The sequence below is a fragment of the Miniopterus natalensis genome, chromosome 16, assembly GCF_054644295.1.
Source record: "Miniopterus natalensis isolate mMinNat1 chromosome 16, mMinNat1.hap1, whole genome shotgun sequence".
Classification (NCBI taxonomy): domain Eukaryota; kingdom Metazoa; phylum Chordata; class Mammalia; order Chiroptera; family Miniopteridae; genus Miniopterus; species Miniopterus natalensis.
The window spans coordinates 28,639,524-28,711,408 of record NC_142096.1 but is presented as its reverse complement, the minus strand read 5'-3'; the positions used below and the strand labels follow the sequence as shown (position 1 = coordinate 28,711,408).

General features: G+C 43.4%; 2 protein-coding genes across 4 annotated transcripts; one reads left to right on the top strand and one right to left on the bottom strand.

Annotated features, from left to right (window-relative positions):
- Positions 1-12,640: 12,640 nt before the first annotated feature.
- On the bottom strand, positions 12,641-27,299 carry GDAP1 (ganglioside induced differentiation associated protein 1). Of its 3 annotated transcripts, none has more exons than XM_016216104.2 (6): positions 27,183-27,299; positions 25,773-25,965; positions 16,671-16,844; positions 15,363-15,457; positions 14,345-14,459; positions 12,641-13,360 (listed from the first exon to the last, which is right to left on the bottom strand). In XM_016216104.2, exons 1-6 carry the CDS (start codon positions 27,297-27,299, stop codon positions 12,978-12,980), a joined length of 1,077 nt encoding a protein of 358 aa, XP_016071590.1. In that variant the 3' UTR covers positions 12,641-12,977. The 3 variants fall into 3 exon arrangements, with proteins under 3 accessions (XP_016071590.1, XP_087681572.1, XP_087681573.1); XM_087825446.1 differs by having other exon boundaries at positions 25,918-25,965; positions 27,183-27,223; XM_087825447.1 differs by lacking the exon at positions 25,773-25,965 and having other exon boundaries at positions 27,183-27,236.
- Positions 27,300-51,526: 24,227 nt separating this feature from the next.
- On the top strand, positions 51,527-57,430 carry LOC148091359 (junctophilin-1). The gene is made up of 2 exons (XM_087825608.1): positions 51,527-51,952; positions 56,616-57,430. Exons 1-2 carry the CDS (start codon positions 51,574-51,576, stop codon positions 57,428-57,430), a joined length of 1,194 nt encoding a protein of 397 aa, XP_087681734.1. The 5' UTR covers positions 51,527-51,573.
- The last annotated feature ends 14,455 nt before the right edge of the window (positions 57,431-71,885 follow it).

Genomic DNA, 71,885 nt, shown 5'->3' with positions numbered 1-71,885 from the left:
GTTCTAAAGCCAATGCGGTCTGCTTTTCACATAAGCCTGGACTGGGTGAAAGGCTGGGATGAAAGCCATCGGAAACCTGCAAACAGGTGAAATTTAACAAAGCAAGAGCATTTGAATTGATTTTTAAGATTTCCCCCAACCCCACTTTGGACAGGCCAACTAAAATACTGAACGGTGTTCAAGTTTGCTTGCAAACACCCAAGAAAACAGCGTCATGTTTTGTGAAATGTAGCTTAATATGAAAGCTATATCCTGAAAAGACCCTGACTTAACTCAGGTTTATAAAAAGCACTGGAATTTTTTATATTTTGTAAGCTGATTGACTTGTCAGCAAATAGAGGAAGAAGTTTGCTTCTTTATTTTGGGGTGGGTTTTTTTGTTTTTGTTTTTAGTTTAATGTAATTCAGATTTCATGAATTCTAAGTTTTAACTCAACAGCTAGGAGCTGAAAAGCTTAGAAATGCTGAAAAGAAGAGATTCTAAATAGGGAGTAATTGAAATAAGAGGTAGACAGAATTAATAAACCAAAAATTCTCCACTTGATTAATTTAAATTCCCAAGCAGATACATACTCAGAAGAACAAAAACAAAAAAAAATCCATTTAGGAGGCAGATGACCACAAAAACTCCAGCCTAGAAAAGGGGATGGGATTAAGCAAAAAAGAAAGAAAAGAAAACCTCCACCCTGCCATTTTCCTCCTCATTGATAATTTTTCTAAACAGATTATTTTCTAGTCCCAATAACTTACTTGGTGTAATCATCTGAGCCCGGCAATGACAGCGAGCAGTCAGAAGCAGTATGGAAAAGCAGATGGAGAAGCTCAGGGATTAATTGCGAACATGATACTCAATATTTTTTTATTCTTAGGCAAAATCTGTAAACTACAATTAAAGTGTATTTTGTCTTTTTCAAATGCCCAAGGTATCTAACAGCGGGTTAGCTAGAGAGTAGGTCGTATTGCAAGCTCATGCTTTTAAAGATGCTTTTGGAACACAGCAAGCTCTATCCACTGAAAAGATCTAGAAAAAAATTATCAACCCAACAACAATGACCAACCTTCACATCAATTTCCTAATATCAGGAACAGAGCTCTTTAGAAAAATAGCTAATGCGCCGCCTGGGGAAGGCAACGTAAAATGTTCACTTGAAGCATTTCATCATTCCAGAAATAAAGGAAGCTATCAAATCATATTATGAGCATAATAAGAACTCAGTGGCCAACTTGAATAGGCTTATAGTGGCCCAGGATAAGACAATTTGAGTATCGGTGAGATAATAAAGGCAACGGATTGAAACACATGAAACATGCTTAGTTCATAATATTACCCAAAAAGCCATCATTGGTCATCTTTGGAGGATACTAGAAAACCAAACCACTATTTCTAAAACTGGAAAATAATTAAAAAAAAAAAAAAGACCAAGCTTTTAGTTGTTAATGTCCACTCCAGTATAATGTCCAATATTGAGGGATATGAGGGGGAAAGTGGAGGACTGAGCGCTTGGGGATCGGCAAGCTAATCTTATAAAATATGGAACGTGAAGTGAGAAGTTCAAGTGCTCTCCCCACAGAGCCTTTCGCAACTCTAATCACCTCTCCAGAGTCAACCACTATTAAGAGCTTGTGTTAATTTTTTTACGTGCTTACATATTTCTTTACATAAATGGAAACATACATAACCTACATGTGTTAATATTCTGTTTGCTCTTGATGTTTCCACCTATTCTTTTAATAGCTGTGTAGTATTATGGGTGTACCATAATTTGTTTATTAATTCTCTTACTGATAAAAAGGAGGTTGTTTCCAGTTCTTTTGTTCCAAATTCTGTTACCATGCATATCCCTATTCACACATCTTGTATACATATGCAGTCATTTTAATAAAATAGAGTCTTAAAAGTCAAATTATTGGTTAAGATGATATATGTAATTTTAGTAGCTTTCTTGAGATATAATTTTTAATAATTAATCAACTGAACAATTCAATAGATTTTGGCATAAAAGTATACTCATGACACCAGCCCCACCCCTCCACACAAAGAAAACCATGTCCATCACCCCCAAGTTTTCTATGCCCCTTTGTAATTCCACTCTCTCACTCCTCCCCCTACCCCCAGGCAATCACTGATCTGCTTTCTGTCATTTGTCAAAGAAAATTTTGCTGGATTGAGTTAAACAATCTAGGAAGACTGTGTTCAAGACTATTGCAACAGAGGTAAAGACTATTTCAGTAGGCTGAGAGAGTATTTACATCTCAAAGGGGCCCAAAAAAATTTACTATTGTAATTTTCTGAAGTAAATGCTCTAAGAAAAGAGAGGTCAGGGGTTATAGTCAGAGAGAAACCTGCTTAATGTTTAATTAACCTGAGGGGAATATTAAGACAGTCTGGGTCACACTGTAGATTACTCTGCATTTTCTAGAATTTCATGTAAGTGGAATCATAAGGTAAGCAAACTTTTCGTCAGACTATTTTTACTCAGCGTCAGTATTTGATATTCATCAGTGCTGCTGTACCTATCGATTGTTTCTTTTTATTGCTGAGTAGTTTTGTATTCACACACCACAATTTATTCTTCCATTTATCTGCTGATGAACATTTAGGTCATTTCCAGTTTGGGGCTATGACATATAAAGCCGCTATGAAGGTTCCTGTGCCAGTCTTCGCGTGGAATATATTTTCATTTCTCCTGGTTAAATACCTAGGAATGGAACAGTTGGTATATACCTACCATGTGTTTTAAACACTACCAATTGATTTTATTCTACATTCCCACCAACAGTATAAGAGATTTCCAGCTGCTCCACAGCCTCACCAGAACTTGCTATGGGCCACCTTTCTCATTGTAGGCATTCCAGTGGCTGTGTCGTAGTATCTCCGTGGTTTGAATTTACATGTCCCTGAAGACCAATGGTGAGCACCTTTCCCTGGGCTCATTTGTCATCCACGATGTCTTCTTTGGTAAAATGTCAGTTCAAATCTTTTACGAATATTTTTGTTGGGTTGTTTTCTCATAAAAAAAACATTGAGCAGCACAATCAAATGTGAGAATTGCAAACATTTTCCCAATTAGGGTTCATCTTTTCATCCTGATAACAGTCTTTTAAAAAGCAGAAGTTCTTCATTTGGATGAAGTCCAGTTTATCTTTTTCTGTTTATGGAGTGTGCCTTTGGTGGTGGTGTTCAGAAATCTTTACCAAACACAATGTCACAAAGATTTTTCTCCTAGGTTTCCTTCTAGACTTCTTATAGTTTTAGGTTTTACATACAGGTCTATGATCTGATTTGAGTTGGTTTTTGTGTATATGTGAGGTTTGGATCCAAGTTCTTTTTTGCACATAGATATCCAATTATTCCAGCATCTCTTGTTGAAAGACTGTATTTGCCACTGAATTACTTTTGTATCTCTGTCAAAAATCAATTGAACACATATGTCAGTTGACAAGGAAATGTAGTGTTGCCTTCGCAGAGTCTACAATACATTTGCTGAGGAAAGCAATAGAAAATAAGGGATTGCTAATTGGCAATCATTTAAAGAAATTCCATCAAATGGAACTGCTATGAACCCATTGCCTTGGTCAAATGTTCATTTGGCCAGACCCTTTGGGTGATCTCCTGAACAGACTTTCTCATTCCTTTCAACATCCACAGACTGAGAACCTCCCAAATCTTTAAGGTCTGCTTCCTTTCTGATTAACAACTCCATTTTTAGGTCATTTTTCTCTTCTCACATTTTATTATAAGCAGTCAAGAGAAGCCAAGCCGCACCTTCAACACATGGCTTAGAAATTTCCTCACCAGGGATCCAATTTCATCACTCATAAGCTCTACCTTCCACAAAACACAAGAGCACGAACACAATTCAGCCAAGTTCTTCGCCACTTTATAACGAGGACGGACTTGCCTCCCGTTTCCAATAACATGTTCCTCGTTTCCGCCTGAGACCTCATCAGAATGGCCTTTACCACCCACATTCCTACCAAAATTCTGCTTAGGATTACTTGGGTTTTCTCTAGGGAGACTGAGGTTTTCTCTACAGCTTTCCTTTCTTTCTGGGCCCTCACCAGAATCGACCTTGATAACTTAATATTTCTAACTGGGTTTTTTAGAAGATGCCTTCGGATTTCTATACAGACAATCATATCAATTTCTTCTTCCTTTCCAATTGTATCCCTTTTATTTCCTTTAGTTGACTTAGTGCACTGACTAGTATTCCAGCAGGGTAATGAATAGAAGTGATGGCCGTGGACATCTTTGCCTTCTTCCTGATCTAAGAGCGGAAACATCAGTCTTTCTCTATTAAATGATATTAACTTTGGCTTTTTTGTGGATGCTTTAATCAGGTTGAGGAAGTTTTCTTCCATGCCTATTAGGCTGAAGTTTTTTGTCTTGAATGTGTGTTGAATTTTACCAAAATGTTTTTCTGCATTTGCTGAGGTGATCTTGTAATGTTTCATCTTTATTCAGTTAATGTGGTTGATTATATAGTGTCATTTTAAACATTAAACCAAGCTTGCATCCCTTAGATAAACTCTACTGGGCCATAATGCAGGATGTACCCTTTTCTATATATTAATGGATTCAGTATGCCAATAGTTGGTTGAGGATTTTTGAATCTATGAGAAGTACCCTCTGTCAATTCAGGCTGCTATAACAGAATACCATAGACTAGGTGACTTATAAACAACATAAATTTATTTCTCACGGTTCTGGAGGCTGAAAGTCCAAAATCAAAGTACCAGATGGTTGAGTTCTGTTGAGAGCACCTCTACCAGTTTGCAGACTGTCAGCTTCTCATTGTCTCTCACGCGGCAGAGAGCAGACAGTAAGCAAACTTGAATCCCTTTCATGAGGGCACCCTCATGCCCCAGGCCTCCTCTAATCCTAATGACCTCCTAAAGGCCCCACTTCCTAATACCATCACATCACAGGAGTGAGGTTTAATGTATGAATTTTGGAGGGACACAAAAATTCATTCCATACCAGTCTCTAACCTCTTCTCTTACAAATCTTTGTTGGATTTTGTTTTACTGACCGCATAACATAACTTGGCAAGCATTCCCCTCTCTAGTTTCTGGAAGTTTATGTCTGATTGGTATTATTTCTTACTTTTTACTTGATAGAATTTACCAGTGAAGCCATCTGGGCCTTGAGTTTTCTTTGCGGAAAGGTTTTTTTATTATTACAAATTCAAGTTCTTCAGTAGTTATGTGGCTATTCCAATGTTTTACTTCTTGAGTCACTTTGGTAAGCTGTGTTTTTCAAAACATTTATTCATTTCATCTGAATCAATGAAATAGTCAAATTTATTGGCACAATTTGTTCCTAATAGTCTTTTATTTTCCTATTAAAATTGGTAAGATATGTAATGGCACTCTTCTTTTATTTGTAATATTGGTAATTTATATTTATCTATTTCTTGATTGTCCTGATGGGCCAATCAATTTTATTAATCTCTCAAAGAATGAATTTTGAGCTTTGCTAATTTTTTTGTTTTTAAATCATGAACTTCTATACTAACTCTATTATTTTTTTGCCTCTTATTTTGGGTTTAATTAGTTCTTAAAGTGAAAAGTTACATCAAAATTTTAAACTTTCCTTCTCTTTTATTACAGGCATTTGAAGCTATAAATTTCCCTCTAAGTACTGTCTTTACTGTATCCCACAAATTTTGACATGTTGTATTTTTATTATCATTCAACTCAAAATATTTTCTTATTCTCTTATGGTTTCATCTTCAAGCCATGGGTTACTTAGAGATGTGTTATTTAATTTCCAAGTGTTTAGAAAATTTCTAAATACTTGAGTTCCTGGTTTCTGATTTAACTCTATGATCACAGAATGCACTCTGTAATATATAAATCTTTGGAAATTTATTAAAATTTCTTTTATGACCTTATACATGTCTACTTTGATAAACATTTCATATGCACTTGGAAAGAATGTTTATTCCACAGCTATTGAATACAATGCTCTGTAAATGTCAGTTAGCTCAAGTTGATTGATAGTGTGCTCAGATCTTCTATATCCAAGCTAATTTTTGTCAGTTTTTGCTTCCTGAATTTTGAAGCTTTGCTGTGATGCATATATATTTTCAATTATGTCTTTCTAATGAATTGGTCTTTTTGTGATTTATAAATGTCCCTCTTTATCTCTTGTAAAAATGCTCTGTCTTAACATCTATTTTTCCTGAAATTAATATAGCCACACTAGCTTTCTTAAGCCATTTGCACAGTATATCACTGTCCACTCTTTTATGTTCAATTTATGCATATCTTTAAATTTAAAGTGCATCTCTAAGAGAGGCATATACCTGTATCTTGCATTTTTATTTAATCTGGCAATCCTTGACCTTCAACTGGAACATTTTACATTTAATGTCATTTATATTACATTTATATTTAATATAATTCTTGCTGTGGTAGGTTTAAATGTATCACCTTGTTAATTATTTTCCATTTGTCTCTTTTGTTTTTTCACTCTGTTGTTCCTTTCATTGGTATTTTATTTCTATTCTTCCTATTACTTTCTTAGCTTTTTTAAAAAATTAATTTTTAGTGTTCTTCCAGGGCTAACAATGCATTCTTAACTTATCAGCCTATTCACAATCAAAATTGTACTACTTCCCACTTGTTACTTTACACTTGACACAGTTCTCTTCACACTTCATACTTTACCCTCCACAAAGTTAATAGCCTTACAATAGTATAATTTCATTTATCCATCACCCCCAACTTTTGTGTTTTTTTTATTATTTACTTATTATGAAGTCCACCTTATAATGCTATTATTTTGTTTTGTTTTTAAAAGTCAGTTGCCTTTTAAGGAAATTATAAAGTAATAAAAATAATATTGTATACCACCACTTTTTTGCCGCTCCTGGCACTCTTTTGTTTGCTTGTTTGTTGTTATTTGGAGATTTGTGTTTCCATCTAGTATCATTCCTCCAACAGTCTGAAGAATTTCTCTAGCATTTTTGTTTTGCAGGCCTGCTGGACTCAATCCTCTCAGCTTCCATTTACCTGGAAATGTCTTTATTTCACTCAATTTTTAAGAGGTATTGTCTCTGAATAGAGAATTCTGAGGATTTCCCCCCAGTAGCACTTTAAAGACATTTCTGTTGTCTTCTGACATCCTCTGTTTCTGATGGGAACTAGGCAAACATTCATATTGCTGTTCACTTATATGTTATGTGTCTTTTTTCCCCTCTGGCAGCTTTCAAGGTGTGTTTTTTTTAATCTTTAGTTTTCAGCAGTCTGCCTCTGATGTGCCTAGGTGCATCTTTCTTGGTATTTATCTTTCATTGAGTTCCATCATTTTCTTGGATTTGTAAGTCAAGGTTTTTAATCAAATTTGAAGAAATTTGGAATTATTAAATTACATATTTTTTTCAGCCCATTCTCACTTTCCTCTCTTTCTAGGACTCCTATAACACATACAGGGGTGGGTACTTATACAAATAAATAATACAGTAATTAATAATTAATAATAAAAGAATAAACTTCACGTGCTCACAACTGTGAACCTACTTTTGCCCACCGTGTATATTAGAAGAGTTGATATTATATCCATGGGTCTCTGAGGTTCTGTTTCTTTATCTTTCCTTTACCATCACCCACCTGCTGTGAAGCCTCTCCAGTGAATTTTTCACTTGGGTTATAGTACTTTTCTATTTCAGATTTTCCATTTGGTTCTTTTATTTATTTATTTTTCTTTTTAGCTGAGTTTATTGGGGTGACATTGGTTAATAAAATTATATAGGTTTCAGGTGTATAATTCTATAATACATCAGCTGTATATTGTACTATGTGTCCACCACCCCAAGTCACATCTTCTTCCATCCCCATTTATCCCCCCTTTACCCTCATCTTCCTCCCCCAACCCCCTTTCCCTCTGGTAATCACCGTACTGTTTGTCTGTGTCTGTGAGCTGTTGTGGGTTTTTTTGCTTGCTTTATGTTTTTTACTTAATCCCTTCACCTTTTTCACTCAGTTCCACCACGCGTCTCCCCTCTGACTGCTGTCAGTCTCTTTTATGGTTTTTATTTCTCTGCTGAGATTCCTTATCTGTTGACTATGTCAGACTACATTTTCTTTTGATTCTATGAATGTATCTTGTTCTTTAGCTGCTTTAAAGTTGCTAAATCCAACATTTGAACCACATCACTTTGTGTCTCTGTTTACTACTCCTTTTTTGATTGACTATGGATCCTATTTTCCGTGTCTGGTAATTTCTTACTGTGTACTGGGCATTGTTAGTGATGCATTAAAGAGACTCGGGAAGCTGTCACCTTCCCTTTAAAGGGTATTGATTCTTGTTCAATTTCTAGCTAATAACCTCTAAATTGTGTAGGTTTGTTTTTATGTTTGTTATGGGGGATATGTAGAAACCTGAGATGTTTCCCAAGCCCTTCTAATTGGCAGGTCTGGACCTCCAAAATCTGTCTCCCCTGCAGATCTTGTCAGCGCTGAGTGGGATCTGGCTTTGTTTGAGTGGGTGCAGGGCAGTGGTCTTCAACTGGAGGTGATTTTCTCCCTAAGCAACATGTGGCAATATCTGAGGACATTGCAAATTGTCACAAGAGGAGATAAAGGGGGAGCTACTGGCATTTAGTGGGTACAGGTTGGGTATGCTCCTAAATATCCTATAACATACAGAACATCTCCACACAAGAATTATCTGACCCAAAAATATCAATAGTGCCAACACAAAAACTCTGGTCTAACTTAGGCCTTACTCTAGGGCAAGGTCCTTACTCTGCCTGAGGGGTTAACGAGGTGTGGAGATCCTCCACTCTGCCTGGAGTAGGCCATCAATGACTTCAGTCACACTTGATTCTAATCTCTGGTGAGCTCCTCTCTGGTGAGTGTAAAGTAGTCGTGCTCTGAGGATGCTGTTTTTTCATGGGAGGATTTTTAGTTCATATTATTTTCTCATTGTTAATCTTTACTTTCTTTTGAGCATTGAGCTTGATAAGTGTGGAATCTCTGAAAGTCTATCATCATATTTTTATTATGATGTATATTTGATGATGTTTATGTGTGACTTTGTTGAATATCAGGTCCTTAAATTCAAAAGATAGCTTAATCTGATGACACAAAAAGCTTTACATTCTGGAGATGTGTATGAAAAATCACCTATTTGATTAGGAATTAACGCATGGGTGTGGATGTGAATATTGCTGTTGGAATGGAAACCTGACCCTTTGCATTGCATTTCATGAACATCTTATATTTTCTTGTTTTTATCAGTGTGCTGCCCTTCGAATCCACAAAGCGAGTTCTCTTTCTCTCCCCCCTCTTCATTTTCATTATGTATTATATAATTAAAACTATTATCCTCACTCTAGAAATCATACTTCCTCACCTGGCTTCAAATCTACTACCTTACCCAATAAAACACAAGTGTTCTGGGGAATTAGACAATCAAGACATTCTGATTTGAATAGTGGGGATAATATAAGTGGGCCAGATACTTGGCATAAACAATATGAAGGTGATGTCTAAATGCTAAATTATTCATTGCATTAATTTGACTTTTGTGTCTTTACCGTGGTGCTTTTCTCGTTTCTGAAAAGACTATGAGTTGTATATGAACTTAACTTTCCAGGGGTATTCAAAATTGCTCCTTCTCTTGTTTGTTTGAAAACTTAGGGAAAATAAGGTCAATTTAATTTTTATTTAATTTGCTTTGCTCAATATAAAACAAAAGTAATATTATTTCTACTTGATTAGAATATGGATGGTAATTTAGATATTTATAATCCATAAGTCAATAGAAGAAAGAGAATTAGCTATCTACAATAGAAATAAATATCATAAGTAGAGTAATATTTGAAACCCAGTAAACATGTAATAAAACTGTTTTGAAAAAAATACTTTCTCGGTGTTTATCATTTTCATGCTACCCCGTTAGGTGGCTGGCTGGAAAAGAGATCTTTTAATGATCAGGATCAATATGTAATTCTTCAAGCTGCCATTCATTTTAACCATAATATTGTGTGTATTTAAATAAATATGAGTCAGTAATTTTTGTTATAAGGAAAATATGGCATTCTATAGCTAAATATCTTGAATACCTAACTTCTGCTTGTTTTACTATTTACCACATTACATCTTGATTTTAAATGAAACAAATACATCTGTTTTCTCAAAAAGATTATAAAATTAGTACTTGCAGGGCACATATTTCTTTTCCAATTACTTTTATTGATCTTACAGGCAGAATAGTATCTTGATCTCTCTATTACATCCCACAACACCAAAAAATCTACAACTCTGGTGTCAATATCAATAACTACTAAAAATTGAGCAAGCAATTTACAACTATCTGCAATTAAGGAAACTGGATTCCAAAGGTATATCATTGCAATAACAATAAAATAGTATTTATGCGTTAAGACACAAATAGCCAACATAAATTTAGTTACCTCGGGCATTTTTCTAATTGTGATAGTTATACAAATTTGGGAAACTGAGGAGTACACTAGCCAGTCACCAATGGTCCTGAAAAAGGAAACATATACAAGTGCCTATTTTGCTGATAGTACATATTCAGCTCTTTAGCTTGACATTGTGTGATAGTGTTATCCCTTCCAAAGCATCAGAAATCAATACCACATGTGCCTCAAGCTTTTCTACAGATGAGCGATCTGATGAAGATGTCCTCATTTTGGACACTGAGGTCATTCATGTTTATCTTCAGTTGAAACATTTCAGAAGGCTCACGGATCCTGCAGAACACCCAGTCTCAGACTCCTGGGTGAACAGCGACATCTAGTGGTCGTGCTGTCCCTAAACCAGCATTTTAAAAGGATGATCTCAAGGGCAGTCATAAAACAAGCGAAATGACCACAACGCACCATCTTTAATATTAGCACAAGCATATTTCCAATGAAACTGTATCAGAAAATTACAGATACTTCCTAGTAGATTTTCTCTTATTTGGTAATAATATAAATTTAAGGAAAAGCCAGCACTGGCTTCTAATCTTTATTCTTAATGAACAGCCCTTACATAGGTAAACATCCTTTGTAGTTTTTATAAAAATCCAATTTTGGTTCCTTCATGTCTGAGTTCTCACTTCTAACAGGGTAACAAACACTATGAACTACTGAATACTCAGTTTTGTGGATCTTTTAGGAATACATGGATTGGAATGTTCCAGCAACAAATGTCACTCTATACAACAGAGCGCTGAGGTGCAAAATTAAGACATTGTAAAAGCTGCCAGTCTACTAATGATCGTTGGATTGAGTTTACACCGGAAATGTTATTAATTTTTTGTAAGTACAGACTATCCTGTTCATTAAGCTTTTCTGAAACAACTGGATCATGAAATTGAATGGTATAGAAGCCTTTGACCATCAGAAAGTCATTGTTTCCTAGGAATGGCTGATTCTTATTAATAAAAGCGTCACTACAGTCTCTGGCTATCTTGCACAGCCAATCCGAGGCGATCCAAGCAAGCTCGTGCTGTTCGCTGGAACCTCAGCTCCATATTCTCTATACGTGCTTTCTGTCAGAGACCTGAAACTGCTCCCAAGGCTTTCTGCCCAGCTCTAGAAAAACTCTGTCTGCCTGCCACCATGAAAGAGTTTTCCTGAGCCCGACTGTATGATGCAGCTCATGGTGGTTCATGGGACACACTGTGATCGGCCGTTTCAGACAGACTGAGGTTCCCCCAAAATGCCTAGACGTAGATGAATGAATATCGGTGGGCATTGCTATCTAGCCATTTATTTCATCTCCTCTAACTTAACTGCCAAGGGCTGAGACTAGCCTTTCTCTTCCTGTGGAACCTTCAAAAGCTTTGTTGATGATCATGAACAGATGCAAGGCCTGGACAACAGCTTTTGGGTGAGCACACCAGCCTCCCAAATGCAGAATGGGCATATTTAGTACTCCCAGGTCATGAAAACCCACTACCCAGCCACATGCCATGCTAGTGATTAGCTGGGACATTCACCTGCTGCCACTTGTGTGCATAAAGGGGGATGTAGAGGCCAAGTCCCCAGTGACAACACGGCAGTCCATAGGCACCATCGAATTGGGGAACCATTTTGATATCACTTCAAACTTTCATATAAATCCTAGGCAGACATGCTCCAGTGGACATCTCACATCCAAGTATATAAGCAGTTCATCTTATTAAATCAATGAGTGTGATTCATATGCATTTAAAGTTAACACTAAAGTCAAATGAGGTGCCGTAACCATAAAGCCTGGGGTTTTCTCCAGCCTGCTGTGCCTAGTAACTCCTTAGTCTTATTTTCCAAGGTTCTCAATTGCAGGAGGATGTGTGGACACTGGGCACAAGTCATCACAATAATGTTTACTCAGGGGACAGGCGCCCTGTGCGGCTCTGGAGGCTCCTAGAAGTTGCACTCTACTGCTCCACACTGTACAGGGTAGACTTTCTCCCTTTTCAAACCCTCTCCCTTCCCCCTTTGCCTCCCTTATTTCTGCTTGAAGCCAGCAGTGCCAGCATGGAGCATTGCTGAGCCCTGCTGCTGTCCAAACCCCATGCTGTGTAACAAACACAACGGCTGAATTTGAGGGGGAAACACTGCTACCTACTCAACACTCAGCATCTCAGGCTAGTCTCAGATAAAGGGCTATGAGCAACCTCAGGTTATTATTATTGTCTGCTTGTAATAATAACCTCCCCCTCCAAAAAAAATTCAGAACTTCAACTGGCATTTTGAGCTCAAGGACTATTCTCTACCTATCAGCATTTACATACCTTGACCTTGTGAGTGTTTTAAGGATAGATTAGTTCAGGTTTGCAAATCAGTAATCTCAATGTTACCAGCCCACAAAAAATGTCATTGCCACCTCTCCCACATAAACTACCCAAAGAGTAAAATAAAATAGGGTTTTTGCTACTTGCCCAGTGTCATCCATCATCCCGGGCCTGGCAGCATGGACATGGTTGAGCAAAATGTTGGGGTGAGTTGCCACCACCGGATCCCTGCAAGCCTAGAAATAATTTCCTCTGGGTCTCAGTGCTAATATCATGCTTCCAAGTCTCTTTCTGAACAGCATAAAAGCAAAATACCCCACTCCTGCAAGCAAACCAACCACAAGCGTGGTGCCAAGAACTTTGGGGGCCCTCTTCTTGGCCACCCGGAAAGCTGTCGGCAGCACCGCGGAGATTAATATGTTGTTGACATGCCCTAAAACTTTGTTAAATGTTTTCCTCTTCAAGACACGCTCATAATAGGTTTCCAAGTTGGGTCGCTTTCCATTTCCCCAGTTTCTCCTCGCAAACCCCAGGAACTTCAGTCGATGCAGGGTGACAGCGAGCGAGACGTCGGCCAGGGTGAAGGACTCTCCACAGAGCCAGGGCTGGCGGCCCTCTTCTATTCAGAGAAAGGGACACGGAGAGTTAAGGGCAAGCACCGCACAGACACACTCTAGCTGGAACCTTTCATCTCAGTCTTGAGGGCAGGTGTGAGTATAGCAGAAGATGAAGGCCATGGTACATTTTCATGACGGTCATACTCAGGAAGGAATCTTATGCTAAAAACAAAGTCCAAACGTATCCCAAGCTAAGGGAGACTTGACATCTACCAGCCACCTAGGTCCCTAAGTGAAACCAGGATCACTTGAGCCCAAAGCCTGTCTGTCATTTTGTATACAATTCTGAGAAGCTGAGAGCCTCCAAGCCAGAGGAGTGCACAGATATTTCCTTCTGGTTTAGGAAACAACAGTGAGCTTTAGGAACAGCCATAAAGTCGGGCCTGAAATGTCACTCAGTGAGTGCTGCTCTCAGTCACTTATTGAAAGCGTAACAGAGTCCCTACTGTGAAGCCAGTTTCGGGTAACAGGGTGTTCGACTTTGTTGTCAATTGGAACAGGGCGCAGGGAAGTGGGCAGTGTGCTTGCACCCGGGCCCTGGCTGCATCCTGAAGTCAGGTCCACAGGGGCAACGCACGGATGCTCAGCAGCCGGACTGCACGGCCACATTTTATACCTGCCTGCAGGTGACAAGTTGTGCCCCTGCCTAAGGAAAAAATCAGAGGGAGCACTCAAGCAATTCCTCAGGTTATTCAACCAAGCTAACTACTGTAATTACGCATTCGTGAAACAGGCTAGGTTGGAATTTCGCAACCAAACTTTAAATTGTGCAGAAAAATTCTTCAGTGGTCATATTTCACATAGATGCAGACTGACTTCCAATTAGACATCTGTGTTTTGCTGAATTCAGTGTTTTTGTTGTTATCCTAATTCAAATTGCCCATGAAAACAACAATTACAGGACACTTTTACTGAAATCTAAGACTGTTCTCGTAAATACTCCTGATGTCCAGGAAAAGACAGAAAAAATACAAATGAGAGCCTACCTGGGGTTTCTTCATTTCTTCTTTGCAACTCAGTTTCAACCTGATCCAAGACTTTCTCCAACTCATCAAGAATTTTCTTCAAATATTTGACATTGTCGTGGTCAAGCAGCTTTGACTAATTAACAAAAATAACTCAATAGATTACTTATGCCTGTGAAAACAAGCGATGTAGAGCAAAGCAGATATAAACTACTGTAGGGCTGGGAACCGTTTATTCTAGACAACGAGAAGAATCAGCATAACTTTGTTAAAGCAAAAGCAAAGTCAGGGGGAAATGCACCGGCTGTGAAAATACTCCTGGGCCAGACCCGCTGCTCCCCGGCCACTCCTGGGGAACAGATGATCAGAGAGGGTGAACACTACGAGGGGCACTAAGAGGCTCCTCTCGGGCCCACTCCTGAGCAGGTTTCAGCAGGCTTCACTGAGCGGACAACCTGAATAACTGAAGGCTCGGGGGCGAGGCAGAAACCTGAGTGTGGGGGGTAAGGAGCGCGTGGGGAGTAAGGAGTGCTCTGTGTGCAGGCATCTCCTTCCCTCTGAGAAGCTCATTCTGCCAAGAGAAGGTGAAAATGGGAAGTTGAGGGGGTGGGGAGGTGGGCCCTTGCTCCATCTTTAATATGGGAGGAGCTGGCAGAGAGAGAAAGGCCTGGGCGACTGATGAAGCAAAGCCCTGCCCCTTAGGAAGCAGGCAAGCCAGACAGAGGTCAGCCCTCTGGGGCCTGAACCTGGCAGAGTACCTGAAACGACAGATACTCGAATATTTTATTAACCTGCTCTCATCTTTTATAACTTTCCTTGGCAGCCAGCATGCGCAATATTAAGCAACTGCCATTAGGTCTGGCTATCAAACCGAATAAAGAAAAATTCTTTCTGGAAGCACAGCAGAAACCAAAGGTAAATGGTGTACTGTTGACTTGCGATACCTAATAGAAGACGTTCTAGAAATAGTGTCACTTTACAAAAGGCGGACCATTTAGTACAAACAGAGATGTGTGCTGAGGATGCCTGGTCTACTCACTTTAAGCCTCTTCTGCTTTGCGATGTAGGCCTCCTGTAAATCTGGGTTTTCTTCAGCAAGTTTCTGCAGCTCAGACTCTGTGTTACCAATCTGGCCTGATAATGAAATCAGTTTTGAAAGAGAAAATTATTTCCTCCCTTCCGTGTGAGAAACCAGGAGAAGCAGGGAACTCTATGGAGAGAGCAGGAGCTCAGGGGTCCGTGCCCTGCCTCCATCTCGGGCCTACCCTCTCTGTGCCTCAGTTTCCCCACCTTTAACATGGAACTATCAGAGTATCTGCCACTAGGGGCGAGGATTCAATGGGAAGCACCAGGGAAAGCGCTGAGGGCAGGCCCAGTGCGTTGTAAGTGCGGGCGCAGGGACTTGGTCTACCTTTCAGTACCTTCCAAGTTACCTATAAGGAACTTCTATGTGAAGAGAAGGGAAAGGCCTCATTTTTTAAAAAAACAAACATATAAACGCTAGGTGATAGAATTATATCTATCAGAATACTTGTTTCACGTCATATATGAGTACTTGTGAAGAGCAGGAGGGGGGACGAGAGGGAGGTGGGGAGCAGAGAGGGAGAGGAGAGCCAGGAGAAGGTATGAAAAAGAAAGAAAAGTAACGAGAGAAAGACGGGGTGAGGCATGGTTTTTGGAAAGCGTGTAGTTTTTAGATTTAGAAGATCTGGGTGTGAGTGCTCCTAGTCAGACACCCATGGAGTCTGACCACAGCCACCATCCCCAAACCTCCTGTCCCCCAGTACTGTGCCACAGTGGCCCTCCTGCTGCGCACCTGGTACCAACCCCACTCATCCTCAGGACAGGACAGAGCAGGGCAGGAGAGAGCGGGACGTCTCACCTCAAGCTCTGTAATTCTGCAATCACTGAATTGAGAGGTAGAGTGAAAGGCAGACAGCCTGTAGTTCAGCTCCCTCACATAATGAACAAAGGGAAGGACCAGCAATGTGACCTCAGTTGCCTCTATTCCCCACAGATCCCAGCTTTCCTGATTCCCAGTCCAGCTGTCCATGAGAACACATTATGGTCTTTACTTTTCCACAGGCCACTATTCTGAGTTTTATCCAAACTTGGCCCTCAAAGCCAAGAGCTGGAAAACCAGGACCTAGAGACAATAAATATCCAGCTGAACAGCTGAGGCACAGGTTAATCTGGGTGCATGGATCCATCTAGAACATGCCCATCCATGAAGCAAACTCAGCAACTCTGTTCCCATCTCCTCTCAATGCTCATGAGATACACTAGGTCTCAAAATGAATTAAAAGAAACTCAAGAGAGAATTCAGGTCTTTAAGATTTTTACGTACTGCGAATCCTTGTCGTTGCATAAGCTGGGATCATGGAGTCCACAGTGAGCTCAGGGTGTAAAATACAGCCATGGGTATAGGCATCCATTGGCAAGGAGTCGAGCAGTTCCCGATAGTGTTGTACCCGTGGGTAATACATGCTTCCTTTATCAGGCATTAACCTGGGTGTTTTTTCTGAAGTGCACATACAAACACAAAGCATTGAAGGAAAAGTTACAAATGAAATATTACATCAAAAGCAAAAACAAAACCCCATTAAATCTTCAATGTTGTATCAAGGTATTTAAAAGATATCTCCCCAGCCCAGACATTCAAATTTCAAAATGGTCTGATGTACCAGATCAGATCCCAAATCATGATCACTCTGGCAATCTCGCACTTCTCCTTACAGATTACAACTCAACCCTCAAGATCTAGATATGCCAGCTCCTCCATAGCGCATTCCCTGACCTCCTGCAACTACCAGCTCTGGCCGGGCCAGGTATGCCTTCCTCTGTGTACACAAAAGACCTTGTACATACTCCATTACAGCCCTTATCATCTGAATTATTTGTATCTTTTTGCCCCATGAACCTCTTCAGAGTAAGGAACCTGTGGTCCAGGGTCTAGCTAGTGCCCCATACATTTTAGGTCTTAATAAAGTTTGGTTAAGAATGAAAGCTCAGCCCGGCTGGGCGTGGCTCAGCGGTTGAGCGTCAACCTAGGATCCAGGCGATCAGGGTTCGATTCCCGGTCAGGGCACATGCCCGGGTTGCGGGCTTGATCAATGACTCTCTCATCATTGACTTTTCTATCTTTCTCTCTCCCTCTCCTTTCCTCTCTCTGAAATCAATAAAGATATATTAAAAAAAAAAAAAAGAATGAAAGCTCCTTATAGAAAAATGCTCAGGTACTACTCTTCTCTAAGTTCCAATAAATACCAAGAGTGACCCTATTGATGTTATGTGAATGTGAAATGACAATCTTCATGGGATTTCTAATATTTTATCTCTGGAAAGTGAATTTTACATAAATCCTCATTTACTGGTTAAAATCTAGACTATAGGCTCCTCGAGGGCAGGGACTATGTTCTCTGTTGCATCCTCAGTATCTAATATTATATTTGGCTCCTAGCAGGTAAATTTTAATTAATTAATTAATTAATTAATTAATTAATATATTCCCGAATTTTTAATTATTATAGTTTCACTTTCCCTGCTTTCAGCTACCCACATTAAACCACGGTCCAAAAATGTCAAATGAAAAGTTCCAGAAATAAACAATTCAAATGTTTTACACTGCACACCATTCTGAGAAGCGTGATGAAATTTCATGCTATCCCCTCCTGCTGGCCACTTAGTAGCCGTCTCGGTTATCCGATCGAGTGTTGCAGCATCGTAATGCTTATGTTCAAGTCGCCCTTTTTATTTCATAATGGCCCCAAAGCCACTCACGTAACTTTTATTACAGTGTATTGTTATAACTTCTATTTTATTATTATTATCATTAATCTCTTCCTGTGCCTAATTTATAAACGTTATCACAGATATGTACGTATAGGAAAAAACATGGTATTTAGGGCTTGGTACTGTCCAGTTTCAGGCATCCTCTGGGGGTCTTGTATCTTCTCCCAAAGAAAAGGAAGACTAGTGGATCTGAGCTGGAGAAGCTCTGTGGTATGAGGCACTCAGATGTAGAAGCCAAGAAATTCTCCCAAGATCCCACAGCTAATCAGAGGCAGAGCAAGAACGAGTCATCTATCTCTGAGTACAGTGCTCTCTTTTATTACATCATCATAACATCTTCAAAGGGCTTACTTTTCAGAGACTATCCAAGAATGATAAAGATGAATCACGTCACCCGAAGGCCAGGGCAATGTCCCTTCAGAATCACTTTCCACCTCTGCCCCTCAAACTGCCTTGAAAAGGCCAATGGCCTTATTCCAGTGAGTGAAAAGAACAGCCTCAACTTTATTGATTTACTTCTTAGTTTGGGTTATTTATTGATGCAGAATCCTTTTGAACTTCTCCCACTCATTCCTGAGTGTTGACAAATCAGAGCTGGTTGCAGAGCATTTCAGGCAAGATTTCATAATGTCAGACCAAGAAGAACAAGCTTTTGAAGCCAACAGGCTATTTCTGACTCTCTAAGAAAATAGAAGATGGATTACTCTTCAAACCTGCTAGGGAGTCCAGCTCTGAAGGCCGCATTAGAATCATCAAGAATGAAGCGTCAGCTACACACTGTCTGTGAACAGGGATTTGCCCAACCAGAGCACACTTCCTTGCTGACCTTTCAAGATCTCTTGATCTCAGCGTATCACCAGGATGCCAACCAATGCATGGTCGACACATCCCATTTCCACAAGGACAACACGCTGGAGGCCCTCTAAGGTCCTTGAAATTCTTAACCTTTTACGTGCCACTACCCTCTTCTCAAAATATTGTTCTTAAATGCATAAAATACAAGCTGTGTTAGCACTCCTTGTGGTCAAGTAATCCACTATGAGAAGAACTATACTCTGCATTTTCACTTTCCTCAGTGGATTCTCTGTTTACAACAGTCCCTCCCGCGCCCGTACAGGAGAGCGCCTCCTCTCTCGTTTCTCTGCGCTTGCCCTCAGTTCACCATTAGACCCCCGGTCCCAAACTGCAATTCTTGGTTGTTCCCAAATACATACATTGTGCTGGAGAAATATCTGGCTACTTGTTAAAGGTCAATAATACTAAAATTTAAAAAAAAGAAAAGAAAGAAAGAAAACATGTTCTTGGAACTGTGCTCAGTCAGGAGTGGGAAAGCGATGGAAGGCTCACAGGGACAGGACAGGGAATCGGGGGGCTGTTAGGAAGCCGGCAATGAGGAGAGCCCCCAGCTCTGGGGACCAGGGCTGCAGCAGTGAGGCATGACAGCAGGCCCAATAAGAATAAACAAATGAGTTGCATAAGATCTGCCTTCCTAGAAGACTAAGTAGGGGACAAGACAGGTCTTGTATTGCTCCTAAATTTGGGCAGCAACTTAGAAACAGGCAGATGGACATAAAGCACAATGACTTGATAAACAACCAGGACAGAAAACAAAAGAAGTTTAAAAAAATCAGAAACAATAAAAGCATTCTGCAGCCATTTAATAGGGACAAACAGCTCCGTACATTCTCAAGTCCCTCTATTGCTGATTAGAATGACAATGGCCTTGAGCCATTAAAAAAAATTACTTTCAGTTCCAAGAGCAAAAAATAAAAAGGACCTAAGGGCTTAAAGGCATAAGCTTCCATTATTTTACTAAATTCACTACTCTGATTTTCTACGTTCCCCAGTGATGGCAGATACAAGACTCTCTTTTATCAGGCAGTTGGTTCTAATTGTCGGATACACATAACATAGAACTAGGCCTTGGCATTTAATACCCACGCCTTTCCACAAAAACTGGCCAAATCACAGAAAGGGAAAAAAAGGAAAAAAAGTTACTTTTAAAAGCCACTTTTATTGGCACAATCATGAGTTTTTCTTTTCCTTACCATATGCCATATTTTCTGCACCCTGGGTTAAAACCTTGCTGCTAAATCTGCATTTTCGGTGATAGGCTAAAAGGCACACAATGTTGTTCAACTATATATGAGCCTTATATGGACAGACATAAAATTTTTATTCTCTGACCTTTACCAACAATTAGAAATTCCTTACATAAATAACGATATTTTTAAAATATATCTTTTATTGATTTCAGAGAGAGATAGAAACATCAACGATGAGAGAATCATTGATCAGCTGCCTCCTGCACGCCCCTCACTGGAAATCAAGCCTGCAACCCAGGCATGTGCCCTGACCGGGAATCGAACCCCGATCTCCTGGATCCTAGGTTGACGCTCAACTGCTCAGCCACAGCCTGGCCGGGCAATAACAATATTTTTTAATGTAGCAGTGACTTCAGAATTAATGTTCTTTCAAAAATCTGATACAGTTGATTTTCAACATAACATATATTGATAAAATTGTATCTATAAAATTATATTTCCTAGTCAAACTTATGTGTGATGCTTGAATATCACACCTGTTAAAGTACAAAATTCAAATGAGTAAATTTGAAGATCTTACTGGCTTAATTAAGTGATTCAATTGGGCAACAGCAGATCCAGCAACTAGAAAGGCTCTTGGAGGGACTATAAAAATGGAAGGTTTTCATAGGAAGAAAGATGGGCGAGGGAGCTATTAGCAAAAGGAAAGGGAGGATTATTTTAAGCCAGCACATCTTCTTTCTGGGGGGTAATGGACCGGCAAAGGTTTTATCACGCAGACTGCCTCTTCCTCCTTCAGGGGACAGAGACAGCCCCTGGGACAGACTGCCTTACTGGTGCTTGACCAGAAAACTCTAGATGGGTTAAGATTACATTTCTGGTGAAGGCTGAGACTGCAGTTGGGCAGGCATTAAGTATCACAGGCTTTAGCACAAGTGATGCCATCTTGGGCCTGTGGCTTTCTCTTTAATACTAGAATACTTTGATTATTTCCAAACCAAACCCTATTTCCTAATAATCTTTTAAATGATATATATAGACATAAGATATGGGGCATAATCTTCAGAGAACTGTTATATATTAAATTACCAAAATTCAATATTCACTATATTATATCCTTGTTTCCAGGTTACTACTGGCAGTAAAAAATAGCATGTGTTCTGGTATTTTGTAGTTACTTCATGCCCACCTTTTTTATTATCTAGTGGCCAAACTACAGTTCACTGGAAGAGATTATGAATAGTATAAGAAATATCTAGAATTTTTAAATCCATATTATTGGTGTGTATATTCCCTTGTCACATCCATCGTTCCCGAGTTCTTCTAATTTGCTTAGCATCAGACCTCATCTAGATTAATAAACTGCTTGCTTTACTCTAACTACTCTTCATTACATGCCCAGGTAGGAAAAGCTGTCATGTGCATGAAAAAGTCAGCAAAACTTAGTAGTAATAATAGCACATGCGCGTCTTGCAGGCAGGTTTTACATTATCGTCAAGTTTATAGAATGAAATTATCTTTGAAGATTAGTAAGATTTTAATGATTTGGGTCTTTTAAAAGACTGAAAGAATGAATGAAGAGATTGCTCTTGGCAGCCCTTGGGTGATCAGCCATAATGGAGTACTTCTAAATTCTTCCTTTTACCCAAGTTCTGACCTCAGGAACATCATTGATGTCTACGTCAGTCTTCCATGTAACTGCTTTAAAAACAAATCAAGCATAGCCATCGCTCAACTTAATATTCACTTTCTTTTGCTAAGACTTAGGAAAAAAGTCTTGGTGATCAAATTTCTCCCCTCAAACTAGCAGTTATTTAATGGATTTATCCCATAAGGATGTAAATACGGAAATAATGATTACACAGAAAGGTTGAGAAAGGTTTGCAGATCGGCAAGTCATCATTTTTCATATAATCCCCAGCTGATAGAATAACACAGAATGGCAACTAGTAACAGCGAATGAAATACACTCTGTTCACTACACTCTGTTCTTTAGATGAATGGATACACTTAATTAAAGTCTCCTATTATAACTGTGAGCAACTATAGACCTCATGAAATCCATTCACTTGTTATCATTCTAATTTGTCAACTTCTTTAGAGTTCCATCCATAAATGGACAAAATGCTACATATTCCAACCAGTTAAGAATGTAGCAGGTTACAACTCACCATACTCTGGACAGAACCTATACTTAGAGCCTTTTGTTTTATTGTTGGCTTTTATTGGTAACGTATTAGCCAGCCAGGTCTCCCATCCTTCATTAGTGCAGATGATTTTTAAAAACAAAATTAACATACTACATTTAGCCTTGTTAAACTTTACCTTGGTTATTTTTCCATTTTATTGTTCCATTAGAAACATTTCATAAGCTGGTCATCATATTAACCACCTTTGCTTTTCTGTCATCTACAAATCTAATAGTGTTTCTGCTATGTCTTTATTCAAGTCATTTATGGAATCGTTAGGCTCCTCAGAGAACAGAAGCCTATGAGAACACCAGTAGAGATCCCTGTCCAGGATGACATCTATTTTCAATAATTCATTCATTTTAATCATTCAATTGTATTTATTAAGTTCCTATTAAAGAACATTCACTGTATGAGGCATTGGGAATATAGCTGTTAATGAGACAGACACTGTCTCTGACCTCATGGTGCTCAGAGTGATCTACAAGCAGTTGAAATGATTAAAATAAAGTGAGAAAAAATTATTATAGGGTAAGTAAAATGACAGTCAATATCGAAAGGAACAACTTGGTATAAGAAATTAAAATGAATATTCTTCAACATGGTGGTTTATTCATCTGAAAATGTGCACCTCATCTAGCCGTATTTGCTCCTTCATTTCACAAGGGTATCACATGAAGTGATCGTAAATGCTCAACTTAAATCAAGGTACACTATATCTTCTGGCACATAATAGACTCACCTTTTTAAAGTGTTAGTTAATGACATTTTCCTGTAAGTAATGCAAACTTAAGCTGCTTCCTTTTAACTGAGATACTCAAAATGTGTATGTGTGTATATATGTGTGAGTGTGTGTATATATTTCTTTTAATTTTTGACAACCCAGTCTAGAACTCTGCCACAATTAAAGATATTTATAGCACTGCTTAAAGCTTAAACAATTACTTAATGCACATTCATTTGTAGCAGTGCTTCTCAAACTTTATATTTGAATCACTTGGGAATCGTGTTAAAATGCAGATTCTGACTGACACGATCTGCAGCGGAGTCTAGGACTCTGCATTTCTAACAAGCTGCCAGTGATACCAGTGCTGCTGGTCAATGGAAGACACTTTAAGTAGCAAGGATTGGCAGAATCACCCCCTCCCCTTGACAATTGGGATAATATTTGTCTGTCACTTGTCTGGTTCTTTTCTAATCTGAGTTCCAATGATAAATATAAAGTATCTTAATGACAACTGTGATAACACTTGCATGTTTGTTTTGTATTTAATACTTTGGGATAAATTCATCTGTAGACTGGACTAGCCTTCATTTATGCAACTAATTGTTCCCGCACTCTGTTGATATCTACCATGGCTTTTAGGTCCTTTAACCTTGACCTTTTTCAACCCTATCCAATCGCATAACTACTGCCCTAGGAAAGGGGAACAAGTAAAATAGGAACCAACTGGACTTGCTTTATCTCTGCAATTGATAGAGCCACGTCACCTAACCCAAGAGGACAAACCAAAGTCATGTCGCCAGGGAAGTGGAATAAGTTAGGTCCAGCCTCAAACAAAAAGCTAGGATTCCTGATTGCCTGCTTATTCTGTTGGTACAACCAGAATTAAAGTCCTTAGTTTCTATATTTTTACCCTAACACTTATGCCTTCTCCTCTGATTCAATAGATTCAATAAACAGTAAGAAGAACCCAGTATTTCCCTTGTTAGAGCGGGACTCAGAATGTGTCTCAGTTTTGTTGTTATACTAAGGAAAAGGAAGAGCCTAAGGCAAGTTATGAGAAAGCCTAATTGTTATTAACATTACTACGTTATAAAGTAACATATTTCATATTACTCAGTATCTTAGAGGAGAAACAATCTAAGGAGGAAGAGAGAAGGAGAGGGAGGGGAGGAATAGTAGTAGCAGTAGTCTGAGAGATACTAACAAAAGATTTAAATATGATTTTCCATTTACTGTATCTTTTTAAAGTTTGCAATTATTCAAAACAGGATTCTTGTACAGTTATTTTTGTTTTATTCACATTATTATAATTACTTCTCCCAAGAAATACAAATTATTATTTAACAGACTTGTCCATTTCCAAAAAGCTCAAAGTTGAGAAAAATTGTATTAAATCACTTAGCCAGCATTTTCAGTACAATCCCCAGCATACAGACTCAGAGGGGTGGCAAGTAATGGTGACAGGGAAAGCCATTCATTAAATCCTTTCGATTTGATCAATGGCCACCTCTAATAATATCTCCAATCAGAATCCTAGAGAGTGAAACATTTGGATTAAGAGCAGAAGCAGCCCTCTGCTCATCCAATCCCCTTTGGTCCCTGCCCTGCTCAGGTCCCATATCTATTTTCCTTCAAAGTAACGCCTCAGACATTTTTCTTGGCCAGTTTCCTTTCTCAGTTTCCAGCGATTTGAGGTTATTTTCTGGTTTCAATCTCCCCAATTAATGTCAGCGCAACTGGCGGGAGATGAAGAGTACCTGGATTTCATGCACCTTCTATCGCAGCAGAGGGCTCGGCTGACAGCCAGGAGCCCTGTGTTCTGATCTCAGTCCTGCCAGTGATCAGCTCTTGAGTCCTGGGCAAATCGGTGACACCACAGTTCACCTCAGAGGGTCGTCATGAGGAACAAGCGACACGCGTAAGTGGCAGTGACTCTGGGATACAGCTGGTATAATACGAAGGTCTGGATTTGAAAGACTTGCACTCCGGCCCTGCCCTGCCATTAAATAGCTCTGTTACCTTAAGCAACCCCTCATGTCATGACTCCGATGGGTTCTTTGAAGACTGAACAGAACAGAAACTGTAAAATGCCTGATATAAAACAGTCTGTCAGCAAGTGATTATTACTTAAAAGCACTATATAAATTTAAGCCCTATAACTCCTTGCAAAAGATATGAAATTCAAACTATACAGGAGGAACAGGGGCCAAGAACTCAAAGCATACCAATATTCTATTCTCCCTGCCTATAATTTATTTCTCTTTTTCCCTCTGTTTTTAAGGTGGAACCATTTGGTAGAACAGATGAAACTGACTTTCACAATGTACATTTAGAATCAATATTATGAATTAGACCTCAAGGCAACTAAACTACCATCACAAGCCACACACCTGTAGGGTTTTTTTGCAAGTCAATTTAAAACATTAAAATTTGCAGTTTACATGAAATTCTTTTAAAGGAGTTATACTGGTTTGTACAAAATTTATGTTATTGACCTATTTTATTTTGTGTGCTTATGGAAATGGAAAAGGTTTTTAATCACTAAACCACCACCATGAAACCAAAAAGAAAGAAAGAAAAAGGAAGGAAGGGAAGGAGGGAAGACGGAAGGGAGGGAAGAGGGAAGAGGGATGGGGGGAACACATCAATTTGTGTTAAAAGTAAATCCAAGAAATCACAAATAGCCTTAACATTACCATCCAGGAAAGTCTGTTCAAGATAATCAATGATCTGAGTGGCCTCACAAATAATGTTTTCCCCGTGGATAAGGACAGGCACTTCTCCAGTTGAGTTCAAACGCATAAACCAAGGCTCATTGTGCTCACTCAGGGGCAGACTTACATCATGTTGCTCGCACTTCAATGCCTTTTCAGCAATTACCAAGCGCACCTGGAAGAGTTCACACTGGTTACCACAGCGCACGGAGGCTTTCAATTCAATGAGATCCTTGGATACCACTAAGTAGCTTTTCTGTGCTTCCCGGAGTTATTAATATTTTCAATATCCTTTTTAACTACAGTCATGTGCAACATAACTACCTTTAGGTCAGTGACAGACTGCATATATGACAGTGGCCCCATAAGATTATAATGCAGCCAAAAAATTCCTATCGCTTAGTGATGTCGTAGCCATCAAACTAAATTATTGCCAGTCGAATAAAATTATGTACATACTATTATGTACAGTAGCAATACCTGATAATGATAATAAACGACTATGTTACTGGTTTTTGTGTGTGCTATACTGTACCTTTTATCGTTATTTTAGAATATACTTGTAAAACAGTATTAATGTTACACCAGCAGCAACCTCATATGTTTTGCATCTCTTGATTGCATCATTGTATCTTGCGCCTGAGTTGATCTCGTGCAGTGTTCTACAGTAGCATGCTGTACAGGTTGCAGCCCAGGAGCACAGGCTACACCACAGGGCCCAGGCGTGCAGCAGGCCCTGCCGTCTAGGTTTGTGTACGTGCGCTCTTGCGTTCTCAGAGCAACAAAATCGCCTAACAACGCATTTCTCAGAAGGGGCCCCTGTCGTTAAGCCCTGTGTGACTGTATTCCTATTCTAGAATTAACGAGTCAGATGTAGTCTAGCGTCTTGTTCTTATAAATGAGAAAAGATAAGTAATGAAAATGATTCTGGCTACAAAAATGTACAGTGACCTTCCCACCGCCAGTACTTTCCTTGTGCCCTAAACCTAATTACATTCTCCCCAGACAAGAACCTGAAATAGAGATATGCTAGGCCTTGTGACAGACAGTAGATGGGAGCGAAATGGAGCAAAATCAGGGACTGCAGATTCCTCGGCTGCTGTTTGAAGGCGCTTCCCTCTGCCTCAACTCTGCGAGGCCCAGGAGACAGGCCTCCGGCCCAAAGGCCGAAAGGGATGCTTCGGGTCGTGCTTCACGAGCGGCGGTGCCTGGGTCGCGGCCTTTCCGTCTCAGGCTGCCTCCCTGCTCCCGCTAAGGCGCACCCTGCCCTGGAGGGAGCCCGGGGGTCAGGGTCCCCGAGGCCAGCGTCCAGTGGGCCGGGCCGGGCCGGCGGGCCCGGCGGGAGCTGTCCGGTGCTGAAGCCCGCCCCGCCCCGCCTGCGCCGGCCCTTACCTTTTGGGAGCTGAAGGAATGCGTCCAGTGGTACAGAATGAGCTTGGCCTCCGCCTCCCGCTCGCCGGCCTCCAGCGGGGGCGCGCCCCCTGCCTGCTCGGCCTGCGCCCCGGCCATTGCGGGGTGCGCCCTGGCTCCCCCACCGCGCTGCCAGCGGAGCCTGGGTCCTCTTCTCGCGATGCCTCCGGAGGCGGGAAAGCGAGTTCCCGCGACAGCGGGGCCGCTGGGAAGTGTAGTTTCTGCGGCCAGGAAGCTGCGGGGCGGCGACCGCAGAGGCTGGGTGTCCGCGCCGGGCGCGGGGAGGCCACCGGGGGTGCCAGTGGGTGTTTCTTAGGGGAAACAACCTCAAATGCGTCCCTGATTATGAAAGTGAGTATTGACTAATGTCGACAGCAAATTACTCCTTGGTTTGGGAGGTGGAGTAGAGGTTGCTCAGGTATAAAAACAGCGATTTTCCAAGATGCTTAGGGCTCCTCCGGCAAAGTCGGTGCCTTTGGCGGAGGAGAAGTTCCAGTTGTCAGACAAAGCCACAGGGTAAGGATCTATGTGTTGTCATTAGAAGAGGCTACTCTTCAGTCATGCAAAATTATTATTATTATTATTCTCATAAACTAATATCCAATGGTGAGAAAAATAGCTTAGTTCAGCACAGAAATTTTAGAGTGGATCTACATGGATTCATGTCCTGGTTTTTTAATTTTCCCCATTTTTGTAGTGGAGATAATTTATTACCCCGATAAGGTTTTTGTGACAATGTTAGGCACTTAAAACATCCTGGCACGTTGTAGGCTCTAATATTATTTACAGGTTCAGTTGCCTTATAAACATTCTCTTCATCGCCATGGTCAGAATCATAATTTTATACTAGTCTGGTTATTACTGTACACCTCTTATAATCTGGTATCATAGTAAGTTAATAAAATTTCTCTTTTAGTAAATATGTATTAATATGACCGTGGATGCTTCCCTAATGCATTTAGGAAATATTTACTGAGTACCTACAATATTCCAAGCATTATTCTGGACCCTAGGGATGCAAAGATGGATAAGACCTGATACCTGGTACCCAAGATGTAAGTCTGGTGGCAGAGACAACAAAATTAATAGACAACCATAACAGAGATAAGACCTATGTGTCTTAGCGTGAACACAAGGTACTGTGAGAAAACAGAGGCAGGTATCCAACTCAAGTCAAAAAAAGGCCCCGTGGAAATGACAAATCTCAGAAGGTCCTCCTCGCCTTTACAACACTTCATACCCTTAAGTTAATTCAAATATAACAGCAAAAGTGCTTCTTACCAAATTTGTTTTTTATCAGTTCACACTTCAGAATAGTAGGGGGGAAAGCAAAACTTTGAAATCAGACAGAGTGGGATTTAAATTCTAGTTTCACCCCCAGTGACCTCTCTTGAGCCTTCATTTCACCATGTGTGAAATATGGATATATAGAAAAATGTGACTGCCCTGGGAGTTGAATGAGAGGGCACATACAAAGCACTAGGACATTGTCTGTGGAAAGCCCCTCTGGGGCATTAAAAGGACATCATATTACACTTGCTCTTCTCTCTTTAGGCCTCAAAAATTTGCAACTAATTATATAATCCCCCATTCCTCCATTCCTCTTCAGAAGGACTTCATTCTTAATTTTCCAGCTTCAGGTTCTAGCATGTACTATACCTCAATATCTGAATAAACACTGTTGGTGGGCTGTCTGTCACCTGCAGCTGAAAGAGACTGACAATAAAGCCCAGGCCTGTCAAACACAGCACTGTCTCTATCACATCTTTCCCCCAGCAAAGCCATATAGTAAACATTGAATGAATTGATTGATTCCTGTGTAGGTGTTTAATATGAAACATTCGTATATATCCTTGGGAGTGTAAATATGTGCAGAGCTTCTGAAGGGAAATTTATCAATATGCATCAAAAACCTTGAAAATGGTTATAACTTTTAACCTTCCAAGTCCTCTATTTGCACTTTAACTATGAAATAACTGCAGCAAATTGTTGGCCCTAAAAATCCATTTTCTCCTTCTATGGTAACAGAAATTTTAGCTAATCACATGGCTGAGGAGACTAAAGACTGCATTTCCCAGGCTCCGTTGCAGCTAAAGTTGGCCCTGTAACTGTTCTAATAAACGGGATATAAGGGAAGCGCTGCAGGGCAAGTTCTAGGAAGCCTCCTTAAAGGAACAGCTGGCCCTGTGCCTCTTCATCCCATTCTCCATCCTGTTTCCAGGAGGGTGGATACTGATTTGGACCATGAGGAATAGGACCCCACCCTGAGAGTGGGCAAGCCCTGAGCTGGAGGGAAATTGAGCCCCTGAAGACAAGATGTTGTGGACATCACTCATTCATAGGGTCCCTGGGAGGCAGAGCTGACTCAGTGGCATGTAACACACACAGGGACACTGGGAAGCAGAGCCGCCACACCCACCTGAATCTGCACACCTCCGAACTTTTAGTTAAATAAGAAATAAAGCACCTTGGTTAAGCCACTGTTATTTGGTGCTTTCCAAGTGCTATTATCTTAACCCATCTTCACTAAGACATCAACCTTGTAAATATCTGTAGTTTTTATTTCTTTATGCTTCTCTATATTGTAATTTTTCTAGAGTGAATATGGACTGCTTTTACTTGTTAAACATTTGAACATCAAGAGAATATCAGTAAACAGATGAGGTGAGGAAACATGGTGGTATTTTGGTTTTAAGTCACAAAGGGTAGAAAAGAACTGAGCATCTATTTGCATTGACCCATGATCCCTGTTATTTTCTATCCCACTCAAAGCCACTTGTATGTAATAGAAAAGCCTTGTTATGAATTCACATGTTTACTCAGAGCTTCTACTAAATCGTGTATTCTGTAGCTGTGTGTCTTTGTACATCAAGTTAGATTGTGGGCTCCTGGAGAACAGGAGCCAGATCCAGGTCAGTCTATTTCTTCAGTGTGCACTTGTGGAACTTTCCCTGTTTCAGGAACAGTGCTAGATACAGAAGAGATGGAGTTAAAAGTCAGAGTATTTCGCCTCAGGAAACTCAAGTGTGGAGGGAGAAAGATGAGATCACAACGCACTGCAGTAATTACTTGCATATGAGCATAGAGAAAGGCTCCTAACATAGTGTCTTCCCAAAAGAGGTGATGACTTTTACCATAACTAGTACTACACTGGTGCAATTACCAACGTATCTAGTGTTGGGCAACCACAGGCTCATTCAGGCTTATGGGAGCTGATTGCCAAATTTTCAGGAATTTTGCAAGCTGGATGTTCAACATAGCCAATATAAAAAATGAAATAAAATTGAATTGCATTTAAATAATGTTAAAACAGAGCTAGCAAATACTCAAAACTCATTACTTCTTAATCATCTTGCTATGTTTATTACTGTCTATACTCTTGAGATTATTCACATAATGGAAATCACGTAAAAGGTGTGCTGCTGTGCATCTCTTCCTAACTCCCGGCTCAGTGATGCCACGTTAGTCGCCTGAAATTGGCCATCACAGGAACATTTACACTACACAAATCTGCCAGTGCTATCTATCATATGTTTGTTTTTTCCAGGGAGTTGGTTGTTAAACATTTACCTGCACACCATGGAATATACAAATTTTATTTAATACTTAATAAATTATTTTGATGATGTTGATGATAATGATCTGGGTAAATGTGTGAATGAGTGAGTTTATATATTAATCTGCTTTTGGTACCTTTTCCTGTCCCAGCCAGCTTAGGGCCGCTTCCTTTTCCATTACTCAGACACCCACTACCCTTACGAAATTTTCTTTCTGTTCCCTGTACCTAGGAAGACAGTAGATATGCACACGACTATCTGCTCACTGTCAGACACAGCACTTTCTCTAGTACATCTTCCCAGCAGCCAAAAACCATAAACCTGGAAACACGGAACGAATTGATGAGTGCATGGGTGTTTAATATTTATAATACCCTATGAACAAAGTATAACATAGAACTTCGCCTGGAGATCACAGACCACTTTCTCACAGTCTCATTTGATCCCCATGATAGCAGAGGTAGCTACCAGCCCTAATTTATAATTGAGGAAAGTGAGGTTTTACGACTGACAGACTGGTCCAAAACCCTCGAGCTGAGAAGTAGAAGAGCCAGATCTCAAACACGACTTTCTACTACACTATGCTAGCTCTAAAAACCAAAGAGAGAAATCTGTGGGCTTGCAAGCTTTGCACAACGTGGGGTAGACTTTGGGGAAAATATAGCCACCTTCTTGGAAATCAGTTCACATAGGTATGTACACTTTTATTAAAACACAAACTACAGTATCAAAAACTACTGTTTATAGGTCTTTCTAGTGCATCAGACTCAGAGCTTCTTAAGGTCAAGGCCTAATATTATTCATTTTGTTATCCCCAGGAATCCAAATTAGTGCCTGGTAAAAGATGGTCTAAAACAGCTTATTAATTAATGGAGAGAAAGATGGATCACCACCAATAACAAGAGAAACAGCAAACAATGACAAAGAACAACTAACAACAATAATAATAATAAATTATAGCCTATTTAGCCTACTGCACTCAAAATTCTATGTGTAAAGGCATTTTCATTTGACAGAATTTGGTGTTTACAAATCTGGGCCAAGGATTATGGTTCTGTAAATCGACTGTCTCTTATATCAATATTTATTGAAATTCTTTATTCACTTAAATATTTGTACATAAATGAAGTTAAAATGGATTTGATTGATGTTATGAAATAGCAGATCACATAACCTCTCTGAGACTGAATCACCTTACCTATAAAATTACAATCAAAAACCTATCAGACATACTGGCTGCTCAGAAAGATCCAGTTTGGGAAAATTCTTTGAGCTAGACAATTAGGATTTGTTCACTTTTCTTTATATCTTATGCTTCAATCAGATTTTAAATTATAACATAGACGTGTTGTGGCTGAATGATGTATGTATTTATAGAAGTTACTGTTACGTAAAGTCCTAAAATCCTGCTATTGCTCTTCTTATCTATTTTGGCAGGTATTAGGAAATAGATAATTTTTTAATGTATTTCAACAAAGTCAGAGATCTTGAAACCTTTTGACAAATTGGAATACTCTAGATTTCTAGTTTTTAAAGCACTTTTATGAATGACCACAAGAGGTCTCTACTTTTTAAAGAAAAATCAATCCCCTGCTATTTTCTCTCCTGACAATTAGAAAACAGAAATGTCTCTAGTCTCTAAAGAGTATATTTAACTAAGCTATCTAGTTCGAAATCAAATTTTCCAATTTTCCATTCCAAAATTAGGAAAATAATATTTTATATATATATGTAAAAAAATAGAAATTTCCACTTTCTCCTGTATGTGACAACATTAATGTTAAGCACCCAGAAGCTACTTTGCTTGTTCTGTCCTGACTCATGCCTGTTATCTGACCCCATGAATTGCAAAGGATTTGTAATTGGTATGCATATACATAAGAAAAAATGGGGGGGGGGAGGGAGCTATTTAGAAATTATTTTTTAGAACTTTCATCTCAAATATGAAGAATTCTTACTCTCTGATATTCTCAAGCATCTACAAAACTCTAAGTATTATCTAAGTGGATGAGATAAAACTTGGCTCACCTGAGGACATTGATTTGGTAGAACTGTGGTGGTTCTAGATGGTTGAGTGGAGCTCTAATCAGCCTGACTCCTATATTTGACTTATTGCAGTGGTTTTCAAAGTGTGGTCCCAGACAAACAACTGCAAGGGGAAACTTGTTACAAGTGCACATTTTACTGAATCAGAAACTTTGGAGGCGGAGCCCAGCAACTGATGTTTTTAAAGAACTCTCCAGCTTTTTTAACTGATGGGAAAAAACATCCACCAGTTTTTCTGATGCATCTTAAGCTTGAGAATTACCAATTTAGTGTAGAATTGATGACTCATCCCAATTCTCAGTCCCTAGTTTGCCCCAGCTATAAAATCTGTAGAGCAGAATGGTATATGAAAGTCAAAGGCTGACTTATGGTATATGGAAGAAAAGGTTAAATAATTTGGAAACATTTTCATAAAACAGCCTGGTTAAAAACAAAAAGAAAAAGAAAACAAAATATTGTGCCAAACCACCAGTATACAGATTCAAGATGCCAAAGCTCCTCCACTTTTCCCTCAAAAAATGTAGATTACCCCCCGCTGGCTTGTAAGTGAAAGCCTCCATGACCTTAGAATATCCCAGACTTGCTTCTGAGACTCTAAAATGTTTCCTCTGGTCTTTCCTGCATCCCAAAGCAAATAGTCATGCATGATACCAAGTGCACCGTATTAATTCGGAAGGTCTGCAGACTTACAAAATAATTTGATTAACTTTCTAGTTTCTCAAAGAATGACTGCTAATGTTAATAATGCATGAAATTATTTTTTAGTAGAGAATTCACATTGTATTTCTGGCAGAGAGGATTTCATGTACTGTCCACACTAGTCACATGGAAATGTTACCTATGCCTGGAGTCACTAATTGTTTTACTTCAGGAATTTTTTGCCCAAGATTGTTTAGAATTTGTAGGGGGGGAAAGCTGGGAAGAACACAGTGGAGAGAATATCCTCCTAAAACTAAACCATTTATTATCAATTTGTACCAACACTCCCCTAATAATATCTAATATCCTACTAAAAGTTTGTAAATGCTTTAAAAACAGTACTCATTTGATTTTCCCAACAACCCCCTTTGCAAGATAAGGAATCCGCACTGAGATATGAAGTCAACTACCCTACTAAGAATTGGTAGAGAGGGAACCAAAGCTCCAGGCTTCTAGCTCCAAATTCTGTGCACCTTGCACCGCATCCCACAGCTTCCGCACGGCCCACCACTCACCTGAGCACAGATCCGGGCTAACTCTGGAGGCTCCGATTATTTATGTATTACATCACAGTCTGACTTCTGTTCAGTCTCTTGACTTTGCAATGACTAATTTGGACATGATGACCGAGTCCTGTGGGATCACGTCACTCTATGACAGCGTGCCTGGTGTTCTGTCTCACCGCTCAGTTTCTCCACGTTGACTTAGCACTGCCCTCCACTCCAGAACATGGAGCGGGAAGGGCTCAGACTCCAAAGGCAGAACTGCATTCATGTTACTTGGTGAAAGAAGTCCATCTGAGTAGGCTACCTACTGAATGATTCCAACTCTACGACATTCTGGAAAGGACAGAACTGGGGACAGTAAAAGGATCAGTGGTTGTCAGGAGTTGTGGGGAGGGAGTGAGGGACAGCCAGAGCACAGAGGATTTTCAGGGCAGTGAAACTACTCTGTGCAATACTATAATGGTAGATACACAGAATTATACATTTGTGAAAACACATAGAATGTATTCTAAACTGTGGACTTTGGGTGATTATGGTGTGTTGTGTAGGTTCATCAGTTGTAACAAATGTACCACTCTGTGCCGGATGATGGTAATAGAGGAGGCCATGCATGTGTAGGGGTGGGGAGTATGGGAACTCTCTGTACCTTCCACTAAATTCTGCTGTGGACCTAAAACTGCTCTTAAAGATGTCTGTTAAGTATGCAAAGAAAAAATGGTCAGAACTGCATGCAGCCCAGCCAGCGTGACTCAGTGGTTGAGCGTTGACCTATGAACCAGGCAGTCATGGTTCGATTCCTGGTCAGGGCACATGCCCCTGTGGCGGGCTCGATCCCCAGTAGGGGGTGTGCAAGGGACGTGCAGGAGGCGGCAGATCAATGACTCATCACTGATGTTTCTATCTCTCTCCCCCTCTCCCTTCAATCAATAAAAACATATTTTAAAAAATAAAGAACTGCATTCAAATACTCCACTGATTACCAAATATGTTAGCTATGTTATCATGGGCACAGCTTGCTCACCTATAAACCAGGTAAAATAACCAAACCACCTTTCTTAGAGGTTAGGGGCAATCAAAAATCCACGTATAATTTTTGACTCCCCAAAAAGTTAACTAATGCTGTCCCTCAGTATTCCAGGACACACACATGCCCCAGATACCAAAATTCACGGATGCTCAAGTCCCTTATATAAATTGCGTAGAACAATGCATACAGTCTGCCCTCCACATCTGGAGATTTTCAACCACAGATCAAAAATGCTAGTTTCCATTCTCCATTGGTTGAATCCACGATGCTAAATCGTGGATCTAGAAGGCCAACTATACTGGAAAAAAAATCCAAGTATAAGTAGACCCATGCAGTTCAAACCTGTGTTGCTCAAGGGTCAACCGTATTGAGGATTAATCATAATTTTTTAAATGTTACGTATCTTACACAATGTTTAGCGCAAGGTGTATATTAACAATTATAAAAGATAATGATATAACAGTAAAAATAACTAGTATTTTTTAACACTCTGGGTAAATGGTGACTATTAATATAACATGTCCCATAGTCAGAGGAGCTTGACTGCCAGGCTGGCTGTACTCTAGCACTTCATTATGGCAATTTAATGATGCCATGTGAATTTTAGCTATTTATACTTCAAAAATACATATGAAATTGTCAGTATTAGGTGGAAATTGAATATTTCTAAAAAAAGAAATAACAAATGATAAAATACTTAGATACTATGCATAGTTCGGGTTCATTTCTTCTGGACTTCATTCAGTACCCACTGGAGTAGATCGCTAAAAGAACATTGGGTGACCATGTGAATAGTATGCAAATATCACTTAGAATATGAAAGTAAGAGAAGCCAAGGAGAAAAAGAAGAGTCCTTTCCCAGTGTGCTCTCCTGGTATATAAGGAATATCACTAAGGCTTCTCTCAACAATGAAGAAGTCTGTTTATAAATGATTGCAACTATAAAAGCTTCTAGGATATTTAGATGCAATCTTGGAAAAGGCATATTTCGTATAAGATACTTAATGCTTAGGTCTGAAATTGCAGCTTTTTATTAGTTACATTTCCTAAAGGAAAGTGCTTCCTTCTTAATTTAAATGTACTTGTGTACATGCCACCCTTTATCATAACCACAGAACGCCACCCTCACAGTGGAAGGTGACTTGTTTTACCCACTTCCCAATAAACGACTCAAGTAGTCTTTTCTTTTTATCTTTTTTTTTTTTTTTAATATATCTTTATTAATTTCAGAGAGAGGAAAGGAGAAGGAGAGAGAGAGAGATAGAAACATCAATGATGAAAGAGTCATTGATCGAGCCCGCAACCCGGGCATGTGCCCTGACCGGGAATCGAACCCCGATCTCCTGGATCCTAGGTCGCCGCTCAACCTCTGAGCCACTCCCAGCCGGGCTTTTCTTTTTATCTTTAAAGGAATCTTTCCATGGATTTAAGAGCATTTGGTACTTATCTTTGTAATTCAAATGAGAATATTTAGGTCTACATTGGAATTTGGTTTTCCTATGTCCTGGTTTTTGTATTCTTTTAGTCACTAAATAATAAGTGGAGAAGTTCATTTATGCCTGCATTGTCTCTGGCCATGTGAGAAAAATGGCATAAAAACTCAGAGACATAAGTTTTAAAGAAATAAAATGCTAACGTTGCAAGGGTTGCTCTAATGAGGATTTTGCTTTGTGGATGTATAAATAGGACAAGATAAGGTCTGGGCGGCAGCAGGTCCTGGGCACCGAATAGTCATCTCTGTTCCTTTGGCACCAACTGCAACACACTGTCATGATTTCTTTCTTAACCACCCAAAGTCACCAGGGACGTTTGGAGAATGAACATGAGAGCTAGTGCTGTAAAACCTACTTCCTTTATCTTGTTGGTCTTAATAAGATAATAGTGACAATAGAAGAGAGTACTGACTTTTACATTGAGATACCAAAGCCTAAGGCAACATTGACTTTATTTCTTTACAGACTCTACTTTTCAAATAAAAGCGATGTTGTGGTTCAAGAGAAAAGATTCATTTCAATCCTAAGCATGTAACTGAGACAAATAAAAGTGTGGAATTGAACCTGTGCCTGTTAAAGCTACAGGAAAGAAACGGGTGACTTGTGGCCACCATGACCCTGTTTCCAGTGACTTCCTGCAGGACGCTGGGGACGGTTGGAGAAACCAGTGATCCACAAAGATTGTAGAGAGAAGGGACATGGCTTTATAAGAAATTCTATTCTTTTAAAGTGGGGACGTTTAACAGCAAAAGGGAAACTGGCCACATTCAGGTGATGCTTTGGTTTCCACAGCACAGGGGAGAAATCGTAAAATCGTATATTAGCTTTAAAATGTCCCATCCTGAATGACAGCTGCTGTGTGCAAGTTCTGCAAACATGGAAGCCCAGTCCTGCCAATTCCAAGTGGCAAAAGAAGGTAAAGATGCTAAAACCACAGCCACCCAGAGACATGACCATTTCTTAGATGAAAGTGAAATATGCAGGAAAAGGGACAAAGGCCGGAGCTCCCGGAGCCCCAGAAATGTCTCGAGCCTGCAAGGGACAGTTGAGGGGCTTTGAAGGGAGAGATGCCCCTTCATCCAGGCCCTCCGAGAGCAAAGGTGCTGATTCTGTACACGAAGGGGCTGAAATCCGAAGGGGCCGAAACCCGACGGGCCCTCTTTAAATAACCGTGACCTCGGAGAGCCTCCTGATCACCCTCCCCGCTACGCATGTGCCCTGACGGCCGCGGCAGCTGCGGCTCGCAGCGAGTTCTCAGGCAGACGTGCGGGGAAGTTCTCGGCTCAGCTCTCAGGAGCCCTGAGCCAGCTGTCCCGAAGGCTGATTTAGGACAAACTCCGAGCACCCTCAGCTCTGCGGGGGATCCTGGACACCACCCCCTTCCTTTTATCACCAAGTCACAGCTCCAAAATCAAGAGTGTCCCCTCCGTCAGCATCAACTTTGTACATGTTTCCTCCAAACCCCTGAGCCAGCCCCCGTAGCCAGGAGGCCTGTTGGGTGCCACAAATATGATCCTGTCTGTCGTTTCGGCCTCAGCAGGAGAGCTCTATGACCATATTTATTGCTGTTGCTATTCTGGGGGCTGGATGACGCTCTTCTCCCCTTGTGGCTGAGCACTGCCCGTTCATCTTTCACCACCCCCTCCAAGTCTGCAAGGCGAAAACCAGGGATACAAATAGATCATGCCAGGAGGAGAGTTAAAATGAGCAGTTCTTAAGTATTCTCAAATCGATCTGCCGTAGGGCATGAGCAGCTTTCAATTCCCCAGCCCTGTATTTGAAATGTGTGCCGTTAGCCTCCCACTATTACCAGCCACGGCGATGGATAGTAACTTTGCTAAGGAAAGGAAACGTGGACAGAGGAGGGAAGAACAACCCGGCTGGTAATCACAGCTTGGAAATTTGGCAAATGTTGTTTTCCACTGCCGGGTGTTGGGAGTGTCCAAGTGTTACCAGCCCCCGGAGATGTCTTACTTGCCTCTGTCCCTTCACCCTCCCACCCTACGGCACTACTCTTTTATGACGTGAAAGGGACTCAGTGACAAGCCACAGAAAGTCCTACTAAGGATACAATGATACAGGGCACAGGGGACAGCTCCTGGAAAGTCACTATATACAGATTGTCTAACTAAAGGCCTCAGGCACATAAATACTTACCACATGCGTTACAGGATACACAGGAGAGTGATTCTGACTTTACCACTGACCCGTATTCGTCACCCCTCAGTCACCCTAGCTCCTAATCCCTCCGTGTCTGTAGTCACCTGGGTGATCCTCCACACTTGGCAATACTTCTATCTCTAGCTTGGCTAAAATGACTCTTCAGGTTTCCAGCGCCCTGACACAAATCCCATCTGCAAGGTGCACGGAAATAGCATGTAGGGAGGCAGGGGGCAGAGGACGCAGCGTGCGAGGCTCTGGAGCCCTGCCCAGCCATGGCCCAGCCCTGGACCTCTTTGGGTCTCCGTGTCCTCTCTAAACTTAGGATGATCACAGCGACCCCCTCATAGGCTTGTTGTGAGAATTACATGAGAAAACTACAAACGTAGAAAGATGAAAGGGCTGAGGAGAGGAGCCTGTCTCTTTGTCAGAGCACAGACCTGAACCTCACTTCCTCCGTTGTGGTCCATCGCTGGCATGTCTGTTCGCTCTTCAAATGACAAGGCACAGGCGTGGTGCGTCTGATTCGGATGCTTCCAGCTGCCTGCTGCGGAAATACCTTTTCAGTAACCAGGGTGGTGTTTAAGGTGCACTATCAGCTACCTGGCAGCTTGGCTAATTTTCCTAAAAGTCCATATACTACAAAACTACTTAAATGAAAGCCCTTAGAACAAGGCCTGGTTAAGAAAGTGATGTCTGTAAATATGTATCACATATGTGGCTGGGTTTTGCCCCAGCTGGTTTGTGCTTTCGTCTTCCCTCCTCCTTTTCAGTTGCATATTTCTGCATCCATTTCCACTGATGACAGGAAAACTCTTAATTTTGCTCCTTTCATGGTAACTCAGCCACCTTCCATATAATACAGATCTCTTTAGGGTCAATGTTCAGTCTCCCTCCCTCTAGTGGTGGGAAGAGAGGTGGGACGTGGATCTAGTGGGCTTAGCATTCACCTGACCTCAGGAGGGGGACATCTGGGGTGATAAGCAGCCTCTGGCCCCCCAGAGGTATCTTGCCCAGCTGAATCTTTGGGGCTTTCTGCATGTGCCGAAGGTTCATATCTGAGGTCACCTGTGGCTGGTCCTTCCTGCATGGTCAGGCATGGTCAGCCTGTGGCTACCTGCCCCTCCCCACCAATGCTGACTCAATCGTGGGTCTAACTGATCCTCTGAAATTCAGCCAAGTCATCCATCCTTGCCTTTGTGACATCCACTCAAAGCCTTACCTCTCACCACGCCACGCAAGCCGCAGGCAGCCCGCCAGCTCCTGATTCCCATCTCTGTCAGGTCAGGAGAACTCATCTCAGGTTTTCTCCACACTCCAACCCCCAACCCCAGAGATAGGGCGACCGAGGAGGCCCGTCATAGTTCGTGCTTCCCAGGAAACAGGCTTTAAGATTTGCCTATGAAACGCTCATTGGCAAATGTTCTCTGGACGGCACCTGTAAGGGAGCGAGGGGAGCTGGGTGGGGAAGTTAGAGAAGCAGCCCGATTGCACAGGTGGCTCTGGAGCTGGAAGGCTTTTCCAGTTGTTCCAGGTGAGGCGAGGGGAGTGGACCTTTTGTCCTCTGCAACGGGCTGCCCCGGGAGCTTACATGACCTGGGACTAGGAGGCCTTCTTTGGCTAAGAGAACAGCCTGGAGAAGGGTATTGGCTGCATGGCATCAGCTGCCAGCACTCACAGCAGCCGGGGCATGAGTGCCAGATCCAGATGGGCCAGGCAGCGCCTCAGTGCCCACTGCAGGGCGTCCCAGGCTCTGTCTTCCTACGTACCCCATGTGTCCCTCTGTCCAGACATGCGTGTCCTGTGTTCGTTCTAATTATCTGATGAAGCTGCTGCCATCCCTCTCCCCAGATGCCCAGGACGGAAATGGAATATGTGACTCTTCTGCCCTCAGGTTCTCAATGTATCTGGGAATTGCTCCCCCAGCTCAACCTCTCCCGGCCACCTTAATACCCTGTCCCGCATCACCTCTAACCTGCACAGCATCACAGAACAAACCCGGCTCCACTCCCCAGCTCGTGCTTTCAGGAACCCCACAAATCATTTTATTCCTCCCAGCAGAGCCCGAATCTTACAAACGTTGATCACCTCTTGAGTATCATTTCTCCTAAAGTAAACATGTGCTTTCAAGTTGGAAGTTTCAGGTTTACTCCCTTGTACCTTCCCCACCTCTCCCTGAAGTAATAGACCTTGTGGGTGGACAGGAAGACGTGTGACACTTTGGAACAGTGAAAACGGAACTTGAGTTGACATTTCATATAAATTATGATCGACTAACAGTTGTAGCCGACATCATTTTCTGTCTTGTCCGGAAACCCACATTTCTCTTCCTGACCACTCTGTGCACTTGGTAAATTACACAAACTGTGGCGAGCTCCCCCTTTTGCAGAGGTCCCCTCACCCTTCTCTGGGAGCTGTTCTTTACATGCCTGAGGGCAGGGCTCAGCTTTCCAGGGCCCAGGATATTTTCTTCCCACACTCCAGCGGGGTGGTTTGAGCCCTGACTTGGGAGGCTGGTCGTGCCATAAGCCGTTTCCAGCCACATGGCCAGGGAGGCAGAGACCTCTCAGTGGCCTCTTTGTAATCTCGTCTGTCCTGAGTCTCATAAGCAGGAACCACAGGGACTTGTGACCACACCCAAGTTGGTCTCTCCTTACACTCAAATCTTAGTGGTCCCTCTTCAATTCCAAGAATGCCTTTTTAGATTAGAAGGAGCGATGTATCCTGTCCCCAGGCCTCTATGTGAGAAGGCATAGTTTCCCTTTTTCCTCTAGAAAGAATCCACTCTCATATTTAGAACTGTTGTCCAAACAGAAGTCCCCACATGCATGGGGGTTTGCCCCCATATTCTAAGGGGTCTGGTCATTCCTTCTAGGTTTCCCACCTCCATGGACGGGGACTGGGTTTCAGGGCTATCTTGTGTTTATGTGTAGGCTGACTCTGGCACTGAGTCTTTCCACTTTGTATCTGACTAATGAGGAGAGAGGCAGACCTACTATTTAGGTGATGCATCTCCATCAAGCCATTGCCAAACAGTGCCAGCTCACTGTCCAAAGAAAGCTTCCCGATCGATCCACAGAGGAGCCCTCGAGGCACAGGCGTGTGCTGAAGCCATGAGCAGCCCGTGACTTTTTAAAATGCAAGCAGGGATTTCATTTCATCCAAACATCATCTGTCACGTTAAATTCAGGTTGTTACTTTCAGTATGACTTGTTTTCAATTTATGTTGGGTTTATGTTGTAAATAAATAAGCCTAGGGAGGTAGACGTTATTTTATAGTTTACATATTTAACTAACATAAACAATGGCTGTATGTTCGAATTAAATCAAAATTATTTAAATAACCATGGGAGAGAGGTCTGGATAAATTTTTGTTTTCCTTCAAAAACTATTAGTACATTTCTCAAGTTTGACAAACACTGTCCTGTGGTGGGGGGTGGGGGGCACATCTGTGTCAGAATGAGCAGGGAGAAGCTAGCACTTAGCACCCTTTTCATATTTTCTTTCCAAAACTACCCTTCTTCTCTTCCTGTTTCTGCCCTACCCCAGTTATGGGGGAAATGACTGGAGAGTCATCATTTCTTACAGAGCTCTTAGAATTAAGATCACACTCAGGCCTGGTCCCTGTCTCCCTCCCCACCGTCATCTCTCAATGAGCCTGAGCACACGGTGTGTTTTCATTCCTAACTCAACTGCCAACTGTCTGTTCTATTCAATCACATATAAAGATTGATTTTTAAAATAACAACATCTAACCACTCTACTGTACACCTGAAGCTAATCTAATGTTGAATATCAACTGTAATTGAAAAAAAACGAAATTTAAAAAAAAGATACCTATGCACTAATAATCTGTGAACTCAAATATTAGGAAGCGCAAAGAGAAATACTTTAGGTACCCTAAAAGCCCCAAAATGCCTCTGCAAATTCACAAAAATTACCAGTGCGTACTAATTATTAAACCCAGAAAAATCCTCCACCTCTCCAATTCAATTCAGGGTCTAAACCAGTGAATTTCCAATGTGTGTCTATCTGCATAATTTTCCCACAGTGTTTTGCTTTGTGTTGTGAATTTAGTATGTAAATAGTACTAGTTGTATGAGGCTGTTTGCACCAAACGATAACAATGAACTAGGTGCTGTATAAATAAAAAATAACACACTACAATGCTAAAGATTGACATTTCAACTTAATTATTAATAAGCAGTACAATTTCAAGATTTAAAATAAAAACAAATCAAAATGCTCTTCAGTGAGCATTACAACCCTGCCCCCTTTATCTTATCTTATTTATTTATTTATTTATTTATTTATTATTTTTGTGTCTTTACAGGTTTTTACATACAAGAAAATACAGTATGTTACATATACTGGTCTGTATCTTGTTTTTTTCCATGTAATAGATCTTAGAGATTTTTTTCATATTGGTACATAGTTTCCTCTTTTTTTTTTTTTTTTTTTTTGAGAATCATGAAATCTAAATTTCAATTTGAGTTTATGAAGTTCTGAATGAGACTTGCATCTCTCTTTGACCAAACGTCCACCTGTAAATGTGCGTGAGTGTGTGTACGTGTGTGCATATTTTGAAAAGATCACCAGGTGTATCAGTTAAGGGTCTCCAAAACGCAGATGCCAGGACAGGATTAGATATGCAAAAGAAATACGGGGGGGGAACACACGTGAAAGATAAAAGCCAGCAGCAGCAGGAGTGGTGGGGAGAGCCTTTGGGCCACCAGCAGGTCTGAAGCCTGTGAAAGAAGAGGAAGGAAGAGGTGGGAGGAACCTCAGGCTGCAGAGCAATGGGGAAGCTTCAGGCAGATTTGCAGGGAGCACAGAACACAGCAGCCTGTCAGAGCACGCGTGCCCCGGCTCCATCAGCCCCACTCTGCCCAGCTGTGGGCTGGAGACAGTCTAGGAGGAGAGTGGCCTCAGCACAAACCCTGCCAGGACCCCAAGGTGCAGAAGCTAGAGCCTGTTCCCCCAACTCCCTCCTCGCAGCAAGTTCTCTTGAAGAGAGCTCTGAGCAAGCGCGTCGCCATGGCCGACACAATCTCCCCTGCCATCTCAAAGTCTGCCTTCTCCGCATGTTTGGGGAGCAGCTCCCATCGACCTCTCTTCTTGAGGGAAAACTTAGAAAAGTTAATAAGACAAGTAGGGGCCCCATCCCTGCAGTTGGTCATGAGGCTGCAAATGCTTGTCTTCTCCCTCTTGCCCTCTGCATTCCCCTCACCCTAGGCTATCATCGCAGCGGGGTCTGGTGGTTTACTGGGGGGCATGACCCCAACCTTCGCTCTGGGAGGGTCTGAGTCCTTGGTACATCATGCCCTCCTCAGAGTGGGGCTGCTGCATGCACGGGTTCACAGCTACAAGGGGGCCGTGGAGAACCAGGAAGCATCCAATGGATCATCTGGGTTCTGCAAATCTTCCTTTTTGTCCCTGTTGAATAAAAGCTTCCCCTGCTCACCAGGGTCAATGATCCCTGCCAGTATGGTGAATCCTCTCCTCATCTGCTGATCCCTGGGCCCAGGGAGTCAATGGAACTGCCAGGCAGAGGCCAGAATTGCAGTTCAACAGGACTCGCCCTTTGTCTTCTTTCAAGAGTGAGGTCCACTGGGAACCCTGCAGAGCCCAGAGCTGCAGCGATAGAAAGAATAAAGACCCTGAGGAGGTCATTTGGATGTGATGATAAGTGGGGTGCTCTTGCTCTCACCAATTAGTTCCCAGGCCCGTATGTTCTTTGTACTGGGAATATCATGTCACCTAGAAGTCTGGTTCAGTGAATATACTGCATCCTGAAGGTCACACTTGCTATGTTTGCAGATCATTACCTGCAAACTGTGCCTTTAGACCATTCATTCGCTCATTCTACAAGGCTGGCTCCTCTTAGACAGTAGAGGGGTGTGCTGATGCAGAATGTAGTAAGGCCCATGGTCAGGACGCACTTTGGCACCACCTTCATCCCTGGTCAGACGCTTTGTTGTGTGAAATTCTGAGGATCGGGCATTCCATATGCTCCTAGATAGTGACACAGACTGAGGCTCTGTAGGCAGAAAAGGCCAGGTATCTGATCCTAGAGAGGATGCTGGCTACTCCAGGCTGGAAGGGGCCCCACATAGTCACTTTGCCACCAGTAGATGACGCGTTCTCAAGGGGCAGTTTCTGTTGCTGGCAGGTTGGACAGAGGCAGCAGTAGCTTAATTGGCCTTGAAATCTGGGAGTCCTTCCCATTGGACCATGTAGAACCTCTGTCTCTGCCACCAAGGCCACAAGTTCACGTGACCCTCGTTCCAGGGCTGGGCTGGCTGATGAGGAAGGATGGCTGCCATCACCTGGTGGAGTCCTGTTGTCTCCTTGAGTTTGCCTCTTCCATGGAAGCCACTGACATGCAGCACACACTCTTCACATGTACTGCCCATCCCTGAACATTCATCCATGTCCCTACCAGGACCTCCATGTCTCCAGCCTTCCAGTCCTGTCCCTTCCAGGCCTCTGACCAGACGGCCAGGCTGATGGCCATTGTCCAGAAATGTACATATATTCCCACCTCAGGCCCTTTTTCCTTTCCCACAAAATAGATGACCAGGTTCATCACTCGTAGCTCACCCCCTGCAAAGATCTCGCCCACCCCACCCCAGGTGGCTGTAATGCAGCCTCCACTCATTTGCAGCTTCCTCCAGGTCCTGAGCCTGTCCGTCTATAAACCTAGTGCAGGCTTTTCTCCCTCCTTCAGTTGGGTGTATGGGATCCGCATCTTCCCATTGTGACAGCTGAGGAAAGGGTGTTGGTGCAGCCCTGAGGACATGGGGGTCTGGACAACCTGTTTTTGCAGCTTGCTCAGGCCCTTGGTCCTGTTCAGCTTGATCCTGGACCCACTGTGTCTGTCTCACAATAGACTGCTTCTGGGTCTGTCTTTGCCTTGGCAGGTTCAACAAGACCCAGCTCATGATGGGAAACTCTAGATGAATGGTCATTTGGTCATGCTATAGTCAAGCATTCCTTTTCTATCAAGGTCAAGTAACTTACCAGGAACTGCTTCTCAAAAGCTGTAGAATTCTTTTGCAGATGGCACAGGTCCCCATAGACCTTCAGTGTGATTCTGCCACTAGGGCTTGCCATAATCTCCATATTGTATCTTTTCTCACCCCTGACACCGAACACTACCACCACCAAAGGATCTGCCCAAGGAAGGGCTGCTTACAACACAGCCTAGGCCTCCTGCATTACGACTTCCTGCTCTGAACCTTCTCAGAGCGGCAGCCTGCCTTCCGAGTCACTCCAGTATATAGGCTGGAGCAGCTTCTAAGTGTGTTGCTTCCAGAATCCAAGAGACCTACCAGGTGCTATGGTTCCTTTTTGTGTGTTGAAGGCCACACGGTGCACAATTTGCCTCTTATCTGGAGGGGATGTCCTAAGCGACCATGGCCTTGATGTGAACACAGCAGCCAAGCTGAAGTCGCAGCAGCTGGAGGCTGTCTGCCCAGTCCCCCTCTTCCCTGCATCTGAGCAGGCCACCCCATGGGGCTTCCCTACTTCTCAGGGAGCTTAAAAAGTGTTTGCCACATGAAAGTAACAGTGAAATGCAAGAGGTGACAAAAAATGTGAGAGTGTGTGTAAGGAAAGGAAGAGGGATTTAAGCATTATCTGGAATGCAATCAGTGTCTGAAGAACCCAACCAGGGTTACAGCTTTGAGGTGTGCTGTTAAGGTGACACGTGGACTGGGACAGAGCATCCCCCAGGTCACTCAGTTACAAGAAAGCCTTTCCTATTACTGGCTGTTGTTTCATGTCCCTTTCAAGAGCCCTCAGAACCACTCCTCCCCGTTAGAACTGACATTTCTTTTACTGCCTACAAATTTATTTCCCTTTTCTGTCCTTCATCCTTTAGCAGCTGCTTACTCCTTAGTGGCACTTTCTGCAATATTTGTGTGCCTCCCTGCTTTATTCAGCTCTTCAAGAAAAGATCATCTCATCAATTTTCACAGCTTTTACTGTCTCGATACCAACACTCCCAGATATATTTTATGTTCCCTTGCCACCCCCAAGTTGTGCTATTTCAAATACTGAGTTGTCTCAGTATCTTCCTACTTCAGAATAAAACATTCTGATTTTCAGTGTATCATAAGAGAGGTGAGTTTGTCATCTTGTCTCCCCAGACCCCAGGGACCTCTTTTCCAGGAGGTCTCCTCTGTCTCAGGCACAGACATGGACTCCCTCATTCCCGCCCTCTATAGGGTGTCTCTTAACTCAGGGCCACCCTTCTAGAGATGTCTGGAAGGATGTCCCTTCCACTTTATCCACAAAGCTAAACAATATGCCCATGATTCCCTCCCCCAAGCAGCTTCAACCACAGCAGCCCACAAAACCACTCTGTCCTCTGAACTCTTAGGACTCTTGACACTTACTTGCTACTTGTAGTCATCTCCTGTGTACTTTTACTGTCTTTTTTATCTCCTGATCTTTAGAGATGGTTTATACCCTGGCCAGGATGAAGCTGCCCAGAGCAGTGGCAGGGGGGCAGGATGTGAAGGAAGAGCGGATAAACCATTAGTCCTGGATGAACACGGGGGGAGGGGTGACCTAGAGAAGATGGTGACAAGGTTAACCCCTATGGCTTGAGTGACTAGTGGGAGTCTCATAAGGAGGCGCTGCAGGACAATAGCCATCAGGAGAAAAGTGCCGATTTCTTACAGGCAGACCTCGTTTTATTGGGTTTCACTTTATTGGGCTTCACAGATGTTGCATTTTTTACAAATTAAAGGCAAGACCCTCAGCAAAACAATTACGAGTTGCTTTATTGCGGCTGCCTGGAATTGAACCCACAATATCACCGAGGTTCACCGATACTTACCAGCTCATTAATTTTTAGCTCTTGATCTGCATTACCCAGCTGCCTACTGAACGTCTCTGGGATCTATTTCTCTGTGATCATCTCCTACGTGAACCTATCTTCCCAGCCTCTGTAGCTTACTCTTCTTTCTCCACTTCTTTAATGCCACACAGCAGCACTGCCATTCATCCAGGCAGGTATTCTAGAAACAGGAAGATCCTCCTCACCCCCCCTTCTTGCTCTCCACTCTCACTCCAAAGCAGGAGGGTAATAAAGAGAACCGCTTCTTGAGCCAGACAGGCCTGGGTTTGAATCCCTGCCCAACTCTTCCCGCCTTGAATGACTGTGGGCACATGAATGCCCCACACCGTATTTTTCTTCTCCTGTAAAATGGCTCTAATACTAGTACCGCCCATGTGGGTTATGACGAGATTGCAATGAACTGATGCACACCAAGAACTTAGCACAGAACCTGGCACACAGGGACACCTTCAAAGTTTTGAAAACCATTCATTTTAGAATTCTCCTCTTCCGCTGATCTCATGTTGTCTGCAAAGCTTACGACCACATTTCTTAATTTCTGTATTTATTGCCGACAAATTTCTTAAGTTTCTTGAATGCTTTATTTACAAAGGTGCAAGTAATACTCATTCTGACATATAATAAGTCACGGTCCGGCTTTCAGAGTTGGTTTAGGGTCAAGGTAAGGTCCAGGCTGTGGACACACTTGGAATCACATCCTTTTAATAAACACTGGCAGGTTAGCTTTTCGTCATTTGTACATTTTTTAATTAAAAATTCTCTATAATTAATTCTACTATGTAAAATAGTTATTAATAAATGTTTAAACACACCTTCATTTAAAAAAAAAGATTAAAATCTAAGTCAAACACCCTCACCAACACGTTGTTACTAGAGACACACACTCAAAGCGGCTTACCTTTAGTCACCAGGCTTTACAGAAAGGCAGTCTCTAATCGCTGGGTTTGAAGGGAAGACAAGAAACTGCTAGAGTGGTTGTTGGCCCCTGGGCTTTAATGGCCTCCCCCACCCCACCTGTCAAAGCAACATTCACATTCTCTTCTTACTAATCCCTTCTTAAAGCTAAATTCAACTCCCCCTTATCCAGGGCAAAGGTTCAGAGTGAGAGGGGAAACAAGGACATTACTAACCCTGACGGGTAAAGCCAGCATCGTTCCACTGCCTACTTTCTACCATCCCTCACTCTCAGCACTTCTTCCTAGTGCATGTCCCCATCTTCTCCAAACGTCACCACTGAGCCTGAACCCTCACATCCTTACACACGTCCGTGCAGCGGGGGAAACACTCCACTGTGGTGGGGGAAACACCCCACTGTGATAGGGGCAGGTAAATGGGATCATGGCGCGTATTGTTACTTTGCCAAAAATCGTTCCATGAGGTACCGCCCATTCAATACTAATTTTCTTCCATGAAGAGAGTCAATGGCAGAGTCGGGTTACAATTAAGATTATTTGAAATTTAATAGCAGATAGCTGGTGGTGGATTCTCTCTTTTAATGAAGGTTCCTTCCAAGGAAGGCATTATAAGGAAGAGCGAGAGGAAACGATTAAGAGATAAATGGCCATATCTTCTATCCTCTCCAAATTTCCATATTCTGCCCTGATGTGTGTGTACCACAATCCTGTGCCCGCCCACCACGGATGGACCAGACATCTTTTACAAAAGCCAGAAACTTGCTCTGTGCTGTATATTCCAGAAAATTCGTCATTTGTGTGAGAGCTAATTAGGAAAAGTAAAAATCATTTGGTGTTTCCACCACACTTGCACACAAAAATGAAGTCCTTAAGTGTTCCTACATGGATCCAGCACCTAGATCCAAAATGTATGATCGAGGGACAAAGACACTCTGTGAAGAAAGCCAGTTTTAAGAGAAGAAAAAAAAATGCCGTCTTGGCATTTCCCATGAAACAAATCCCCCAAACAGATGGAAATGTATCTGCCTATGCTAGCTGCTGATCCCAGTGTGTCCTGTAACAGAGAAATGCAGCTACGATTCAGCTGCAAAGTCCTGGGCCCTGTTTTCCCAGTGGCCTAAATCAATCCCCAGCCCAGGACAAGATGCTGAGCAGGATGCGGAATTATTTCAGGCCACTGGGGTAAGCACTATTCCTGGCAGCTCGCAGGCAGTGCCACGGATGAGGGTTTCCAGTTCTCTTTGGTGATTTGGTTCTGTGTAAACTGAGATTTTTCTTTCAGCATTTCAGCCAGATAAGCAGGAAAGGCCCACTCCAGTCCTGAGATGGAGGCAATCAAGGTCAATTTCAGTTTCTTTTCTGTGCAGTTTAGTCTACTTTTCCCTGATGCCTTCCCTGACACCTGTCCTTATATTTTTATCTGATTATCAAATACCTATGAGAGAAACTTTGGCAACCTCTGGTGCTCGCTCAGTCATCCAAAAGCCTCTCAGCCTAAGGACTTGCGTGGATATTCGGCAAAGCATGTCCTTGAGAGGCCGACCTAAGACCCCTGGCTATGAACCACAGGGAAGTGTCTCCCATGGGCATTTTGAGGGTGAGATTGAGACCAATGCCTGCTCTCACCCGAGACAACACTGACTGATTCAACTTGCCTGTTACCAAATCTCTAATTCCTGGCTTTGCACCGTTAGGACAGAATACTCAGTTGTCATCTAAGGTGGAAAGGGAAAGGCAACTCTTGTCACTTCCATATGGGAGAAATCGACATTTAAAAGTTTCAAAGAGTTGTCCAAACTGAACTCAACAAAGCAGTGTTGTAGCTGGAAAGATCAGCTGACACCTGTCCCCGGTTTTGTAGGTCACCGACTCTTTGTAAGTTTAGAGCAGTGTTTTACTTACCATATACCTCCTTGAAAGCTTCTGTTTACTTTCCTAAACTATGGACACCAGGGGAGAGTACCAGGTGTACATTCCAGACACTCACCCAATATACACCGACGGAGCCATCTGCCTGTTGGGTACACAGCTCCAGGCTGAAGAATTTCTAAAGTTATTAGAAGAACAAATGAGGCATTAAGGGGAGTGGGCTCCGGCCAATGCACAAGGAAACAGCCTATAACCCCGCAGAGACAGGTTAAAAACAACCTCTCCGTTATTACAAATAGAAACAGTAACCAATGGACACCGTGCTTTTTCAAACTGCATTGCCCTCCCCTGAATCTTCATTAAATAAAATACAAACACATGTGCATTGAAATGGGCGGGTGCGTCAGAACATCCTGCGCAATTACATCTAGGCTGCCACCGATTGATATCACAGGCATACATATATCTGGGGGATATTAAGTCCCAATGACAGCTGAGCACGACACATGCAACAGAACACAAGTGGGAACGCCGAAAAAATGCAATTACAAACCCCATGCAGACAAACACGGACCCAGGAGTTTTCCCTCAACACACACACACACGTGGCCGCACCTAGAGGCGCTTAACCACCTCGATAAACCGCGAGCACCGGCCCCGAGGCTGCGCCGCCCGCCAGCCGTCTCCGCGCGCGCAGCCGCGCCTTCGTCGCCAGGTGGGGACGGCCGCGCGTCCCCGGGGACAGGTGCCCTCCCGCCGCACCCCCTGGCGCGAGCTCCCGCGCGCCCGGGCCCCCCGCGGGAGAGAGCGGCCCCCGCTGGGGGCAGGGCCGGTGGGGCCGGAGCCGCGGGGCCGGGCCTCGGCGCCCGGGGAGGGGACAGGGGCGGGCGCGGGGCGGCGCCCGGCTCACGTGGGCGGGCGGGAGCAGCTGAAGGTCCGCTCCGGAGCCGGGGCTGTCCTCTCGCGCGCGGCGCTGGCCAGGGCGGTGGCACCGGAGGCGGCGGCGGTGGAGGCGGAGGCGGAGGCGGAGGCGGAGGAGGGCGGCGGTGGCGGCGGCGAAAGAACCGGGGAGGACGGGGGCGGCGTCGGACTGGAGCCGAGCGGCCGCGGGAGCTGCCCGGGGCGCTGTCGCGCGCTCGCCCGCCGGGCCCCCACCGCCGAGCTACACCCTGCCGTGCCCAGCTCTGCCCGCGTCCGTGCCCCCGCGGGGAGCGCGCCGGGGCTGCCCCCCGAATGACGGGCGGAAGGTTCGACTTCGACGATGGCGGCACCTACTGCGGCGGCTGGGAGGAGGGCAAGGCGCACGGGCATGGCATCTGCACGGGGCCCAAGGGCCAGGGCGAGTACTCGGGCTCCTGGTCGCACGGCTTCGAGGTGGTCGGAGGCTACACCTGGCCCAGCGGCAACACCTACCAGGGCTACTGGGCGCAGGGCAAGCGGCACGGGCTGGGGGTGGAGACGAAGGGCAAGTGGATGTACCGGGGGGAGTGGTCACATGGTTTCAAGGGGCGCTACGGGGTCCGGCAGAGCCTGTGCACCCCGGCTCGCTACGAGGGTACCTGGAGTAACGGGCTGCAGGACGGTTACGGCGTGGAGACCTACGGGGACGGAGGTGAGCGGCGGCGCCGGCGGCTCTGCCAGCTGGCGCGGTGGGCTTGGCGGTGGCCGCGGGGCAGCCGGGGGGACGCGGGGCGCACGTGTCCGGAAACCCGCCAAAACACCTGGGGCGGCCTCCCCCTCCCCCCGGGCCCGCCCTCCCGCAGAGGGCGCGTTGGGACGCAACTGGTGCGCGGGGGGCCGACCTGACCCGGTTCTGGGCGCGGGCGCCGCGTCCACGCCCGGGGCGGCCAGGCGTGGAGCTACCTGGCGGGCGCCAGCGCAGCGCTGCCCCCGGAGGTGTTTCCGCCGGGGAGGGCTGGGCAGGAGGGAGGACGCTGTCACTTGAGCCCGTCACATTACGTTCCTGATCCCTCCCTCTCCCGGCCGGGTTTGAAATCGCCACTCCCTTGCAGCGAGAGCGAGCGCCCCGGGCTTGGAGGCTGGCGGTCGGCGCTGACCGCTCCCGGATTGGTTTCACGAGGAGTCGTATTTCGCTGCTGGTCCTCTAGTAGCCTAAAGATAGAATCCAGAACCCCATAACTAGGATGTGGGGGAATGGTACCTTATTTGGGGTTCCTTTGGAAACACCCTAGCTAGGGGAGCGGAGAGGCCACCTGACGCAGGTGGAGTTCGCAGCGAGTGGGGGCTTTGCTACTTGTTTTCATTCGGTTCCTTAAACTGTTGGTGTTCCTTAAAGAGGGGTAGTCTTTGTTGACCTGGAGATCTATGGACACACCACTAGGAAAATATTTTAGAAATGAACAAGGAACTCTACGTTTTAAAAAAATACAATTAAGAGATATAGTGCCCATAGCTGTTAAGTTAGCAGCTGCTTTACTCCTGAGAGTGGCAGTGCCCAAACCCGATGTGCAGGAAGGTGTATGACCTAAACAGTATGCTGGTGAACAAAACTCACCTTATTTTAATAGTTAACAATATTTGCAAAAGAAACTATGTTAATAGTAGAGCAGACTTTATTTTCAATTAGGGAAAGTATACGCTATTGAAACAGGTGTCAGAACCTGGTGGATTTCCTTGTGTAATAAGCCGAGAAAGATTAATAGTTTATGCTTTGGCAAACTACATTTTCTGACAGTAAACATAATCATAGTTTATTGAAAAAGGTTGTAGGAGGCAATGTCATCTTTTGGAATTTCGCAGCTCAGTGGAAGGAGATTAAAGGGATCCAATTAAAAGTTTCTCCAGCCTGGTGCAACCCCAGTTGTACCATTGCCTATATAAAAGCTTTTACAATTTGTACACTCACTCAGAACATGGGCCGTGTTTCAAATGCAAAACAGCAGAATGGTAGAATTTGCTAAAAGGGACATATTTTCGTCCTAAATAAAGGATATGGTTCTCATGAATTAAAAGGAAGGGAAAAAAACTTTCTCGAATACTTTTATATGGGCTGCTTGAGTTCCAAGTTCCACAGTACAGTGGTTAATTAGGGCCCTTAAATGTTCTGAATGGACACAGGGTGCCTTGGTTGGCAGCCCTATAATATGTTAGCTTGTGATTGGATTTTACTGGAGGCCCCAGCTCTTCAATATAACTAAATGCCATGCTCAAAAGTGGAACGCAATGTTTTTTAAATGTGTGCATCATTTTATAACCTTTTAGGAAGGCTGTAGATAGTTCTCTTCAGGAAGGTTAAAAATAGTCTTTTAAAGTTACTAATTAAACAAAATATCTTGGTTTAAGGTATTCATTATACCTAGTAATCAAAAAATATATATAGCACAGTGAAGGTAGTCTCTGTATGTTTTGTGGAAGCTCAAATAAGTGTCTGGGCTGACTATGGATAATCTGCTTTCTGTTTAAAAAAAAATTATTTTTTAATTAAAAGCCTTAAAATTTGCCATCACCACAGGACAGTGGTTTTCTTTTTCTATTAAAAAAAAAAAAAAATCTAATATGCTACCAATTAGGAAGGGGAAAAACTTAAAAATCATGATTTGAGTGTTTACTTTGTGCTAGATGATTTCCTGCTTTCTTTCATTTGTCATTCTGTTTAATTAGCAAGTCCTCAGTCATAAAAGGTGGGGTCTGAGTGGAAGTATATTGCCATAATTTATTTCAAATAAAGGTTTTGGGTGAAAATAGGAATTATCACTTTCCCTATTCTTACGTGAGTTAGCTTGGGGTGGTTTATTTATTTATTATTTGCCTCTGCACGACTATATGTTTGTCCCTGTACACACACTGTCAGACTTGGGGAAAATCTGATCCCATGTATTTTGGGGTGACATTAAGTTAGAGGAGGAAGTAGTAATTCCATGGGGGAAGTATCATGTGACTTATTCGTGATTTGTGTGTGAAGTGTTGCTGACTAGAAACCCCCTGAATATTACATCAGAATAAATTGGCACCATACTCATGAAATCCAAATTGAGGTGCCCAGCATTTTTGGTGCAAATTCTGATCTGCTATACCTCATTTTTTCCCCACCTGTCATAAAACTACTGGAAATTTTTAGGAAGACACGTTGTTAACTGTATGCATACTTGCACACACCCATCGGTAGCATAGAAACATAAGTTTGGCATATAACAGTCTTAATTTGGAACTCATTCTGAACTGGACACCTCCCACTACAAAATGGCTCTATCTAGAAAATCGGCTCCCAGAAGAAAAACCGTAGAACAGAATTTAAAACAAAACCCATAGATACCAGTTTCACACTTGTGGAATCTATCTTTAAGGAGTTGAGAGGACCTAATTAGAGCTTTATTGGTGCAGTAAATGAAGTTGGAACCCACCTGCTTCATAAAGAAATAGGGGCCCTTTTTCCTAGGTTCACTGACTAAACTAAACCTCTTTTAAATTTCAGATGAACTACTAACACTTTGGCTGTAAATTGGTTTCTGGCAAGTCCACAGAGGAATTCTTCCATGTACTGTGATTTAACAGAATAGGATGGGGCTGTGGCCAGCTGTTCGCCTCGCCCTCCCTGCTTGACAGTTAATCAGAGACCTAAACTTTCTAATTATTGTTGTTGCCTTAAACTGCTTAGCTTTTCGAACGATACTTCTTTGGAAATTCCAAATATTAGTCTTTCCTTTGGAGATATCAATTTAAGGAAACTGTCAGTGTTCTCTCAGTGGTAAGCATTTACTAGGATAGTATGACTGCAGTTTAAAAGTATAAATACTTATTGATTCACACAGCACCTTTGGAAATTCTTCTAGCAAAATTGACATTGTGTAGGAAAGTTAGAAGGATATAATTTTAGTGTTCCACGTTTATTTAAAACAAACAAAATATTTAAAATAAAGTGGTTTGTTTTAGTATGTGTAAGTCAGATTATAACTTTTATCATAGAATTTAAATTTTATCTATATAGGTGAAGGGAAAGCCAAAATTGTCATTTCCTGATAATTCAGTTTCCTTCCCTGTTAAGGTGGTAATGTTTGAAGCTGGCTGGTATTCAGTAGGAAGTTTCTTACCCTAAATTGTCCTATATGACTGTCCTACCCTTTGTGGTTTATCCTTCTGAGAAAGCTATGACCTGCCCACCTCCTCAGAAGTTCATAGATGTCTGCTTAAGGCTTTCACATCTACCCAGCATATGGCATTCACAGTACCACACCTATTTAATATTTTATTGTTGCCCTGCTATTGTCTATTTATATGACATAAATATAGTAGAATGAACAGAAAGAGAAGGTAGTCGTGAAATTAGTCAAAACTTTTGATTTGGGGGTCATTTTAGTTTTAACTTAAGTGCAGCCCTTGTTAACACAATGACATAAAACTACTAGCATTTTTGCTCAGAATTTTTAAATGAAATGCATGAAAAACAATGGACATCTGTGTGTGGCAATTTAAAATGAAAAGTGACTTCAAGGTAGATCTATAAAATCTGAAACAGTTGGAGACAGACTGTAATAATTCATTTTCTATGATCCTGTGAATTGTTATGAATACAGAAGTAATTGCATCTTAAAATTTCCACGTAGCTTTGTTTGGAGAGGTACTATAACTCATTTTTTAAATTTGTATAAATTACTATAATGTGTTCAAATTATTTTTTACTATATTTTTGTTTTTTTCCAATTACAGTTTACATTCAATATTATTTGGTATTAGTTTTAGGTATAGTTAGTGTTTAGACAATCATATACTTTACAGAGTGTCTCCCCTCCACCCCCACTATTTCCAGCAAAGGCACTGTAATTTAAATTTTGCTTTTAATAAAAGGAAACGACCTTGATTTTGAAAAGAAAATTTGAAGTTCCCTAATTTTAACATTCATTTCTTCCTAAGATTATTTAGAACTCTGCCCCAGGTTACTTTTTAAATGCCTTTGCTGATTTATTTCATAGACGACCTTACTGGACATAAATGCTCTAGAGGTTGTCCTCTCCCTGAAAAGGCATAATGTTCGTGGCAAAAGGGCTCTGGTATCATAGTTTAAAGCCGCGCTGCCAAGCACATGTCAGGTGAATTCCTAAGGTTGCCTCTGGCCTCGTCTCGGTGCCTCCGAGGGTGAGCAGCAGGGAGACGCAGGCTTGCAAAGGGTCCCTCGGGGCTGGCGGGGAGGCTGCGGGGAGGCTGCGGGGTCGCGCCCTGGGCCCCCCGCCCCGCGCTCCGGGCTGTGCCAAGCGCGCGGCCGGCCCGGCGAGGAACGCGCGCCCCCGCCCGGACTCACGCTGCGCTTTGGTCTCTCCAAGGTACATACCAGGGCCAGTGGGCCGGCGGCATGCGGCACGGCTACGGCGTGCGCCAGAGCGTGCCCTACGGCATGGCCACGGTGATCCGCTCGCCCCTGCGCACCTCGCTGGCCTCGCTGCGCAGCGAGCAGAGCAACGGCAGCGTGCTCCACGACGCCGCGGCCGCCGCCGACACGCCCACGGGCACGCGCGGCGGCTTCGTGCTCAACTTCCAAGCGGACGCCGAGCTCGCGGGCAAGAAGAAGGGCGGCCTCTTCCGCAGGGGCTCGCTGCTGGGCAGCATGAAGATCCGCAAGTCCGAGTCCAAGTCTTCCATCTCCAGCAAGCGCAGCTCGGTGCGCAGCGACGCGGCCATGAGCAGGATCAGCTCCAGCGACGCCAACTCCACCATCAGCTTCAGCGACGTCGACTGCGATTTCTGCCCCGTGGAGGACCACGTGGACGCCACCACCACCGAGACCTACATGGGCGAGTGGCGGAACGACAAGCGCAACGGCTTCGGCATCAGCGAGCGCTCCAACGGCATGAAATACGAGGGCGAGTGGGTCAACAACAAGCGGCACGGCTACGGCTGCACCGTGTTCCCCGACGGCTCCAAGGAAGAGGGGAAGTACAAAAATAATGTTCTGGTCCGTGGAATTAGGAAGCAGCTTATCCCGATAAGAAACACAAAAACTAAGGAGAAGGTGGACCGAGCCATCGAAGGCGCGCAAAGGGCGGCCGCCATGGCGAGAACCAAAGTGGAAATCGCCAACTCGAGGTATGTCGGCGCAGGGTGGGCGGCTCTGCCGGGGCAGTGGTCAGGCCGCTGGTGACGTGGCCAGTAGCTCCTGCCACGGCCGGAGTCAAAGGTGGCACATGGTTAAGCCCAACAATCAGAGTTGGAGATGTCCCTGCGCTGTTCCGAAGCTTTCCATCACCAGAAAACGTGGGGGGCACACTGAGGTCCCCTTCCTGTTAGGGATTGCTCCCCTGATCCGTAACGTGATGGAGGTCACGCAGGCCCTGTGTTCATTTTCCCAGTTCAGAAAGTTATACATACTTTTTTTTTTTTTTTTAAGTACCCCTGAAATACTGCCAGGGAGAGCGCGGTGCCTCCACATGGAAACATACCCAGCATAGATGAGTCCCCTTAGCCTAACATTTCAGTTCCAGGTGTTTACAACTCCCGTCGAAGTATCCTAATCTTTAAATTCAGATTCTGCCTGTTAGGTGAAATTGGTCTTGAGAAAGCCACCGAGGTCTGGACTGGCAGACGTTTGGAGGTTACGTGATAAAATCTAGCATGCATTCTTGAAAACAACAGAGCTCATGTACATGGGAAAGGCAGAGGGACAGGCTCAGAGAAATCGCCTCATTCAGTGCAGGAAAGATTAGATCACTGTGTATTAAAAGGTGGGGGTGGGGGAACCTGCCATGGACAGATGGGACTGTCAGTGCGCCAAGGTTGGGAGAAAGTAGAGCAGTAGAGACAGGCTGGCTGAGGAGCAGAAGGCGGGTGAATAATAGAGTGAGGAGTAGGGTGTATGTGGGCACAGAAGGACTATGTACTTGAAGTTTTACCATTAATAGCTGGGTTCAGGGATCCAACGAGAGGGATGGAGAAATCTATTGGGAATAGAAGTTTATTAGGGATGAATGTCGTGTTAGAGACACAGAAGATAAGGGGATGGTTATAAATGGAAATTTTTAATTTTAGGCATATTTAAGTGGGTACTGATGGGCCACAGTTGTGTGTGACTTGAGGCAGACATTTAGAACAGAACATTAAAAATGCTTTTCCTGCTTCAGTAATAATCTCCCATAGACATAAACCTCCTTTGAAACCACAGAATATTAGCATGTCTTCAGGTTTTTATTCTTAGCATTGAATGTATGACCACCACCTCCCAATTTTTTTGGCTGAAACATATGAAATTTGTTTTATTTGAACTTTATGATGTACAAAGTGGCAATTTCATATGGTTGAACTTTATACTTCTAGATTTCCAAAGGTCTTCTTTGTTTTGTTTGTTTAATGCCCCTATTCTATGGCTACTATTTACTTCTGAGTGTCTGAAACGCTGCTTGGAAAATGGGAGATTTTGTATTATTTATAGTTACATATTGTAATTGTAAAAGTCTTCAAAGGTTTCCATTACATCTCAAACCAATCCTCTTTTAAAGTTAGTATTTCTTGGTAGTCAGCACAAACTTTTATGAAGAGTCTCTCCTTGTCTTCTCTGCCAAGTAGCTTTTATTTTAGACCTTAACTTTCTCTGATCACCAAGCATCTACCTGCTTTTCCGTTTGCTTTGTAGGTAGGATACTTGCCAATTCTAATCTTGGTGCCTTCCCTGGCCCTCAGCTAACCTTAAAGCTAGTCGTACACCTAGCCTGTAATTTCAAACACACTCCTGGACTTTTCCATTTTATTTTCACCTTACAACCTAGTGATATACTAGAGGCAGTTCAGTCTCGGCAGATGGAAAATAGGCCTGTGCAGGGCACTCTGGCATCAAATGACTGTCTTATGCTTGCTGTGATTACTGACTTTATGATTAGTTTATGTTGGAGGAATCTACATAACGGAAGGGAACCAGCTACCTGTGGTGTAAAGCTGATCTCTGATTCTGCTGGTGTCATAAAACTCTTACCGAAGTCCTAGGCACGTCCTCTCTGCTGAAAGTCTTTTGAGGGTGCTGTTTTGTATTTTGGGAATACTGTATGGTACAGTTTATAATCAGGAGTTCTTTAGCTTAAGATGTTACACTTTTAACTAGTTAACTTCATGAAAGACCTTATTTCGCTATTCAAAAAAATGCTCCGTCCGTTATGCTCACTGAAATAAGCCAGTCCAAGGACAAATACTGCACAATTCTACTTATGAAAGTGTCAAAAGTGGTCACGCTCAGGGAAACAGAAAGTGAAGTGGTGGTTGCCAGGGGCTGTGGGGAGGAAGACATGGGAAGGTGGAGGTGACAGGTGTCAAGTTTCAGCTCAGCAAGACGAAAAAGTTCTACAGGGCCGCTGTGCGGCATTGTCTGTAGTTAACAGTATGCTGTTGGGCACTTAAAGTTTTGTCAGTAGGGTAGATCTCATGTTAAGTATTCTAACCACAATAAAAAAAAAAATCATTGACACAGTAGACCAAAAAGAAACCCACTCAATGAACCCTTTCTATTCTTACTTTCACTGTTGTAGTCCCCACTCCTTGCTCTAATGACTGCTTCAGATACCGAGTTTTGCAACTTGACTTGGTAGCAAGTAGCTGAAGGACTGGCCTTCTCCCTAGACTAGCTCTGAGTTTACAGTTCTATGTTCTCTTAAAAACTTTTTTTCTGAAACGGGGGAGGGAGGTCGTGTTAAGTTTGTGGAGATTGCTGCCTGGGGAGGACTTCTGGCTGTCTTACTGTCATAACCGCTGCTCTTTCTCATGGCCCTTCTTGTAGTTGTTGCCATTAATGTTTTTGTTTTTAAAACTATCCGACTTGAAGAATATAGACACACTCCCTGTCCCCTGCCCTGGTAATGGCAAAATAAGAACTAGAAAGGGGCATTCTGGCAGCTGCCATGGTTAAAATCAGTAGTTCACCACTGGCCACAAAGGGAGTTGGCCAGTGACTAGTTAGTGACCATTTCAGTTTGCCGCCCAGGTGGTGCTAGTCGTTGTCCTCTTGCTGTCATTTCTTATGCTGCAGAGCTTTTTGTTTCTGAATCTCAGGGAAATGGCTTTTATGCCATCACCCCGTTTTATCTGGGAGCAAAGCCTAGGGTGAGCGCTGGTAAATTGTGTCCTTTGGTAATGTCTCGGGGAAATCAAAAGACAGAACCCCCAGCCCAGGCCCAAAGATTCAGGAAAGCGTGGCAGGTCTGTGGACCTCCCATTACTTCTTTGAAGAGGGCGAGATGCGTGTTTCCAATGAACACATAGGAGGCTTATTTCCAAAGGCTTCATATGTCCCCTGTTTAATTCTTACAGGTCAGGGAGTGGGGGATGACATAAGTCAGTAGAGAGTAGAAATAATGCAGCAGATACAGAATTAGTAGATACTGGCAGGTGAGCACTTAGAGTTAAGGCTATAAGGGGTGCTCATAATTTGCTGGCCTCCTATCTAACTTTTCTTTAGGTTTCTGTTCTAATCCCCAAAGTACTGCGTTTATAAGACTTAACCAAACGTTCCGTTCTCTTGTCTTGGTCCTGAGGATAAACGTCATCACCTGAAGTTGAGAAAGAGTCTCAACCTTGTTTTTTAAGAAATGTCAAGAGGGAGTAGAACAGATCTGGATGTTTCAAGCCCCTCCTGTCCAGAGGTGGAGACTGAGGCCCCGCTCAGGGTCACCCCACCGTCCCTGTAGTTTCCATTATGTTTCTCATTCGGGCATTTTGTATCCCATTAACTCTTGTCTCCAGTCGTTCCTTAAGGGAGATGTTCACAGTACTGTTCCTTGAGAAAAATACTGGAAGGAAGAATTTTAAGAATTTAATTCACCTGGTTGAGACAGCCAATAAGTGGCCCTTAGGGAACCACTTTCCATGGAAATGAATAGGTAATTCAGGAACGGGTGCAGACTAAAGAGCGGTGTGGAATCTGAGCCTCGGAGGAAAGACATACGGTGCTAGAGGACAGAAGCAGGATGGTGACAGGACTGGAGAGAGCCAGCCTGAAACAGTGACCGCCGTAGGCCTCTGCTGTACTACCTTCATTTTATCAGATCAGAAGAAAGAGATAATGGGAGAAGGGAGTGGTCAGCCTCACTGGAGCTCCTGGGGTGCTGGCTGCGTGTTCCCAGAACTCCACTGAAGCGTCAGGGATGGGACAGGCCAGCCCGTGGTCATCGAGTGAGGCTGTGCTCCCCCCATTACCCCGTTAGTGTGACCCTCAGAGCCCCAGCAGGTGGTAACCGCAGCACCTACGCAGTAGTGTCTGGAGGGAGCCCTGTGCCGTCCCCTGTTCTGCAGGGCTTGTCACAGCCATCGCTGCACAGGGGGACCGAAGCAGCCGGGTAGGAGGTGGAGGGCCTCAAGCTCAAGGGGCCTAGTGGGCAGGTGAGCTTGCTGCATCTGCTTCCAGAACTAGAGATTGGGTTCTGCCTTTGCCAATTGTTGACTTCAATATAAAAATGACATAGTTTGGGGGAAAATCCCACAGGAAAAACAGATTTCCCATACTTTTCTTTAAAAAGACGTATTACCGTGTCATACTGCTCTCCCCCTTCCCTCCATGCCCAGGATGACTTGGCCACAACAGCTTCCCTTCGGTTCTAGGGCCAGCTTTGCTGAGCCCTTTCCTTTGCCTGGTGTCCTTGCCTGGCTCCCAGGCCTGCCTCAGGCTGCTCCGCCCTCAGATTTAGGCACAAAGTCTCTCCTTCACCAAGGGTCTGCTTAACTCCACACCCTCCCACCCCACTGCCACCCCCCTTCCCCCGGGCTAAATCCCCCAGTAGTCTACGTTGTCATTTTATTTCAGCCTATTTGTTGAATATCTCTTCCTCCAACCAGATTGGGAAGCCAGGCTGCAGGCAGCTTTGCTCACTTCTCTCTGCCCAGCAGCTACCTTGGATCAGGGCGCTTCTCTAAGGCTTCGAGTAAATATTTGATGAATGAGTGAATTAAATTCTCACTGCTTAGGGTATGAACACAGCCGGTGCTTCTAATTCCGTTCGGCTGGACATTTATAAACCACGTTTTTAAGAAAAGAAGCATACGGTTCATAATTCATCCTGCTGTCAGCTAACAGGAGTCAAGGAAGTACAGAAAATGCAGGTGTGTGCCGCAGGTACCCTTCTGTTTAATGAAGTCAGCACCATTAAAGTGTCTTAACTAAGGCGGGGCCAGGAAATAAGAGCTTCAGGTTAAGCCAAACTGTTATCACCATTCCTCATAGGTGTGAGCTGGTCCAGCAGTACAGGCGAGTGCTTCCTGTAAGCAGATCCGGAGACTCCGGGAAGTCACCTCACTCGACTGTAACAACACTAGCTCATCCTACATGTTGGACGTCACCAACATATGTGAGAAGTCAGGACATAAGAGCTGATTGCCTTTTTAAAAGCAAAGTTTGCTGAGTGTTCAGCTGGCTTGTTTTTCCTCTGGAAAGGTTTTTCTTGTCTTGCCCATTTAGGGTCATTTTTTAAATGATATTCAGTAGAACAGTCCCTCACAAGATGACTTGATTCAGACTTCACTCATTCGTAATTAAAACCCAAGGTCAAGCGTGAGTCAGTGCACGTGATGGATCCCAATTAAACTTACTACCATCAGTTCTAGGAAAACAGCTTGACCTCCACCGAGGTGTTGTGAAGGGCTAGGAATCTGAAATTCTTCAGTTCTGCTTGACAAAAGGATTCTTTCTCTTTTGCAAATCCAAAGTGTAGTTTATATTCTGCCTTTATTTCCTTTCTGTATTGGGGTCATATCGTATCTTTGAAAACAATTTCAGATTGCCTCTTCCATGAACATTTTGTTTATTCTGGTGGGGCTCTGGTTATTTTTCAGGTATTAGCATAAGTCATTTTTGCAGGAAGGTAACATCCTTGTCATGCCTAACAAGTCATTTTAATGCAGAGGCTGTTAAATAGGTAAAGAAACTTTGGGAGGAAATTACATAAAATGTGGGCATTTACAGCTCAGGAGAGTTCTCATTATTTTCTGCAGTTGTGGTGCCTGTGTTCTTCCATGTCTTCCTTTCTACCTGTCACCCGCCCATTTCCACGTGCTAGCACCAGCCCTTCTACAAACTAACTCCAGAGGCTCAGTAAAAACACTCAGGCTCTGAGTTGCAGAAAACTTTCCACGAACGAGGACTGATACTTGGCTCTTTCTTCATGGGAGGGGTGTTGCAAGAGTTAAATGAGAGAGTGGGTGTCACAGGGCTTTGTAAACTGTAAATCACCACCTAGAGTTAATGTTTCCAAAAGCATGTCGACCCTGCAAGTGCCATTTCCCAAAATGAAAGCTGATAGGAGACCAAGAAGTCAAACTGGAGGTAAAAGTCGGGGGATGAGGGGAAGGCAGGCTTGGAAAGCAGAAAGACGGCTAAACAAGGGGAAAGGAGTTAATCCCCCCACGCTTGACCCCTGTGTGCATAGGTGAGCATGGTTCAGGACTCACCCCCTTCCCAGCCTCGGGTCTGGGTGAAGTCAGTGTACCGTCAACAGACAATTATACTTTTTAAGACAAAAAATGAGCAGGAAAATGACATATATATTTATTTCAGGCTACACAGGGGCACCATTCTGAAGACAGCACAGGAAAATAAAGATTTCATCTTTAGAGCGCTTAGGTTTATTAGCGTAGGTCACCAGGATCCTCTCTGTGTATTATCCGTTTTGTATTGCGCGTGAAAATCTTAAATGTGTATTTCTCCTCTTTACCCAAGAACATCCGTTTCCCACGGGCGAAAGCAGGGAGCCTGCTGTGCCTTCCTCCCGTCCTTCTGCAGGCTGTTTAAATAAAGTCACGCTTCTCTGTACCGAGGGGCCCAGATGTCTTCACGGGCCGAGCAGGCACTGAGAATTCTCTGTGTGGGTGTGCGGAGGGAGCAGCTGAAACCGGAAAGATAACCTGGGTGGGTGGCAGCACTGCCCTGCCCCCAGCAGGGGTAGAGCTGGGAATGGAATGGTCCCCATAAGCCTGGCTGGGGAATACACAAACTCCAGGCCCAGCCCCTGTCCTTCAACCCTGATCTCTATCACCTCGCCGTTTACCAGGTCATTGCACAGTCCACAGGGACATACTGTGTTAGGAGAACTTTGTAAAATGTCCCGAGGCTATCTTGTTTCTAAATATCTTTCTTTAAAAAACTCTTCATCCAACCCTTCCAAGTCCAGGCTCATTCAGAGACAGTGCGGCATTGAGGTGGGCGTGTATTTTAATGATTAATAGGTAGTAGGTTCAAGCAGTACAGAGAGAATGAAAATTAGACTTAGGCAGTAATATCAGGAGGGTCACACAGTTTTCTAGACTTTAGGGACATGATAAACATACTTTTTTGAACCCTGAGTCATATAGGCATGGCTCTCTGCTTTGATTAAACAGGGCAAGGAGAAGATGGAGTGTGTGGTGTGATGGATATGAGCTAATGGTCAATTCTGTGGAGATCTACTTGGTGAAAACTGGCTGTGAAAACTGGAGAGAGAAAAAAAATACAAAACAGGGCGATAAGCTAGGTTTTGGGACACGTGTTGCCTTGTCTTAACTGTAGAAATCGGTTTACTGCAACAATACAGACTCTAGCAGACCATCTCATTTAGCTCTGAAATACGACATTTTGGTGATCTTGTAACTAGGAAGCATTAAAGCAGCAATTGCATGTTAGTATAACTGCCTCTGTAATGTTTTCTGGAAAGCCAAAGGTGTGATGGCATTTGTGGCCCATCCCATGTGCTCCGTATGAACTTGAGCTTTGACCTGGAGAAACTCTGGTTTGGGGCAAGTGGCGAGTTTCATGTGCATCTAACAGAGCTGGTAGCCGCCTCCTCCAAGCAGCTGCCGGGCAGCTCAAGCAGCCTGCTCACAACTTTCCATTATGGATTAAGCTGACTGCCAATCTCACTTCACTCAAGACACCAAACTGGACGCTTGCAAGACCAGTGCCTTGGAAATCTTTGAGATGCTTTTCTTATTATAGATGAAATATGAACATTGTGTTTAGGAACAGGGTCCAACAAATGCCAAAGGTATTTATGTAAGTCATTCAGCTTTAGTACAACAGCCTCTTGAGAATTAACCAAATAAGCTTTTAATAATGTTGCCCTTCTATCCCAGTCGGTGTTTCACATTTATTTGGATAATATACTCAGTTCAAAATAAGCTTCTTTATCAGAAATTTAATTAATATATAAGGAATCAAGACTGCCTCCAAAATAGTGCAGCTCTTTGAAGTCCAATCTTCTTAGCATTTCCCTGTGTGCCAAAAGAAACTTACTCAAGCCAAGGAAAACATATTCACTTTCTAGCGTCTTTAAAGCAAGCACTTATGCCAGAGATTAACAGATAATTTTGTTCGTTTTTAAAAACCTTTAAATAAGGTGTAAAAATTTTGCTGAATTTCACTGGAGCAAGTCAATCAAATTTTGAAGTCAATTGCTTGGTCTAGAAGGTCCTGTCTAAATTTTTACATTGGTGCCACAGGTGTGTTTTTTTAATTAATATATCAAGATTTCAGACATTTACTTCCTTCCATTAGGGACCAGGTTTGACAATCATGCAGGGAGCCTATTAGTCAAAACGTTGAGATATCCCATAGAAGCTAGAGTTTAAGGTTCAAGAGTGGAAGGGAGGAGCACCAGGTGATGGGTTTACTTGTTACTGGTTCCCACCCCTCCTGCTCGTCCCAGTGATTGGAGAATCAGTTCAGCTCTGGACTGATAGATTACCTTGGAAAGATGCAAATGCACTAGAAGGGTGGCACCTTTAGCCCTTGTCTGTCACCAGTTAACACTCTGGTTTGGATGCTCAGAAAAGACACTCGCCCATTTGATAAGGTTTGGCTCTTAATCTCAGTGAAATACTGATTTTAATTGCTCTTTGTAACATTAATTGATGACATACTGTGTAAATGTAAAATTATGATCGGGACCCAGTCCTTTCCATGATAGAGTCTGGTTGGGACAGAGAAAGCAGTTAGGTGCCAATCATCTGACAGGTAACTATCTGTGAGGGTAGGTAGCCCATAGGAGGAACTTAATCATAGCCTGGGGCTGGAGGCATGATTCTGCAGATGGTATACAACGCGAGAACAAAAGGATGTGTGCATGTTTTCCAGAAGATGGAGAAGGGTGCCAAGGACAATGGCCCACATGTATTGGGGGTACTGTAAAATATTGGGCATGGCTGGAAAGGCGAGTGCTGGGTAGGAGTGTTGAGAGAGGAAGTGGAGAAGTAAGCTCGCTGACCTCTAAGGGGGGATTAGACATTATCCCAGAGACGGGGGAGAGCTTTTGGTAGTCTTAAACAGAAATCACCTGATCAGATTTAGAAAGCTCTCTCTGGTTATAGGTGGTATAAGGTTTGAGAAGAGTAAGGAGCGATAGAACTGGAGAAAATAAAGTAGTAACCTGCTAACTAGCAGCCTAGGGGAGAGTCCATGGGCTGAGCCAAACGATGAAAACAAAGATGGAAAAAAGCAAATGTTGGGTAAGGGCCTCCCAAGCAGACTCACTCAGACTTGATGGTTGGCTGAGTAAGTGTGGTGAACCTAGAAAAGGAAGAGTCAGGGTGACTCTGGATGGCCCACCAGATGAGTGGTGGTCCTGTTGATTCACACAGGGACCCAAGAGGAAGATGAGTCTGGAGTGGATTTTTGACTTCTTGAATTTTGAGGTGCTGACTCCAGAGACAACAGGGAACATGGGCCTGGAACACAAAAGAATTTGCCCTCTGTATATGGACTTCGCTGAACAAAGATATTTCTGAGGCACACCAGGAATGGAATTGTATGTAGGGGATGTTAGAAACAGGGTTTTTTTGTTTTTGTTTGTTTTTCAGCTCTGGCCAGTTTGGTTCAGTAGTTAGAGCATTGGCCTGTGCACTGAAGGGTTTCTGGTTCGATTCTGGCCAAGGGCACGTACCTTGGTTGCAGGCTTGATCCCTGGTCTGGGTCGGGGATCGTGCAGGAGGCAACCAGTCAAGCACGTGGATTTTTTTTTTCTCTCTTGCTCTCCCTTCCACTCTCTCTGAAAAGCAATGGAAAAAATATCCTCAAGTGAGGATTTAAAAAAAGAAAAGAAGAAACATCTTTTTAAGAAGCAGAGATAAAGCAGTTCTCACATTAAGTGACCAGCGATCCGTTGCCTTTGGATAATGCAATTCAGGTATTAGAATGTCTGCACTTGAATTTGTCATATTTATGCTTTCGAAGATTTGTGCTGAAGGGACCCACCCAGTGAGCAAGATCTGTTGGCCTGTTTCTTTCTTGGCAACATAGTAGAACAGAATATCACCCTTGCAAATTATTATGCTAAAGAACATCATTTGGCAAACATTTATTTAGTGTCAGCTCTGTCCAAACATGGCACTAGGCCCCAGCATACAGAGATGAATCAGAAACAAAACCTGTCGTGAAGAGCAAATACCCAGGCGGGTCGGTAGCGCTTCTGTGCAGCTGGATGGGTGCTGTGAGTGTGGCGGGGCTGAGGGTCAGAGGGACCCATCCTGAGGCACCTAAGCCAGCCTGGGCAAGCCTGTCACGGACACTGTCTCGGTCTCTTTGAATGAGCATCTCCCTGTGCCTAGAATGCCCTCACCCCCCGGGCCCCTTTCCTTTGCCTAACCCCTCTTAGTCTTTGTGCTTACACTCAAGGCCCAGAGCAAGACACGGATTAAATTAAGAAAACCTAACAAAATGTTTCTTCAGATAAGTAATTTTGTCCCCAACATTAGGAATGCTATCGACAGAATATCCATAAAGTAGACAAGAAGGTTATGGAAAGGTAAGGAGGCTCTGGCTGGGAGCAGTATTATATAGTCCTATATGTCATTGTAAAAAAAAAAAAAAAAAAAAAAACTTTTAATAATTAAATCATTTTCATTTAAATCACATTTTAGTTTAATTTAAAATTATTTCTGCGTAGAGGCTATAAGATACAATTCTTTATGGTAGCGGGATCTCATTAGCAGTATTTGGATACAGAAACATCAATTAGCTATGTTGCAATAAATCTTTGGCAGTTTCTGGATACAGAAGCAGTGTAGACGCTGCTAAGGTTTCCCTGTGTACATTGTGCACTGTCCGCGGACCCTCCCCTTTTGCCTGAGGATAGCAATGGGGGTGATACGTTTTGGTCACGTGTAGACAGAGCCAATGCGTCTGGTGCCTGGACCTGTGCTGTGAACTCAACATCTGTCATTTCATCTAATCCCCATGGCAACGCTGTGGGTCAGTAGGAAACAGGCATAGAAAGGTCACAGAACAAGTAGAAGAACCAGCTGAGGTGGTTCCCAGGCAGCATAACATCAGAAGCCTCTACTGACCCCTCCGTTTTGAGAATTTGGACAGGAATTTCCTTCTTGAACCCGTGTCCGCTCCTTCGGCTCACAAAGGAAGCCCTGTCTGGGAGCAGGATTATACAGTCACATATGTCATTATGCCCGTTTCGTCGAACAGACATCATTCATTGAGCAGCCACAAATCCTGTGGGTGCGACAGACATGAACAGATAACGTCAGTATAACATGGTAAATCTGAAGAAGAAACTATGAAAATGCAAGGGAGGGAGAAACACGTCAGCTGAGCTGTGGAGAGAGCTGAGATTCGGCAGAAAGGAAGACAGTGGGGCGAGGGGGGTAGGCTCCTCCGGGCAGTCAGGTGGTGGACTGCGCTTCTCCAGGCCCAGCCCACCCACCCCCTGCAGCACATCTCGGGGGTGCTTGCAGATCCCTGGTCCCCCACCCAGTGTAAATGAGCCTTTCTGTAGGTGAGGCCCAGAGCTTCCCAGGTTATCCTCAGGCACACTAACAGAAAGTGTAGGCTGCGTTTTGATAGGAATGAGATCATGAAGTTTCGGCGGCTGATTTTCTACTGATGGCTCTGGGGAGTCTTTAAAGGGATTTGAAGGAAGCCACCGGCCTTTGAGATGGAGTTACGGGGGCCCAGACCCAAGGCCTCATCTGTGGAGGAAAGGAGAAAGACCCAGTCAAGGGCAGTGTGGTGGAGAGGCAAAGAATAGAATTTACCGGGGGGGTGGGTAAGCGGCAGAGGCAAATCTAAGATAATAGTGTCTGGTGTTACGTAATGTAGCATAACAGCCCTCAGTAATGTTAGCAGAAAGGTTCATTCCAGAACGTAGGGGATTTTTGTCCAACATGTTTCTGGGTCTCTTACTCTAGCCAATAAAATGGGGCTGAGGAAATGGGCAGCCGGACCCGATTGTCACAGAAAGCCCAAGTCCAGCCTCCACTGCGCTGCGACTTCCCTCCATTTGCCTGGTTTTGACCCAGAAGTCACATGCCTATTCCAGTGATGTTTCTCATAGAAATTATTCTATAAGAGGCACAGTGAACACAGTGAAACATCGCTGACAATTTACTTTTCCAACTCCAGGTGTGTCCACCATCAGAGGGTGGTGGACTGAAAGCGGCCGTGTCCCACTGTGTACTGTGAACGGTCGGGAACATCCAACCCAAATTAACCCCGTGTTGAAGGACTTGTACGGAGCACAGGTCACAAAGAGATCACCCTGATCTTCTCAGAGTTACTGTTCAACACTTCCACGCTCAGGACTTCGCTGGGCCTGGAGGGGGAGGAAGGAAGCTTGGGCCCGATGCCTCCAGGAGCTTAGAGCTGGTTGCAGATAATTTACAATCACAGGAAGCGGTTAAATAACACAGAGCCGTTCATCGTCAGCTCTTGGCTTCTTAGTGCTCTGCCTCGTTCCGTGCAGGTTTCCGAGCAATTTCCATAATTGTCTAAATGGTCAGTCTTCTAGAAATTAAAAAGGAATAGGTCGACTTGTTCAGAAAGTGCTTCCAAAGAATTTTTACTTGGCCACATAGCCTAGTAATACTTGCATTGTTTTTTCTGTGTTTTGTGTGTTTGTTTCTTTTATGTTACTGTACAAAGTTGACAGTAAAAGCATTTTCCAAAATGTATCTTACACTTCTTACCCGTCAGAAGTGTTGGAGTGATGAAAATCTGACTAAGGAGTGAGCAGTCACTAATGTTTAATTCCTTAAACGAAAATGAGGGAAAGGAGAGCATATTTAGGGCTTTTCTTTTTTTTTTCCCCTTCGGGACCTTCAGTGATGTGTTAATTTTGTGGTGTTAAAGTTGTTACGAAACTTTATTGTGGAGAAGTGTTCTTTAATTACAGTTTCTATACTGGTAACACTTATAACAGTTACAGAGCCTCCTCTGTGTTTGGCGCCCAATAAGATCTTAAAGATATTTCAAGGCAAATAGAAGGCGTAAGCCAACAAAGGAAAGAAAAATAAAGTCTCAAACAACCAGCCCCCGTACACGGGGTCCGCGTAAACGTGTGTAGACGTGTCTATGTGAACGTGCGTGTGTATGAACGCTGTCCCTAAAGAAATGGCGAGTCACGGGAAAAGGGAGAGACATCAAGACGGCATGAATATTGAGGGGTTCCTCTTGGAATTGGGGTGTCCGGTGCCAGATGGAAGTGGTCTGGAATGATTTCATAGGCAACGGGAGCCCTGAGCATTATTTTGAAGGGAAGCGAAGGCATGATTTTGTCACGGGCAAACGGAGCTTTTGCCAGGTGGGGGAAGGACAGCGGATCTGGTGACTCACAGCCTGAGGGAATGACAAACACTCCGAGGCAGCGGAGGCCAGCGGCGCTCAGCCGTGGGCAGCGCTGTCCTTGGGGCTCGCTGGAGGAGAGCTCCCTTGGAGCTTCGTGGCCTTGGTGCTCTCCCCCTGCTTCTGTTGAGGCTCCCTGGTGATTCCATTGCCAGTAGAACCTGGGAACGAGGGTCTTTCATATGCTGACACCCTTGTCCCACCACCGGGAGAGGTGATCCAGAAAGTTAGTAAGTTTGTGGAGAGCAGTGGTGGTGCCGGCCTGAAATCCCTGAAAATCAACGCCATTGGTGTGTAGCAAAGAATAAACATAAACGGGCGGAGGAGGCCGGAGAGGCTGGATGTAACGGCCCCGTCCGCAGCCTCTAGAGCCTCGTCGCGTCTGAGAAGCCCCACAAACGCGTCCAGCAGGGCGCTCGGCCCCCTTGTGGCCTGTGCACCCCTGCGGGCGCGTGTCACCCGAGACTCGGTGCTGTGCTTGCAGTGGAGCGAGCTCAGCTGAGTCACGGGGCGAGGAGAGGACAGTTAGATAAGGGTGCTGACGGCTCAGGGATCCGAGGAGCATCGTCAGGGCTTACGCAACACGCAAGGGGAAGCCGCCTCCGTTCCCAGCGAGTCGGTAACATGAGCAAAACAACATGTGAGGGGAATGGCTTTCCCTGCCGTGCACAGGGGGTGGGTCGCAAGCAGCAGAAGCTGGGACAGAACCTTCGAGGGTGGGAATGAATCTCTCCAGCCGTAAAGAGCTGGACCCTTGACATTTACTAAGGAGAACTTACCCCGTATACAACCGGTTGCGTCCGAGGGAGTTAAGACGCTGAGGACCTGAGCATCGTTAGCTGAGAGCACGAGGGATCGTGAATGATGCTGGGGACGTTTAGGAGAGGACGACAGCGAAGCATCTGACTCGTGGACATCTCAAGGAGGAGCTAAACAACAGGAGATGAGATTCCTGTAAGAAGGGTGCCTCTCGGGGCTTGTGCATCTAAGAGCTTCCAAAGGAAATGAAAACATCAAAATCAAAGATTTC

Coding starts and splice junctions, on each gene's coding strand:
- GDAP1 (XM_016216104.2), bottom strand. CDS start 27,299: ATGGCCGGGGCGCAGGCCGAGCAGGCAGGGGGCGCGCCCCCGCTGGAG. Junction 25,966..27,182: donor ATTCCTTCAGCTCCCAAAAG/GTAAGGGCCGGC, acceptor GAACTCTTCCAG/GTGCGCTTGGTAATTGCTGA. Junction 14,460..15,362: donor CAAAGCAGAAGAGGCTTAAA/GTGAGTAGACCA, acceptor TTTGTTAATTAG/TCAAAGCTGCTTGACCACGA.
- LOC148091359 (XM_087825608.1), top strand. CDS start 51,574: ATGACGGGCGGAAGGTTCGACTTCGACGATGGCGGCACCTACTGCGGC. Junction 51,953..56,615: donor GGAGACCTACGGGGACGGAG/GTGAGCGGCGGC, acceptor GGTCTCTCCAAG/GTACATACCAGGGCCAGTGG.